The sequence below is a fragment of the Mya arenaria genome, chromosome 9 (genome assembly GCF_026914265.1).
Source record: "Mya arenaria isolate MELC-2E11 chromosome 9, ASM2691426v1".
NCBI lineage: Eukaryota > Metazoa > Mollusca > Bivalvia > Myida > Myidae > Mya > Mya arenaria.
Genome location: NC_069130.1, coordinates 72,332,221 through 72,404,309, shown reverse-complemented (window position 1 = coordinate 72,404,309; position 72,089 = coordinate 72,332,221). Strand labels below are relative to the sequence as shown.

Genomic DNA, 72,089 nt, shown 5'->3' with positions numbered 1-72,089 from the left:
CAAATTTCCTTTGCAGCTTGCAAGCAGTTTCAGTCTAAAGTTTAAGCTAGCCCATTAAGCAGTGACCCCTTGTGATGTGAGCTGATTTTTTCAATGCTTAGAACATGGTTGTCCACATTCCCCTACATGAAGCCCTAGTCCATCAGTGCTTTCAGCACTTTGATTTACTGTGTGTTCCAAGATCTTAGATGTTCCTTGTCCTGACAATGTCAGATTTTAAATTAATTGGCAGAAGTCACGTACCGTAGTATGTCTATGAGGAGGTGTGGGACACAAGACCTGTGATCCTTAGCCTTCAAGGTCACGATCACAATTCCTTCTGAACTTAATATGTTGTGCTTTAGCAGACTGACTGATGATAGCATGTGTCATTAAGTCTATATTTCTGTCATACAAGGTCAGATTTAAACTGACCCTCAGGGTTAATCTTTATCAAAATGACAAGTTTAGAGAGCAAAATCTCTGCACTGAACAGACATTTCTTAAGTAAATTTCTCATTTGCTGTGATTTTGAGGTCATAGCTCCATGACAGATCATAAGATATATATTACATTAAATATGCATTATTGACAGAACTGCTGTATTGGACATCTCACAAGTAATTCACTCTAAATTGCCTGTGTACAGAGGCCTCAATCTGGTATAGCTTATATAAGTGCATAGCTATTCTCTGTCATTTTCAGATTCTCCATGTTTTGTGTGGGCAGAGTGGTACCAGTCACCTTAGCTACCTCACAGACAAAAGACTGATGCAGACTGTCCCTGCAGTTTACAGCAAAGCTTTCAATTGTAGCCCTTTGAACTTCAGGTAAGTAATAAAACCTGGGTTTCAAGCCATATATGTACTCCCTATAAGTCCCAACTTGTTTTGAGTGGAATTCACAATTTCTGCATAAAAATGTAAGTTAAGATCCCAGGGGCCGTATTCAATGAGCATCTAAGTGAATAATTTCAGAATCAGGTTTCTAATATTGTTATTTTTAACATTGATGATTTTTAAATACCCACTACGTTTCATCAGATTTAGTCATATGCATATATTGATTAAACCATTTTCCTTGCTAATTTTCAATTCAAGTGTAACGATATGCTGTAGGCTATTTGCTTTCATTGTATAACGTTCTAATAGTAGCAATAACAACGTAACGTCGTTTTTTACACTTCCCTATTCTGCACAATGCTAATACCACTCCTCACTCCAATGGATATTACTCCTTCAAACATTTATACTTACTGCCGAAAATGGTACCAAAATAATCATGAATAAATTATCTATCAACTGTAGTACGGGTTTTATCTAATTATGTGAAACAAAATAAAACAAGCAAAAAGTTTCTCAAGCATTTTTTATACGCCCGAAGGGTCGTATTATGTTATGGCCTCCATCGTCTGTCCGTCTGTCTGTCCGTCCGTTAGCAATTCCGTGTCCGGGCCATAACTTGGTAACTAATAAAGCGATTTTCAAATAACTTTATACAAATCATCACTACATTAAAAGGATGTGTCGCGCACAATTTCCAGGTCCATACCTCAAAGACTAGAATCACCATGGGGGTGCGTTAGCAATTCCGTGTCCAGGCCACAACTTTGTCACTAATAAAGTCATTGTCAAATAACTTTATACAAAGCATCATTACATTAAAAGGATGTGTCGCGCGCAATTTCCAGGTCCATACCTCAGACTAGAATCACCATGGGGAAGCGTTACAACTTTGTCACTAATAAAGTCATTTTCAAATAACTTTATACAAAGCATCATTACATTAAAAGGATGTGTCGCGCGCAATTTCCAGGTCCATACCTCGAAGACTAGAATCACCATGGGGGGACGTTAGCAATTCTGTTTCCGGGCCATAACTTGGTAACTAATAAAGCGATTTTCAAATAACTTTATACAAATCATCAATACATTAAAAGGATGTGTCGCGCACAATTTCCAGGTCCATACCTCAAAGACTAGAATCACCATGGGGGTGCGTTAGCAAATCCGTGTCCGTGCCACAACTTGGTCACTAATAGTCATTTTCAAATAACTTTATACAAAGCATCATTACATTAATAGGAAATGTCGCACGCAATTTCCAGGTCCATACCTCAAACACTAGAATCACCATGGGGGTGCGTTAGCAATTCCGTGTCCGGGCCACAACTTTGTCACTAATAAAGTCATTTTCAAATAACTTTATGCAAAGCATCATTACATTAAAAGGATGTGTCGCGCGCAATTTCCAGGTCCATACCTCAAAGACTAGAATCACCATGGGGGGGCGTTACAACTTTGTCACTAATAAAGTCATTTTCAAATAACTTTATACAAAGCATCATTACATTAAAAGGATGTGTCGTGCGCAATTTCCAGGTCCATACCTCAAAGACTAGAATCACCATGGGGGGACGTTAGCAATTCTGTTTCCGGGCCATAACTTGGTAACTAATAAAGCGATTTTCAAATAACTTTATACAAATCATCACTACATTAAAAGGATGTGTCGTGCGCAATTTCCAGGTCCATAACTCAAACACTAGAATCACCATGGTGGGGCGTTAGCAATTCTGTGTCCGGGCCACATCTTTGTTACTATTAAAGTGATTTTCAAATAACTTTATACAAATCATCACTACATTAAAAGGATGTGTCACATGGAATTTCCAGGTCCATACCTCAAAGTCTAGAATCACCATGGGGGGGACGTTAGCAATTCCATGTCCAGGCCATAACTCAAAGACTAGAATCACCAATGGGGGGCGTTAGCAATTCTGTGTCCGGGCCACATCTTTGTTACTCGTCCGTTAGCAATTACGTGTCCAGGCCATAACTTGGTAACTAATAAAGCGATTTTCAAATAACTTTTTACAAATTATCTCTACATTAAAAGGATGTGTCGCGCGCAATTTCCAGGTCCATACCTCAAAGACTAGAATCACCATGGGGGGGCGTTAACAAATCCGTGTCCGTGCCACAACTTGGTCACTAATAAAGTCATTTTCAAATAACTTTATACAAAGCATCATTACATTAAAAGGATATGTCGCACGCAATTTCCATGTCCATACCTCAAAGACTAGAATCACAATGGGGGGGCGTTAGCAATTCTGTGTCCGGGCCACATCTTTGTTACTAATAAAGTGATTTTCAAATAACTATACAAATCATCACTACATTAAAAGGATGTGTCACATGGAATTTCCAGGTCCATACCTCAAAGTCTTGAATCACCATGGGGGGGACGTTAGCAATTCCATGTCCAGGCCATAACTCAAAGACTAGAATCACCATGGGGGGCGTTAGCAATTCTGTGTCCGGGCAACATCTTTGTAACTCGTCCGTTAGCAATTCCGTGTCCGGGCCATAACTTGGTAACTAATAAAGCGATTTTCAAATAACTTTATACAAATCATCACTACATTAAAAGGATGTGTTGCGCGCAATTTCCAGGTCCATACCTCAAAGACTAGAATCACCATGGGGGGCTTTAGCAATTCTGTGTCCGGGTCACATCTTTGTTACTCATCCGTTAGCAATTCCGTGTCCGGGCCATAACTTGGTAACTAATAAAGCGATTTTCAAATAACTTTATACAAATCATCACTACATTAAAAGGACCTCAAGCCGAATCTTCTTCGGGCGTATACTGCTCCATTTCGCGATGCTCTTGTTGTAATATGTCGTTTTTCTGTCGGTCTTGGGACGTTTTGACTGTCATTTTATACTTCCGATTTCGGATATTTTAAGAATTGTTTTGATTGTCAATGACTTTACAAGGATACATTGACATCTCCTGCATCGGTGAGTATAACTTTAATGAATTATTATGTATATTTTCTGCTTTTATTTTGACAAAAACTGAAACAGGGGATAAAACATGCTGAATTACAGGTCCAAATCGAAAGAGAACAACAATGCATCATCGAATTTCTGAAAATTCATTTATTTATCTACACAATGATACTATCCATTTGATTTAGTAATCTGTCGCATTTTTCCGCAAGGGCTATTTATAAACACATCGTTTCTGAGAGTGGCCAAAAACAAGAACAATTTGATGACTCATAAGGCATGCAACCTTAAAAGCCGAGAGTATCCGAACTAACCAGGAAGTAATTTTTGTTGTGTTGCCTGAAAAGACGACATATAGGGGTTACTTTTGTCGGCGGCGGCGGCGGTGTCGGCGTCGGCGGCGTCCGCGTCCCATTTTCGCTTGTCCGCGGTATATCTCCTAAACTATTAGTGGTATCAACTTGAAACTTCATATGTAGATAGATCTAATTGAGGGCAAGTGCAGTGCACAAGAACTGTTACTCTTGCTTTCTTAGTTTTAAAGTTATTGCCCTTTGTTATTTTTCATGCTTAAAGTTTTGTCCGGGGCATATCTTGTAGAATATAAGAGGTATCAACTTGAAACTTCATATGTAGATAGAGCTCATGGAGGGCAAGTGCAGTGCACAATAACAGTAACTCTTGCTTTCTTAGTTTTAAAATTATTGCCCTTTGTTAATGTTCATGCTTAAAGTTTTGTCAGGGGCATATCTTGAAGAATATAAGAGGTATCAACTTGAAACTTCATATGTAGATAGATCTCATTGAGGGCAAGTGCAGTGCACAATAACAGTAACTCTTGCTTTCTTAGTTTTAAAGTTATTGCCCTTTGTTAATTTTCATGCTTAAAGTTTTGTCCGGGGCATATCTTGAAGAATATAAGAGGTATCAACTTGAAACTTTATAGCCAGATATATCTCATTGAGGGCAAGTGCAGTGCACAATAACAGTAACTCTTGCTTTCTTAGTTTTAAAGTTATTGCCCTTTGTTAATTTTCATGCTTAAAGTTTTGTCAGGAGCATATCTTGAAGAATATAAGAGGTATCAACTTGAAACTTCATAGCTAGATAGATCTCATTGAGGGCAAATGCAGTGCACAAGAACCGTTACTCTTGCTGCCATATTTTTAGAGTTATTGCCCTTTGTTAATTTTCTTGCTTAGGTTTTGTCCGTGGCATATCTCTTAAACTATAAGAGGTTTTAACCTGAAACTAATATTATACCCCCCAAAACAAAGTTTGGGGGGGGGGGGTATACTGGAATCGGGTTGTCCGTCTGTCTGTTCGTCTGTCCGTCCGTTTTTTTTTGTCCGGGATTCATCTTTGTCGTTATTGAACAAATCTTTTTCAAACTTTCAAATATTAATGACCATGATGTAAACCTGTGCCTCCGTGGATTTGGTCAGAGTCGCATGATCCTGAGTGGAGTTGTGGCCCCTTAATGAGTTAAATTGGGCAAAATTAGCTTTGTCCAGGATTCTTCTTTGAAGCTATTGAGCAAATCTTTTTCAAACTTTCAAATATTAATGGCCATGATGTAAACCTTTGCCTCCATGAATTTGGTGGGAGTCACATGATCCTGAGTGGAGTTGTGGCCCCTTAATGAGTTAAATTGGGTAAAATTAGTTTTGTTCGTCCTACTCCTTCGTCATTTTTGAATGAATCTTTTTCAAACTTTTAGCCATGGTGAGAACATTTGCCCCTGTGAATGTGGTTGGAATCACATGATCATGTCTCCAATTATGGCCCCTGAATAAGTTAAAATAGGCAAAAATTATACAGCTTTGTCTAGTTGTTACTAAAATTAGAAAAACGGTTTCCGGACGATAACTCATGAAAGGCTAAACAGATTTGAACAATTTTTGATACACAGGTGTAACATCAGAAGATACAGGTCAAGTTTGATATTGGGGCTGGTGGGGCCAAGGTCAAGGTCACTGTTACTAAAAATAGAAAAACAGTTTCCGGACAATAACTCATGAAAGGCTAGACAGATTTGAACAATTTTTGGTACACAGGTGTAACATCAGAAGATACAGGTCAAGTTCGATATTGGGGCTGGTGGGGCCAAGGTCAAGGTCACTGTTACTAAAAATAGAAAAACAGTTTCCGGACAATAACTCATGAAAGGCTAGACAGATTTGAACAATTTTTGGTACACAGGTGTAACATCAGAAGATACAGTTTGGTACACAGGTGTAACATCAGAAGATATAGGTCAAGTTCGATATTGGGGCTGGTGGGGCCAAGGTCAAGGTCACTGTTACTAAAAATAGAAAAACGGTTTCCGGACGATAACTCATGAAAGGCCTGACAGATTTGAACAATTTTTGGTACACAGGTGTAACATCAGAAGATACAGCTCAAGTTCGATATTGGGGCTGGTGGGGCCAAAGTCAAGGTCACTGTTACTAAAAATAGAAAAACGGTTTCCGGACGATAAATCATGAAAGGCTTGACAGATTTGAACAATCTTTGGTACACAGGTGTAACATCAGAAGATACAGGTCAAGTTCGATATTGGGGCTGGTGGGGCCAAGGTCAAGGTCACGGTTACTAAAAATAGAAAAACAGTTTCCGGACGATAACTCATGAAAGGCTAGACAGATTTGAACAATTTTTGGTACACAGGTGTAACATCAGAAGATACAGGTCAAGTTCGATATTGGGGCTGGTGGGGCCAAGGTCAAGGTCACGGTTACTAAAAATAGAAAAACGGTTTCCGGACGATAACTCATGAAAGGCTAGTTTTTCTTGTCAGCAGTGTAACTTCTAAATTACTCAACAGATTTAAATAAAACAGTACATGCATGATAAAAGAAGATGCAGTTTGCAGTAACCTTGGAGTTATGGCCTCTTTTCAAAGGAATGGTTTGCCATTCCTGTGTCCAGGCGGCATTTGGGGGTATTCGTCACTACTGTGACAGCTCTAGTTCCGTAGGTATATCTGATTGAGGGTTCAAATGCCACCTACACTTGAAAGTTAAATGGCAACATCATTGTCTATAATGAATAAAATGCCAATCTAACAGCTATAATGTCGACAGTGAATAATTCGTCAGGCGACACATCCGACTCGTGGAGTTCTAGTTTACTTTTAAAATGCCAACCTCTGTAAATAGTAATTTATTTTGAGTAAACATTGAGGAAGGTTTATGCATATCATTGTTTTATTATATTTAGAATGCTATTTATTAGGAGTTGCCAATTCTTTTGCATGAACATTGGTCAAATATTTTATAATTTGAATAAATAGTGTTTTATTGGTTAATAAGAAAAATGAAGGCTGGCTTATATATAGGCATTTCACAATTGAAACTAAGAAAGTAGGCATTTTTATAATCTTCTAAACAGTTAATTGGATGCCTACCAATTTTAATTGTTTATAGATCATACATTATCACCAAGTAACTAATACTTAAATAATAATTGTAAAGTTTCAAATTTCAACATATCAATGTTTTAATGTGTAAATTTCAGGAAACATTTTTATGTTCTGTATAGTTACTTGGATTATAAAATCACTCTCTGTAAAAATTATTCAACTTTTCAAACATTATTAGTCTGTAGATTTATTGGAATTCCTGTTATGATAGGATTTCAATTGCTGTCATAAATTTTCAACTCAATGTTTTGATTATTCATTTGAAATTATTTTAAACTTCACATTCCATAAATGGCTGTTCTTCCTTTTTGACTAAATATTGTGAGTATTTTTACACATTAGTAAGTCCGCCAGTTCATGGGTGGTCAGTTTTGTCATTTATTAGTTTTTTTTCCCTTTTTAGCTCACCTGTCACATAGTGACAAGGTGAGCTATTGTGATCACAATTTGTCCGGCGTCCGTCGTCCGTCCGTAAACTTTTACTTTAAACGACACCTCCTCATAAACCGCTTAGCCAATTTCATCCAAACTTCACAGGAATGTTCCTTGGGTGGTCCCCTTTGAAAATTGTTCAAAGAATTGAATTCCATGCAGAACTCTGGTTGCCATGGCAATGGAAAGGAAAAACTTTAAAAATCTTCTTCTCCCAAACCACAAAGCTTAGGCCGTTGATATAAGGTAGGTAGGATCACCAAATAGTCCTCTACCAAGATTGTTCAAATTATGGCCCTTGGGTCAAAATTGGCCCCGCCCCGGGGGGTCATGGGTTTTCTCTATATGTTTATAGTGAAAACTTAAAAAATCTTCTCCTCTGAAACTACTTGGCCTAGAGCTTAGATATTTGTTATGATTCATCGTCTAGTGGACCTCTACAAATTTTGTTCAAATTATGGCCCTGGGGTCAAAATTGGCCCCGCCCCGGGGGGTCATGGGTTTTCTCTATATGTTTGTAGTGAAAACTTCAAAAATCTTCTCCTTTGAACTTACTTGGACTAGAGCTTAGATATTTGGCATGATTCATCGTCTAGTGGACCTCTACAAAGATTGTTCAAATTATGGCCTTGGGGTCAAAATTGGCCCCGCCCCGGGGGTCATGGGTATACTTGATATGTTTATAGTTAAAACTTCAAAAATCTTCTCCTCTTAACTTACTTGGACTAGAGCTTAGATATTTGGCATGATTCATCGTCTAGTGGACCTCTACAAAGATTGTTCAAATTATGGCCTTGGGGTCAAAACTGACCCCGCCCCGGGGGGTTAGGGTATTCTCTATATGTTTATAGTGAAAACTTCAAAAATCTTCTCCTTTGAACTTACTTGGACTAGAGCTTAGATATTTGGCATGATTCATCGTCTAGTGGACCTCTACAAAGATTGTTCAAATTATGGCCTTGGGGTCAAAATTGGCCCCGCCCCGGGGGGTCATGGGTATACTTGATATGTTTATTATAGTTAAAACTTCAAAAATCTTCTCCTCTTAACTTACTTGGACTAGAGCTTAGATATTTGGCATGATTCATCGTCTAGTGGACCTCTACAAAGATTGTTCAAATTATGGCCCTGGGGTCAAAATTGGCCCCGCCCCTGGGTGGTCATGGGTTTTCTCTATATGTTTATATTAAAAAAAATCAAAAATCTCCTCTGAACTTACGTTGCTTAGAGCTTAGATATTTGGCTTGATTCATCATCTAGTGGACCTCTACAAAGATTGTTCAAATTATGGCCTTGGGGTCAAAATTGGCCCCGCCCAGGGGGGTTAGGATATTCTCTATATGTTTATAGTTAAAACTTAAAAAATCTTCTCCTCTGAACTTACTTGGACTAGAGCTTAGATATTTGGCATGATTCATCGTCTAGTGGACCTCTACAAAGATTGTTAAAATTATGGCCTTGGGGTCAAAATTGGCCCCACCCCCTTCGGGGGTCATGGGTTTTCTCTATATGTTTATAGTGAAAACTTCAAAAATCATCTCCTCTGAACTTTCGTGGCTTAGAGCTTAGATATTTGGCATAATTCATCGTCTAGTGGACCTCTACAAAGTTTGTTCAAATTATGGCCCTGTGGTCAAAATTGGCCACACCCCGGGGCTGATGGGTTTTCTCTATATGCGTTATAGTGAAAACTTAAAAAATCTTCTCCGAACTCTCCGAATAACATATTTAGTACACATACCAATTTTCAATATGGGCCACATACAACAATTAATAACAAATATACATATATAGATACACACGTAAAATCAAGTAGTGACAAAAGCTTAGATATTTGGCATGATATATCATCTAGTTGACTTGTACCAATATTGTTCAATCTTTGGCCCTGGGGTCAAAAAATGGCCCCACCCGGGCGGTCATGGGTTTCCTTATATATGTATATGATGAAAACTTATAAAATCTTCTTCTCCGAAACCAAAAGGCGAAGGCCTTAGATATTTGGTATGAAGCATCGTTTATCGGACCACTATTAAGATTGTTCAAACTTTAGCCCTAGGGTCAAAATTGGCCACGCCCCGTGTTCATAGGCTGAAGTTTTCAATATTTTTATATAGTCTTATATAATAAAACTTTAAAAATCCTCTTCTCCAAAATATAAGACCTAGAGCTTTCATATTTGGTATATAGTGTTACCTAGAGGACCGAAACCAAAGGTATTCAAATTATTGTCCCGGGGTCAAATTGACCTTGCTCAGGGGTCATTTGTTTTTACATTGTCTTGTCACTTAAACATCTTTTCCTCTGAAAGTAAAGGTCAGAATGACTCCATACTTGATATGTAGCATCCTTACATGGTCCTCTCTCAACTTTGTTCAAATGGTTTTGTTTGGCCCCTTTTAGGGGTCACCAGAGCAAAAAATAGAAAACCTTTAAACAACTTGATCTTATTAACTGCTTGATGGATCTTCAAGTCTGAAGCATCCTAGCATGGGCCTCTGTCAGGTCTTTTCAAATAATTTTGTTTGGCCCCTTTTAAGGGCCACCAGAGCTAAAATTAGAAAAAAAACTTAACATTTTCTTCGCATGAACCCCTTGATAGATCTTCAGCAAATTTGGTTTGAAGTGTCCTTGCATGAACCTCTCTTTAATTTGTTCACATAATTTTGTTTGGCCCAGTTGCCATGGCAACCTAAAGGAAAATGTCAACAATTGGTTATAATCATCTTCTTCTCCTAAACCGCTTTGACAATTTTGATGAAACTTCATAGGAATGATCCTTGGTTGGTGCTTTTTCAAAATTGTTCAAAAAAAAAAAATTCCATGCAGAACTCCGGTTGCCATGGCAACCTGAAGGAAAATATAGGCTGTCGTGTCCGCGCTGTGACTTACTGTTATATGGACAGATTTTAAAATGACTTGCCATATGTTTTCGACATACCAAGACAACGTGTTGTGTGCAAGACCCATGTCCCTACCTCTAAGGTGAAAGATACACTAAGTGTTTATTCACAATGGAATGCTGAATATGAGGACATAAAGAGTGTTGGCTGTCATTTAGTATGATTGGTTTTTTTTCTATGCTCAGAGGCAATTTAATATAACTTGCAATATGTATTTGACACATAAAGGCAAGATCAACTTTCATACATGCCATATTTTCTGGAGACCATTCAGGGGGATTTGTTCAAAAGGCTGAAAATTCAGGGGGATTTTGGTTGTATTCAGGGGGATTTTTTTAGCAGGTCTAAGTTGGCGAAATTTTATTGTATTTTTAGACGCAAGTATGAAAAAATATATCCACATATCGTTTGCTGTGAAAACCTCTTTTTCATTATACAGTACAGAATTATTTTGTTTCATGATTTATCATATTCTTATGATACACTGTCATGTCATACTGTTATGCACTTGCAGAACAAAATATATCATTGGAAAAATATGTTTTCGAGACAATTAAATTAAATTTACCTTCCTCCAAAGTCTTTTAAAAAATTGTGCTTAATTCTATCAGCGTAATGACTTTCAGACAATAAGAGAATAGAATAAATATTATTAATTTCTTCCTTCCAAAATAGTAATATTTCTTTGCCTTTGATAATTACTACAAATTAATTGATCACTTGTTGTAAAAGTTTCCTTTTGGCATTTCACCCTTGTGGAGTTGTTTCTTTACATTCAGTTTCACTCACATACTGTGGTTTCACTTACTTTGTCATAATTGCCTGAGGTAAAATTTCTAAAAAAAATAATTTTTTTTTTTTTTTTTTCCGGGGGATTTTTATCTCCCGCCGGGAGACCGGGGGATGGATCGAAATTCCGGGGGATTTTTCCTCCCGCCGGGGGAAATGGCATGTATGAACTTTTTATGTACTTGTTCATAGATCAATGTCACATTGGGGGGCATTTGTCACAAAAATTGACAGCTCTTGTTCAATATTCTTTGAGAAACAAGCTATAGTAATAACAAAGGTTAAACTCTTTTACTCAGGTGAGCGATTTATGGCCATCTTGGCCCTCTTGTTTCATTATTTATATAATTATTGATGTTTATATTTAATACACAAAAATGCATTTGTTGCGAAAAAATAAGCAACAGATATGTTAATAAATGACCGTAAATAAGCATGGCACATTTTGGAACAATCATGCGGGAATGGATAGAGGGACATTTTGGAACAATCATGCGGTAAACGATAAAGGGACACTTTGGAACAATCATGCGGGAATAGATAAAGGGGCAATTTGGCACAATCATGCGGGAAAGGGTTAATAAGACTTTCATTATGTACTTTAAGCGAAAATTAAATGAAAGATAAACAAATGCTCTTTCATGCTTTTACAAATGTCTTTTTCATTTCACTTTAATGATTTTATATAAGAATGCAGAACTATAATGAATGAAAATAAATAGCATACATAAAAATAATGAACAAAATACTTCGTACTGTATAATATTGTTGTTTACGTCATAAATATTCAAAATTCTTGATTTTAGATGTCAACTGTGATAAACAATGCAAAAATAGTTAGAATATGCCCATAAATAAGAAATCAATGCTTGTTAAAAAATAAGCGTCCAAGGTTTGGTAAAAGATCTCTTATTGGTAAACAATAGAATTGTGTAGGTGAAAGTACTGCTATCAAAACTTCGCTAATTGACATCAGTGCTAATTGGAAAGAAGGGCCCTTTGTTGACAGTTTGCAACTCTCAACTAATTTATAAGGGTCAATTGTTTACACAGCGGGGATTAGAGGGAACCGTAAGTGTCATCTTGGCAACTAACCAGATCTGTTGCTTTGTCTGTAAATCGTGATTTTATAGATTTTCTTTCGAGTACTCGGACATTCGATCGAGTACTCGGGTACTTGTGCCATCCCTAGTAATATGTAAATTAGCAAAGCCCTGACTCTGTGAAGACAGAGAATTTGCTGTATATAAAGACCAGTCGACCCCTTCAGGGTTGAGCATGCTTTTCCCTAAAGGGACCTTGTTGGCATCGCACATTGCATTTTACATTTTCTCAAAATTCAAATTAGAAAAAAGGCAGTTTTTCCCTTAGTGAAAATGCTTATTGAATATGGCTCCAGACCCTTATCTTGTTGCCTTTATAATACTTCAGTTCAGAAGTTCTATTAGCTACTTACATGAATATGTACACTACTTACATTATGATGAATAAGAACTTTCTCAAATTGATTATGAATGCAGTTTACCAGATTCAGACCTTCCTGTTGCAGATTCTGCCGATTGCGTAGTTCCAGAGCACGAGGCCAATTTTCCAGCCGTGTGGATTTGACATCTCCAGCCAAACTAAAGCCAGGATTAATATTAGACTCCTTAACAGCACGGTGAGCTTCTGCTGAATTTATTAGGCAGGCTAGTTAAACACCGCCAGAAGTCCAGTGTTACAGCTTTCTTTTCATCAATTTTACAAAAAGTACCCAGAATTTCTCAAAGAAAATGCAACATTGAAAACTTTGGGGACCACTGATTCTAAATGTTGTTCCATGTATAGAAAGTCTTTTAAATGCTTTAAAATCAGACAATTAAAAAGGATTTTTATTGATTTTAAGAGGCCTTGCTTTTCATTTCTTATTGGGGGGGTCAGGGCAGATTAGATGCAGGCCTTTTTCTATAGTACCCACGAGTCCAACTATACGACCAATTCCCAAAGCCGTATATATAATATTTTTCCCAGTCTTGTAAAAAACATTAATCAAAAGAAACAATTTTTTTTTTTTTAGGAAAGCCATCTTTACCTCACTGTACTACTCATTCAATATTTCTATAAATTATGTGATGTTAAGTTTTTAGGATATTTAGATTAAATGATCGTTGATTTCCATCAAGTTCAGAGATAAGTATGAAATGTAATTTTGGCAGATTTCTCAATGCATATTTTTCCAAAATGTCATGGGTCTGTTCCAAAAAGGGCAGAAAGCAATGGGGTGTTAGTGATAAGAATTAGTTAAACTGTTGTATAAGGATTTTTTGCACATTTTTAGTCACCATTTTCTAGTAAATAATTGTATATCTGCATTATGTGATAAAAATAAATCAAATTATACAAGTTTTTATTTATACCCCTGACAAACGAAGTTTGAAGGCGGTATATTGGAGTCACCTTGTGGTCGTTCGGTCGGTCTGTTGCAATTTACCTTGTCTGGAGCATAACTTAAAATCTACTGGATGGAATTGGATTAAACTTCATACAATGGTAGAGCATAATGAGAGGAAGTGCAGTGTATAATTACCATAACTCTATTCTTGCTTATTACTGAGTTATTGCCCTGTTACTTTTTGTCCGGATTTACCTACAGTAATAGCTCTAGTTTTGATCTATGATATTCAAGTATGGAAATTCATGATTTCATTGACAATTCAATGTTTTGCTATCATTAAGCTCTGTCTCTAGTAACACTGTCTTTTAATTGTTGGCGCGGTACAATTTTTCTTAGCAAAAGGAAAAAAGTGTATTTCTCTCTAAGATTCACATTTAAGAGTTAAGAATTTATTACAGTCAAAACTCGTTATGTCAAGTTTACTTGGACCTTGGGAAAAAGTAATTTTAACAAACATTCTACACAATGTCATCTGATTAATTTTACAAAAGAATATCCCCAATCCCAACACATTTTGAGCCTGATTTATGTTTTATGTTAATGCATCTGCAATTGAACTCTTTGACACAACCGGAAAATCAAGATATCAGAATTGTCCACATTTTGAGTTTGGACTGAAGTTTTTAAAGTTTAAAGAAGTTTAGGATTGCATTAAAGGTACTAGACACCAGAGTGGCACCAAAACAAGTTTTTTCTGTAACGAATCTCGGGACAATTATTTAATAAAATGTTTTACTCTTTGATATCATAATTGTAAAAAAATACCAAAATTAAACAAAAATAATCCAGTCGTAGACCAGGATCGAATCGGTGTCGCAAAATAAATCAGTCCAATGTTGTATCCACTGTGTTAGGAAAGGTTTACATATGGAATATTTAGGCTATATACCAAACTTAGTACCGTATTTCCCTGACTATAAGGCGATCTGCTTTTAAGACGATCCGCTAACTTTGCCAATGAAATCCAGCACTTTAAATTCTCCAAGTCTGTGATAATGTTCAAGGTTAACAGTCAATTATCAACTGAATTTGTTCATTTGCTTAGGAGTATTGATTTTTATTTTCCGATCGCATGGTATGTTTGAACCAGCCTAAATGCAATTTTGGGAGTTAAGTGGGCGGGCGCCCGGCGTTAACAATTCTGCATTAAAGTTTTCATTTTATGTAATAAAATCCAGAGTTTTTATCCAATGGTAATCAAACTTGGTCAGACTATTTGTCGGCATGTTATTTTGAATATATATATGAAAATGGGTCATCCTGGGTCTAATTCTAGGTCACTAGGTCATATCTTAGGAAAATCATTCCACGTCATAAATTCATTAATTTTTGTCAAATCTTTATGAAACTTGGTTAGAATATTTGTCTGCTCAATATCTTGAAAGATTTTAATATGGGTCATCCCTGGTCAAAATCTAGGTCACAAGGTCAAATCTTAGGATGAAGAATTCCATAGCCATAAAAATTTATTAATTTTTGTCAAATCTTGTCAGCACCACAGTGAAACTACAGGCGACCACTCTGGCAGATGATGGACCATAATTATATATGTCTCAGATATGCCTCACAAAACAGATGTCATGGAAACCTTTTGGACTGACCACAAACCTGTCTGGATTACCTACTAAGTGTTTACCATTATCAGTTGTTTTCAAGTTTGCTGCAAGTAAATCACATAGTAATTTTATTTACTATTAAACTATATTGCAGTAAAAATAAATGACTTAACAGGACACATTCAGGGGTCGACACTAACCATTTTTCTAAGGGATCCCAAAGGGACATGAACATTTGAAATCAGGTGTCCCTTCCATTTTTTACATTTTTGTAAACAGCACGTTATGACAAGTTAGTAGCACAATGTCAGACATATGAAGCTCTGCAAGAGGAAGACTTGGGTCTCCGAGTCAGTAGATTGGGTTCAAAAGCAGTAGAAATTGTCTAACTAAGTCCCTTTTGTTTTCAGTCAAAATCAAAGATGGATACAATGTAAACAAAAAAATGGTTGGTTCTATTTTTAGATTTTTTGGAAAATACGCATAAAATATGTCATGGTTCAGGGTCTTGTCATATGTTTCAGTGCTTTTTGATTGAGAAGCAGTTAGAATATTACATCTGGCTTGTGAAAACTCAAGATTATATTAAGTAGAGCTGCTAATCAATCAGTCAGACTGCCCAACAGGTGTAGTGCATACCCTGGTACTGGAAGAGCAGACAAACGAAAAATTGCTTATGTTAAGTTTTCGCACCAAAATGTCGTAAAATTTTATACATAGATTGCATTAAACCCACTTTTGGAATTTTATTTCTATGATGTTTTGTTCAAAGCACCAAACAAATAATGTTGAATAGTAGGATTCTGGTATTTATGCAGTAAATGTTACTGTAACAACTCAAAGGTCGCATCATTACGGCATCAAAGTCAGTAGTATTGGCATCTTTTTTAGGCGGTTCTGACACAGAAGCAAAATAAATCAGCATAATTATTGTACCGATAATAAAAGTCTGTCACCTCTGATCTTGATAATGTAAACAAGAAAACGGAAGCGTTAACCCGCATGCGCACTGTGACATGACCTGTTTATTTATAGATTTATAACGTAACTATAGTAAAAAAAGGTCAGCCATACTTTTGCTTTAGTGTGTGCAACGTATTAATAATAATATCATTTTTACATGAACATTTAAGAAATTGATGGACTCAAATTTAGGTAATAAATAAATGAAACGCTATTTATTTATTGATATTTACAGGTTATAGAATGGCGATAACTGGGCGGGTGGGTGTTAACAATTCTGTGTTTGGTGTTTTGTCTTCACGCCAAATTTAGCTGGAAATTGGCATTATCTATGTTCCGTTGGGTGCTGGGGCATTTGGCGCTGGTTTTACCAGCAGATTGTCCCCGCAGGGCTGAGACTTTGCCCGGGCTTGGCTGGACCGAAAGTCAAAGTCCCTGCTATTCCCCGGGCCTTGGAGGGCCATGGTTACAAATGACTGGTGCATAATAAAGTCGAGTTCTTATCCAATGGTAATCAAACTTGTTGAGACTATAATTTTGTCGGCATGTTATCTTGAATATATATGAATATGGGTGATCTCGGGTCAAAAACTAGGTCATTAGGTCAAGTCTTGGAAGAAATATTTCAAGGTACAGTAGAAACACTAAACCGGAACTCTACAAAACGTAATCCTCGGGATACCAGACTTTTTTCAGAGTCCTGGTTTCCCCATCCATTTTCAATGTAAAAAAAATCCCAACAAAACCGGAATTCCGGATATGATAAAAAAATCAAGACAATTTGTTATTTGTCAACGTAATTTTACCTTACAAAACCAGACATATATTTGTTTCAACATGTCAAAATGATTTTGTGTATTAGGAATTCGCAAAACGTGTGTCACTTTGTTTTGACAGCCAGTGCGTCGTTAAATATTGCACCTGTGATGTTGTGTTAACTTGATTATCGATAAGATGATTGCGCTGTGGATTGATGCGGCACGATCATCAAACTTGTGAAAAGAAAATTGATTGGAACATTAATTTGTTTGTTGCAGAAAATAAAGGACTGGAAACGGTTATAAAGTGATCATTTTGGAGGGTTGGTTTATCTCAAGACTTCTATGATTGAATCAAATTAGATGGTGCTTTAATTAAACTATCAAACATACTTAACAAGCATTAAATTACAGATAATAGAATAATTTGTTTGTTTCTTTTTTACTCAAATCAAGAACTTTGATTGGTGATGAAGTGGTCATTTTCGCAAGTTGTTTTATTTTAAGAAAAAAAGATAAATGCAAAATGTTTAATTATGTTTATCACTTTTGCATGTGTTTTAGTCATGTCTCAACCTTTGTCTAGGGTCAAATTCTAGGTCAAAGGAAAAAGAATTCCATGGTCATGAAAATTCTTTATGAAACTTGGTCAGAATATTTATCTACATGTTGTCTTAAACACTTGTGAATATGGGTCACCTCAGATCAAAAACGAGCTCTCTAGGTGAAATCTTAGGAAACATTTTCCCGACTCATAAAAGAAATGAAATCTTAGATGAATAAATGTGTCATCTTTAGGGTCAAAAACTATGTCTGTGGGACAGATCTTATTGGAAAAGCTGATGTATTTATAAAATGTTCATTTTTCCGACAGCCTTTGAACATATGAGCGATTTCCACAATGCAACACATATTCGGTGTCTTAGTATACAGACTTCTTCATACTTGTAATACACATAAATATATTTCATAACAGACTGGAGAAAATTTAAAATCGGGTCGTTCAAAAAACATAGGTTCCCTCGAGGTTTAGGCTCAGTCCCCGGCGACCTCTATCGATTGCAGTTTTTCTGTAGTCTGTTTTGGGTCTTGACAGTGTTGGTTATTTGAGATATTTCAATAATTGTTGCATTTAAATGAGACAGATCCTCAGGTTATTCATGGCCATAACCACAGCCACAAAGGGACATTTTCTTATTTTTAGAAAGACAGCTTCAAAGTTTTTAATTTGAACGCTCAATATAGGAAATTGGGCATTTCTCATTTTTTTGAAAAAGCTACTTCTGGCAAGTTGGAATTTGGCTGACAAGCCATCCTCACACTTTGAATGAATGTTTTGCCTCAAACAAATACTCTTTGACATGCAGATTCATGTATTCAAAAGAAGAAAAAAAATGAATGTTTAAATGATTTTAGTCTATAGGATACACCTGTTAAGATATTTAATTTTATATTTATGCCCCCTTTTGAAAAAAGTGGGGTATATTGTTTTGCACATGTCGGTCGGTCGGTCGGTCGGTCGGTCGGTCTGTCTGTCTGTCGGTCGGTCGGTCGGAATACCAAATGGTTTCCGATCAATAACTTGAGAACGCTTTGACCGAGGGACCTCATACTTGGTATGTGTATTGGTCATCACCAGCAGATGAACCCTATTGATTTTGAGGTCAGTGGGTCAAAGGTCAAGGTCAGTGTGACCTTTACATGAAAAACGGTTTCCGATCAATAACTTGAGAACGCTTTGACCCAGGAACCTCATACTTGGTAGGTGTATTGGTCATGACCAGCAGATGAACCCTATTGATTTTGAGGTCAGTGGGTCAAAGGTCAAGGTCAGTGTGACCTTAACATGAAAAACGGTTTCCGATCAATAACTTGAGAACGCTTTGACCCAGGGACCTCATACTAGGTAGGCTTATTGGTCATGACCAGCAGATGAACCCTATTGATTTTGAGGTCAGTGGGTCAAAGGTCAAGGTCAGTGTGACCTTTACATGAAAAACGGTTTCCGATCAATAACTTGAGAACGCTTTGACCCAGGAACCTCATACTTGGTAGGTGTATTGGTCATGACCAGCAGATGAACCCTATTGATTTTGAGGTCAAAGGTCAAGGTCAGTGTGACCTTAACATGAAAAACGGTTTCCGATCAATAACTTGAGAACGCTTTGACCCAGGGACCTCATACTAGGTAGGCTTATTGGTCATGACCAGCAGATGAACCCTATTGATTTTGAGGTCAGTGGGTCAAAGGTCAAGGTCAGTGTGACTGTAAGCTGAAAAAAGGTTTTCTGATTGTCCATATTTTATTTTCTTATATAGTAGACAGTAGAAATTTATATGTCACTAAATGCATGAGTTGAAGTATCAGTTTTCAGTGAACATCTAGTTTAATTATGCCCCCCTTCGAAGCAGAGGGGTTATATAATTGCTTTGCACATGTCGGTCGGTCTGTTGGAAGACCAAAGCTTGTCCGAGTGATAACTCAACAATTCCCGGACCTATGGTCATCAAACTTGACATGAAGATTAGGTATGACCAGTAGATGACCTGCCTCATATGCATCCAATGACAAATCAGCTGTCATTTCAGTCCATGCATATTTCATTCAATTGTCCAAATATTTCTGGCAACTTGGCGCTCAGGGGGCATAATGTTTGACAAACATCTCTTGTTTTTTACAGTTTGGGATGATAAAAATATGTGAGCAGAGATGAAAGGGAAAACCTTAAACCAAGGGGACCAATGGCAGGCAAAAGGTGGGTGTTATCTAGTAATATGGAAAAACCCTTCCTTATAAAGGTTACTTTGATGAGATGTTATTGTAAAAATTTGTAAGAGATTACAGAGTGTGTAGCTGCAGTGTCAAAGGATTATACTGAATAAACTTCAACAATACACAGCTACAGGTGGATTTCGGTTAATGTTTTTAGGTCACCTGAGCACAAAGTGTAGCTTTAGGCCAAGTTTGAATCATGTGCAGTCAAAAACTAGTTCACCAGGTCAATTTTAAGGAAAAGCTTGTTAACAATCTAAAGGTCACATTTATAAATGTTTCTTCATGAAAGTTGGTCAGAATGTTTATATTATTAATATCTAAGTTAAGTCTAAATCTGGGTCACATGGGGATAAAAAGTAGGCCATTAGGTCAAATCATAAGAAGAGCTTGTTAACACTCTAGAGGTCACATTTATGACTGATTGTTCGTGAAACTTTGTCAGAACATTTATATTGATTAACTCTAGGCCAAGTTCAAATCTGGGTCATTTGCAGTCAAAAACTAGGTCACCAGGTCAAATTTAAGGAAAAGCTTGTTAACACTCTAGAGTTCATGAACACTGTATCTTCATGAAAGTTGGTCAGGATGTTTATATTAATAACCTAAGTCAGTTTTAAATCTGGGTCATGTGTGATCAAAAACTAGGTCATAAGTTCAAATCATAGGAAAAGCATGTTAACACTCTAGAGGCCACATTTATGACCATACGATTATGGAACTTGATCAGAATGTTATACTTTATGATTTTTAGGTAGAGTTTGAAACTGGGTAATCAGAGGTCAAAAACCAGGCCACTAGGTCAAATCATAGAAAAACTTGAATTGGATCAGGTGAAGGCCCTCTTGTCTAAATGAATTTAATAAAATATTTGTAAATATCAAAATTAAAGCTGGGTCTGCTACTGGCACAGCCCTCAACAAGCCATACAACTCAAATTTTTAATTGTAAGAATCGCTTTCTAAATTAAATTCAGTAATTCCGTAATAATATATTCAAAATCTGTCAACACAAGGCAATAAATCAAGGTCTCAAATGCATGTACAATTACGACAGCATTCTTGTTTATTTATCGAGATCAACAGAACACGTGTTTCAACAGCTGTCAAACTGGGTCATATCACATTTGATATTATTATCTGTGTATTCAGAAGAAAATTCATTTTTGGAAACAGAAGTGACAAATGACATGTGTTTATTCAAGCCAGACTCTAGTTAACTACATGGTAAATCAGCTATTTTGGCACATTTCTGAACCATGAAATGTGACGTCATTCGTGCCTGATCTATAGGATATATTTATATGATATTTATTCATACATGCCATATTTTCTTGGGTCGATTCCGGGACACTCGTCGTAATGTTAACGCACATTAGGGGGGTCCGGGGGCATGCCCCCCCCCCCCCCCCCCCCTGAATTTTTTTAAATGGGGACGTCTGTGGTGCATTCTAGAGCATATCTGGGGCTATTTTAGTCGTTTTTAACGTCGGGGAAAATGTACCTATTTTGACTGCCAAGACCTATTTTTTACTTGACATGGTTTGTTTTTTTCTGCATTTTCTTGAAAAAATAAAACCACCTGGGGCCGGTTGCTCAAAACCTCCGTTAGGCTTAACGGACCGTTAAACAGCTAACGGTCTGTTAAATTTCAACATGGCGTTAATTTTCTGTTGCTCAAAGAAATGTTAAGTTTTAACGATGGAGTTAACGGTGGAACTGACCGTTAAAGTTAATTGAGATAAGAACCTCGATTAAAGTTAACGGCAGCTTTACCATGGCAGGTGTATTTTTACCAAATGTAAGGAAACAGCGTCAGTATAGACATACTCCTCATGTTCAGCATCTTGATGATGGGGAAATGCACGAGAGGTATCGTTTCACAAATGATGGCGTAGCATTTTTGGAGGATATCTTGGAAGGATGACATAAAAAGAGACACTCACCAGAACAGAGCCCTCAGTGTGCGACAGATGGTTCTTATAACCCTTCGGTTCCTCGCCACAGGGGCGTTTTTCAATGTTGTAGGAGACAGCATGGGTTACCACAAATCAACAGTTTCTCGTGTGGTAACCCACGTGACAGATATTATTTGCAAAAGAATGAAACGATTCATTGTATGGCCTTCCGGCGAAGAGAAGAATAGAGTGAAGAGCGGATTTTTCACATCGGCAGGCTTCCCTCACATAGTGCCAGGTGCGTTGACGGGACACACATCCGTATCCAGGCCCCTTCTGTTGATGAGCCAGCTTATGTCAACCGAAAAGGCTATCATAGTATCAACATGCAGGCAGTTTGCGATCATGAAGGTAAAAAATGATTGAAATTTCACCATAAACATTCTAAAGATCCTTTTCTTGTAAACGCTTTATCAAATAATTTTTGTCAACTCGTCTTAGACCGAAACGGTCATAAGATCTGAAATTTACCCCAATTATCGATCAATAATGGGCATATTCGGTTTGGTCAGAATGTGACAATTATCATAGAAAGTTTTACAAATGGTCCCCTAAATGTTTTTCATTTAACTTAATACAGTTTACCACTCTAACCTAACCATACGCAGGGATGGCTCAATTTGATGATTGAGGGATTTTAGTTGGGACATACAGCTCTTAGTGCTCCCTCTCTCCCTCGACATCGACACAAATAAACTTTACATTTGTGATTGTACATTAAAGAATATTAAGGAACCGTCCCTGATGATATGGGCTGGAGGCTTTCATGTAATAAATGTTTGAATTGAATTGATGATTAAAAAAATGCGAATGTTGTTTATAATCATGTCATGAAATAGTAAGACTGAACGTGCTGTTAAGCTATTGGTATATAACTAAATCATTATTTTCCCAGGATTGTTCACAAGTGTCAACGCCAGTTGGCCGGGCTCGTGCCATGGTGCACACGTGTTCAGGACATCAGGGCTGTGCAACAGGCTACAACGAGACAATCAATGTCTGGAAGATGGGGTGCTTCTTGGAGATAGTGGGTAAGTAGCATATACAAAGCATGATGTCATCAGATGAAATTCGTAGCTGAACCGTGGTCTAGTTGTTAATTATAAACACTTCACTTTCAATCAAGGGGTCGCATGTTTTTATTCCCTGTCGCATCACTAAACGTACTAATCGTCTCGCGGGAGGGACTTTAAATGGGGGTCAGTGCTATACACTGATGCACGTTAAAGAACCAGGGTAGCTCAAATCAGGGTTACATTCTGTCTGTGCACAGCATGCTCCAAAAATTGAAATGACTAATATTCTTAAGGGAGCAATCGCTGAATGAGCAAGGCCCGAGGGCGAGTATAAACAATCTTACACACACCCGTATGATTACAAGATTGTAACATCGGGACGTTGTTGTTTTTTTGTCAATTTTATTATTGATATTGTTTTTTATTCCCCGCCACAGGTATCCTTTACGGCCATTCCTCATGACGCCGTTTATGAACGCTGACACTCCTGCCAAGGAAAGGTACCAGCTAGCCCATACTAGAACCCGGGTTTGCATAGAAAGGGCCTTTGGTAGGCTCAAGCGGCGCTTCCACGTGCTGCACAGTGAGGTACTTTCTTGCATATGTTTTTTGAATACTCGGACTAAGTTTATTCAGTCTATAGTTTAAGTGCATAAAGTGACTGCTTTCTTTTTTAACTTTACTGTTCACCTTTATCATATGTGATGATATTAAAAACTTTGCTATGATTACTATTTATTTATTTTTATTTCAGATCAGACTAAGTCCAGACAAGGCCTGTCGCATAGCTACAGCCTGTGCAATTTTACATAATGTAGCAGTCATGTTTAATATGCCAGAGGTAGATGATGTAGATGTCATACAAAACATTGATAATAATGTGCAGGATGATGTTGGTACTGGAACAGCGACACGGGACTTTATTGTTAACAGTTACTTTTAATCAATATCATCATCATCATCATCATCATCATCATCATCATCATCATCATGCTCACATCATCATGTTCAGATAATCATCATCATCATCATCATCATCATGCTGTAATAAAGAATAGCTTTAACAGTTTGTTTTGTTCGTTTTCATTTTTACATATCTATTTACAATACAATACAATTAAATTTAATTTAATTGAAAAATTGGCTTTTTATGAAAGAGTCAACGTCCTCGTTGTCCATACGCCTCTCATATTTCTCTAGTACCCGTTGCTGTGTCTCAACCTGGGGAGCTTTTGCTGAAAAAAAAATATTATTACTAATTAATTTAATAATAATAATAATAATGATAATAATAACATTAATTATAATTATGATAATAATAATAATAATGCTACTGATACTGATACTACTAATACTACTTTACCTACTGCTACTGCTGATGATGGTACTACTCCTGCTGCTGTTACTCCTTCTGATGCTACTACTTCTACTAATGCTACTGCTGCTGCTGCTGCTGCTGTTTTTGCTACTACTACGACTACTACTACTACTACTGCTACCACTAGTACTATAACTAGTACTACTTCACTTCCAGTTCTAATTCTATTACTTTCAATAATAATAATAAGCTGCAACAATCACGAAAACAATAAAAATAATAGGAAATTGATTTTATAAATGATGTTTATACCTTCTTCTCTGACAATGCCACCTGAGATTTGAAGAAACGAATTTGCCACTCGGCAACCTCCTCGCTTAGGGGTTTCTTCCGCTTTGGTCTGCAAACATAAAATCAGAGAATGTAATTATCAATACAAGGTTAAGTTAAAACTGTTAAATGGATATTCTTGGAAGGAGAATGATGCATTATGGGACAGGAAGTAGAAATTTAACAGCCTGTTAAGGATTTAACACTGGCGTTATGGACTTAACGCTGACGTAATTTAGTAATTTAACGGCAGCGTAAAGTCTCTTTAAGCAACAGGATTTTAACAGAGCGTTATCTTACGCTCCGTTAAGGATTTAACGGACTATTAAGGTAACGTAGCGTTATATTTAACGGAGGTTTTGAGCAACCGGCCCCAGATATATTCCCAGGCTTTAAATGAAGTGCTAACAAGGAGGATATGCAGTCTACTTTCGGTTTCATAAAACAGGAAATTAACAACTTACGGGCACCTGTTTTCCTGCGCTTTTGAGAACATGCGTTACAAAATGTTTATTTTTTCATCACATTTAAAACGTTTGCTATTTATGACACACAATATTTTTTAGACGATCAAGAAGATTTTCCAGTCGATGACCTTTTTTTCTGTTTGGAGATGCATATAATTTTGATAGAGACGGGTCAACAACCGGCTGTAGAAAGCGATCACGTGACTTGCCATGGTCACGTGATTTATTAAAGCACTCTATATAACCACCTGTACACCATATCATCAGTTTTATTTGGGCGTAAAAATACACGACAGTTTGAAAAAAAGTTCAAAACACTAAAATTCCTTATGAACGTGTAAATTGTTTAAAGTATAACGACATATCAACTTTGAAATTTGAATGGAATATGGGATGTTTTCCGTGTTTTAATTTTGTTTTTTTACCCATTTTGTCACTTTCTTTGAACTTACCTTCATGCTCGTTTGTCGGTAAAATGTGTGAAAAATATCAATTCATCAATTAAAAGCTATCATTCATAAGACCAAACAAATCCATACGAAAACAATGAATTTGTATACAAGAACCCTCCCCGACTCGTTAAGCACAACAATAGGCCAATAGATCAATTATCGGGTGATTGACGATGACCTCGACGACGCACATACCAATTAACGGATTAGTGTCAACATGTCCTGTGTTTTACGACCAGTGTCCCAGACAGGCAAAATAGCTGACTTTCATTGGTAAAATTAAGATAATCGATTCCGAGATTTTTGTTCATTTTTTTTATGACTTTCCGGGACAAACATGCACTCTCCGTGACTCCGTGACAGAGATACGAATTCCGGGACAATCCCGGACGTCCGGGACGTTATCACATGTATGATTTATTATTGGTAATTTTAAATAGCCAGTGACATATTTGGGGATTTTCCATAAAAAAAAACGAGGCAAGCACGTGTCAAACATGCGCTGTCATCTTTGAAGGCGTGTTTTACCCCTGTCTATTTCAGTCGCGATTTTCTGAAAAGTTTGAATAGTAACATCATCTTTTTTCATGAGTAATATAATTATCGATGTTTATACTAAACAAAATGCATTTGTTGCGAAAAAATAAGTAACCGATATGTTAATAAATGACCGTATATAAGCATGGCGCATTTTGGCGCAATCATGCGGGAATCGATAGAGGAGCATTTTGGAGCAATCATGCGGTAATTGATAAAGGCGCAATTTGGAGCAATCATGCGGGAATAGATAAAGGGGCAATTTGGCGCAATCATGCGGGAATCGATTGAGGGGCATTTTGGAGCAATCGCGCGGTAATTGATAAAGGCGCAATTTTGAGCAATCATGGGGGAATAGATAAAGGGGCAATTTGGAGCAATCATGCGGGAATTAAGATAAAGGGCCAATTTGGTGCAATCACGCGGGAATCGATTGAGGAGCATTTTTGGAGCAATCATGTGATAACTGATAAAGGAGCAATTTGGAGCAATCATGCGGGAATAGATAAAGGGGCAATTTGGCGCAATCACGTGGAAAAGGGTTAAAATATAAGTGTTTTAGTTATTTTATGGAACAATGATGCACTTTTAAAAACTTCATTGAAAACTGTTCATAAAATCTTTACACTAAAAAACAAGCGAATAATAAACTAACAAAAAAGAATAGCAGAGAACTTTCTCAACAAACCGGATCTAGAAAATTGACAGTTATAATTTTGCATGAGGGGCGCCCCACGGGTAGCGGCGTAAAAAACACCCTTTTCAAAAAAAGTGGAAATTTAGAAAATATATTAAAATTCTATAAAACTCGGTAAATAAGCATAAAAGAAACAGAAAATTTGTTTATTGCAGTGAAAGATTGTATTTTATTCCTCTCATGATCATAATAGAATAATAACTGAAATAAACAAATATCCTCTCTATCTTGCACAAAATTTAACCATATATTGATAAAAAATCAAAAGAAAGCAATTCAACCGCACAATATTAAAACTTGCAACATTTAATAAATTAAATATGACTAAAGTTATATACGTACATTGATTATGCCCCCTTTCATAGAAGAGGAGTATATTGCTTTGCACTGGTTGGTCAGTGGGTTGGTCAGTTGGTAGACCAAACCTTGTCCAAGTGATAACTTAAGAAATGCTGGACTTATGGTCATCAAACTTAACATGAAGGTTGGACCTGATTAGTAGATGACTCCTATTTATTTTAGGGGTCACCAGGTCAAAGGTCAAGGTCATGGTGACCTTTAATGGTATAATGTCAAAGCTTGTCTCAGTGATAACTAAACAATGCCTAGACCTATGGTCCTCTAACTTAATATGGAGGCTTGGACTGACCAGTAAATGACCCCTTATGATTTATGGGTAATGCCCAATGGCCCTAAAATTTGCCTTGGAGGTTGGGCCTGACTAGTAAATTACACCTATTGATATAAGGGGGCATTAGGTCAAAGGTCAAGGTTGTAGTAACCTTGAATGATAAAAAGTAGTCCGAGTGATATCTTCTTATCCCCTGGCGTATCAAAGGTTTCAGGAGGGGGATATAGTTTTTGGCGTTGCCCGTCATTCCGTCTGCTTGCAAAAGTGGGTAAACAATGGTCATTAAGTTTTGTGAATGGATAGAAATTATGATCTCAGATTTTTACTAGTACTTTATGCTTATTTTAGACAAACCTAAACTTAAATATGACTATAAATACCTACAGGTGGCCCTTAACATGAGTGTCAACCTGAAGATACCAGTCCATGTAACCAAGCTGACCAAGGCTTCAGTGACATGGAGTAAGAATGAGAAACCAGTCCTCTCCCACTGCAACCTGACTGTTAATGTAAGTGACCAGACAATAATCTTTACCCTGAGGAAGGTCACACGGTAAGACAATGCGGTGTACACAATACTTGCACAGAATGAAGCATGACCGGTCTCAGCTGAATATGACGTGAAAGTCATTGGTAGGATGTCTTGTCAAGTGTGAACATTTTAAAAATCAAACTTCACACAAAAACAAAGCACAAAGAGAGGAAGTGCAGTGTGCAAGAATCATAACTCTTTTTTAGTTTATTACAGAGTTATTGCCCTTTATTACTTTTTCTTATCCAGAGCAAAACTTAAAAACTAATAGATTGAATCTAATAGAAAATGCAATGGTTACAGGTAAACACAATGAGAGAAAATGCAGTGAACAAGAACCAGAACTCTATTTCATCTAATCATACCAGGTCAATATTGTTGTTTATTGTGGGAGATCATGTAACATTTAAAACATAAGCTATGTAATAATGTTACATGACATCCCACAGTGCCCTTTGTTAATCTTTCTTGTCGGGAGTATAACTTAAAAACTACTTGATGGAATTTAATTTTAACTTCATACAATGGTAAAGCAAGATGATATGAAGTGCAGTGTGCAAGAACCATAACTCTTTTTCAGCTAATCTCAAAGTTATTGCCTTTTCTTACTTTTTCCTTGTCCGGAGAAAAACTTGAAAACTTGGATGGACTTTCATTTAACTTCATACAGTGGTAAAGCACAATGAGAGGAATTCCACTGTACAAGAAGAGCCATCACTCAATTTCAGCTAATGACAGAGTTATTGCCCTTTGTTACTTTTTTGTCAACAGCATAGCTTCTAACTGCAGCGTAACTTCTGAATTACTGAATGGATTTTATTTATACAACACAATTTGGTCAAACTTGAGTGCAAATGCAGTGCACAATAACTGTGTTATAGCCTCTTTTCCAAAAAATTGTTTGCCATTCCTGTGCCCAGGCGGCATTGGTGGTTATTCTCCACTCCTGTGATAGCTCTAATATGTTTTATCTAAAATTATTGTCACTTAGAGAAGAAACAATACCTTATTTATATTATTAGCATTCATTTTCTATTTGTGTAATATAAGAATTAAGTGCCAAAATGTGAATGAGCCCTTTTAACATTGATTTTTTTAACAAACATTTTATGTGAAGGAAAACTTTGCCTCCATTTATTTCGGTTCAAAGTTATGGCAAGAGACAATTGCATCTTTACATGTTCAGCAGTGATCCAATTTATAAAACATGTCACTAAAAAGGGACCCTCAGCTTCCGAGACTATGTCTACCATTCCAGAGTCAATGCAGATATTAATCTGCAGAATAGCAAGTCCTAAAGTAGTCAGATTAAATGATCAATATCGTAACTTTGACATTTAGTATTTCTGTAGAACAATGCTGGCATATAAGATGATTATATGAGCCACTTTCACGTCCATTTACTTGATAAAAACCAGTAGTTGTGTCCTTTTTGAAAGGCAAAGAAAACATATTTCTGTTGGGAATAATTTACCCATAACCTCTTGTTGGAAAGGTGGGCACTTGGACCACTAACACTATAAATAATTGCTGTGGAGTAATATTACACTTTCAATACTTGTTTGTGTTTGTAGGTATGCCTGGTGTAGAGATAACAAATGTGGATGGTACTCTATCAACTCTGCCACTATGGACAATTACCTCTCGCTCATTCTCAAGAGGGCAAGAAAGTGTATGCATCCTGGTAAGCTGATTTTAAAATGAAGAAGATAATTGTTGATTTCATGTTAGGACCAGCATGTCACATAGAAATACAATGTCAGAAGGTCAACTTTCAAGGTCACAGTTATGGATCACTGGTCAACTTGGCCATGTGCTTGGTGATTTTAAAGTAACTTGGCACAAATGTTCGCCAGATTTAGGCATGTCAAAAAAATGAGTTGCGTATTCATAAAATCGCTTCGATACTATATTCAATAATCTTAACTTAGGGACTGTTGACAATGTCCAAACATATGCCTTTCATTCACTATGAGGCATATAGTAATCAGACCATCCCGTCCATCCATCCCAATAGTTTCTGATCAATTTATTGTGAATGCTTAGGCCCAGGGACCTTAAACTAGGCAGGCAGGTTGTTCCTGACCAGAAGATGAACCCTATTGATTTTGATGACAGTGGGTCATAGGTTAAGGTTGTTCCTGACCAGTAGATGAACCCTATTGATTTCGATGAGAGTGGGTCAAGGTGAAGGTTGTTCCTGACCAGTAGATAATTTCCATTTAATTTTGATGACAGTGGGTCAAAGGTTAAGGTTGTCCCTGACCAGTAGATGAACCCTATTGATCTTGATGAGAGTTGGTCAAGGTGAAGGTTGTTCCTGGCCAGTAGATAAATTCCATTGATTTTGATGATAGTAGGTCAAAGGTTAAGGTTGTTCCTGACCAGTAGATGAACCCTATTGATTTTCATGAGAGTGGGTCAAGGTGAAGGTTGTTCCTGACCAGTAGATAATTTCCATTTAATTTTGATGACAGTGGGTCAAAGGTTAAGGTTGTCCCTTACCAGTATATGAACCCTATTGATCTTGATGAGAGTTGGTCAAGGTGAAGGTTGTTCCTGGCCAGTAGATAATTTCCATTTAATTTTGATGACAGTGGGTCAAAGGTTAAGGTTGTCCCTGACCAGTAGATGAACCCTATTGATCTTGATGAGAGTTGGTCAAGGTGAAGGTTGTTCCTGGCCAGTAGATAAATTCCATTGATTTTGATGACAGTGGGTCAAAAGTTAAGGTTGTCCCTGACCAGTAGATGAACCCTATTGATCTTGATGAGAGTTGGTCAAGGTGAAGGTTGTTCCTGGCCAGTAGATAAATTCCATTGATTTTGATGACAGTGGGTCAAAGGTTAAGGTTGTTCCTGACCAGTAGATGAAACCTATTGATTTTCATGATAGTGGGTCAAGGTGAAGGTTGTTCCTGGCCAGTAGATAATTTCAATTTAATTTTGATGACAGTGGGTCAAAGGTTAAGGTTGTTCCTGACCAGAAGATGAAACCTATTGATTTTCATGAAAGTGGTTCAAGGTGAAGGCTGTTCATGGCCAGTAGATAATTTACATTTAATTTTGATGACAGTGGGTCAAAGGTTAAGGTTGTTCCTGACCAGTAGATGAAACCTATTGATTTTCATGAGAGTTGGTCAAGGTGAAGGTTGTTCCTGGCCAGTAGATAAATTCCATTGATTTTGATGACAGTGGGTCAAAAGTTAAGGTTGTCCCTGACCAGTAGATGAACCCTATTGATCTTGATGAGAGTGGGTCAAGGTGAAGGTTGTTCCTGGCCAGTAGATAAATTCCATTGATTTTGATGATAGTAGGTCAAAGGTTAAGGTTGTTCCTGACTAGTAGATGAACCCTATTGATTTTGATGACAGTGGGTCATAGATTAAGGTTATACTGACCAGTAGATGAACCCTATTGATTTTGATGACAGTGGGTCATAGATTAAGGTTATACTGACCAGTAGATGAATCCTATTGATTTTGACATAGATTAAGGTTATACTGACCAGTAGATGAATCCTATTGATTTTGATGACAGGTGGTCAAAGGTGAAGGTCATGGTGAACAGGAGCTGAATTTTTTTACCGTTGTGTCAAAATTCCTGCTTGTTATTAAGTAAAAAAGTTTCAATGAGATGCCTTAGACACATTGCCCTCTGAAAGAAGTTTATGTTGTTGCCGGTAAAGACTTGCATGCGATAAGACCCCAGCTTCTCCATAAATCTCAAGCGTAACAAACTTAAATAGCTTGAACCTGTTATAAATAAAATATTTCAATAAATTGGGGTAATTTAGAAACATGACATACAAAATAAAAAATGTCATGTACATACAGTGTACTAATGCTCAAAAGCAATATGTTTGGTCATTAAGAACTTGTGTTTCTATAGTATAGGACAATCAGATTTCAGTGTAAATCACTTGTAAATGGGATATGTCAGATAAGCACAAATTTCAAACTTTTTTTCTGTATTTCAGAATGCATCCATGCCACCTGGTTTCTGACATTACGGCTGTTGACTGATTTTCAGCAATGCAGGTATTCCGATGTTATTGTTTAACTGGAGGCAATAAGTTTGGAAATAAACTGGACAATATTGTGCTCAGATTGGATGAGCATGACATCATTTAACCACTGATATCAAGGTTAAAAATATCAGCTATTCTTAATCATTTATAAGCTCATTGATATACTGTTTGTTTCTTTCCTAATTGAATTTCTTTCATGCCGTTTTTGTTGCGGCTTTGAGATAATATCATTTTCTAATGAAACTGCTGACTTGTATTGGTCTTTGGTCTATATTGTGCATCTATTTGCACATTTTGTTTGCTCTTTTTAGCAAACATTACATTAATTGCAAACAAGTATCAAAACTTGCTACACATGTGATGCAGAATGATGTTTCATTTACAGGGGCGTAGCCAGGCATACTCCCATACTCCCGGGAGTACTTCGATTTTGAAAAATGAAAATTCTAAATGGCCTAAATCAGGTGTAAAACTTGAACCAGTAAGGGGGTACAGGCGAATTTGAAACCAATCCAGCTCGGCATTATAAAAGTTAAATGTAAAATGTCATCGGTAGAACTGTACATAGAATCGTTTACTACGATGTTCCAAGCACACTTTAAATATGAAATCTTAAACACGGTAAACAACTTAGCTTTACTTATACGTATTATAACTATGATCAATTATAGTTATAGTTACCTCCCGTCTTTATTACGTCAAGTCAAGTTTTAAACAGCGCGAATTTTAAACAAACAAAAATGGCGTCTCCGACAACCTTTTACCCACCTTGTCCCGATATTTTTCGAGGAAATGGAACTTGTGCAACATCAGTCCTGTATGATAGTGAGTTCAAATTCAACCTGCTGACCAAACACTGGGATGAGGCTCCAAGTTTCAAGTTTCCAACAAGGTATTCTATACTATTATTTATAAAAATACACACGCTACTGTAGACTTTCAAGAAAAGTAGCACTTCCCTTCTCAAAAAAGTGCGGAAAACGCGCGTTTAACGCGCGTTAAACGTGCAGAAAACGCGCGTTAAACGCAGCGGTATTGGCACTGCGTTTTAAGCGTATTTTTCTTACCGAGTGCGTAAAAAGTGAATAAAATTGAACAGAAAAGCGCACTTAAGCGTATTTTTTCTGCGCTTTTTACAAAAAACGCACTAAAACGCACTTGAGCGTATTTTAAGTGCGTTTTTTAACAAAAAAAATACACTTAAAACAAACTTACACAAAAAAAAACACACTAAGTGTGTTTAAACCGCGTTTTTTTGGATAAAATGCGCACTTAAAACGCAGTTGAGTGCGTCTTTTCTGAAAGTGCGTTTTTTACCTCCAAAAAGCGCAGTTAAAACGCACTTAAGTGCGTTTTTTTTAGAAAGAATGCGCACTTCTTGAAAGTGCGTTTTTAGTTCGCTTTTTGGAGGTAAAAACGCGCTTCTAGAAAAGACGCACTCAACTGCGTTTTAAGTGCGCATTTTTGGGTTAAAAACGCAGTTAAACGCACTTCAGTAAAGAAGTGCGTTTTGATCCCTAAAAAACGCGCTTAAAACGCACATCCATTTTTACTGATTAAAAGTGAATCTTTTGCACCCAAATTTTATGAAAAAAAAATGCGTTAAAAGTGCATTTTTTTCTGCATTAAAAGAGCATTTTTCTGTGTTAAAAAAGAGCACAAATTCACTCAGGTACATTTTACCTGCATTAAAAGTGTCCATTTTTGCAAAAATAAAAAATGGACACTTTTAATATATTATATATATATATATAAATATATTGAACCATCAAAAATAGAACACATTTGAATAAATAAATACTGATTTTGTTTCATTTAAATTTCCTAAACATGAGTTTGTGTTACATATATAAAAAAAAATCTTATAATTAATTTAACATGACACCTTGTAACTGGACATAATGTATTTACAGTCAGACAAACAAGTACATATTTGTAAAATTTAGCAATAATAAAATAACCTTTTACTCAGTGGCAAAAATAATTGATAGAAAATCATGAAACTGTAAGCTACAAATTGGAAAATGACAGTCTCAGGAATCTTTTGTTATATTTTTGTCAAATCTAGAGATTCCTGACAGCTCTGGAATAAAACAGGGTATCATATTTTAAATAAGTAATGACTTTATTAGTACTTAAATTGTTGACCCAATTTGGCCAGTTTCCAATAACTGGTAAGCCATGTGGAAGATGACAGTTTTATGACCCCTCCAAAAACCAACACTGTAATCATTTGTATAACTTTAAAGGTGCTAGTGTGCATATTTATGGAAACATGGCAATTTCTGCTTAATATGTTAATATTATATTAACATATATAAGGATAAAAACAAGTGCATCTTCATAGAGTTTTAATACTGCATCTACTATCTGGGACCAATAATCCTACTTCCAGCTACTATCTACACCAGCATTGTTATTTATTAAAATATGTGCACTAGATTGAAAGTTGACAAACAAAAGTCCCACAAGTAGTCAAGTGTCATAACAGTGAAATTAACAACTGAAATAAAGAATACATACCATGACCTGAGTGCTTTCACATGTCAGTTTATCACAAATCATCCAATAGTGGTATTGTCATGTTTCTAATCATAGTTCATATTTACCTGATCTAATGATCATTATTTTATTTCACTAATCCCTTTAATATTAATTTGTTTTAATTGGTGTAAATCCATTTATTAATTAAAACATCATCAATATTCTTTTAATGAAATCCCAACAAAATGGCTACCAGTAGCTTTGATTTGAAATTGGCTCCCTAAATGCTGAGATTTAATTGGTCCTTGGTACAATCAGATAAGATCAGGCTTATCATGCATGTTGTAAAATTGGAAAAGAAATGACAAAGAATTTGGTACTGGCATTACAAGAAACTTAAGGAATAATAATTCTATAAATGTTATAATTACATGCAATTGATTCTTGCCTATAAGTAAAATGTGTTCTTTTGATTACACAATAAATAAGAAATTATAATATATTTTTGATTTTTAAAATAATCTTTCTTTTTATTTCATTATTTTATTTTTTTTATTTTAAAGGTATATTGATCAATAATAAAATGCTTATTTACTGGTTGATTTATTCATTCATTCATATTCTTGTATTTATGTGTGTATTTCATAAATGTTATTTTGAGAAGGGCATGATTCACATTAATATTAAAAAAAGTAAAAGATTCACTTCTTAACAAAAAGACACACTTAAAACGCACTTACTGGTAGTCAGAAAAATATCAACGCACTTTTCCCTTAAAAGATCCACTTAAAACGCACTCTGCTGAAAACAAAAACCTAAAAGATTCACTTTTAACGCACTTCTGTTAGAAAAGACGCACTTATTCAGACAAAAAACGCACTTCTGTTAACAAAAGACGCAGAAAAAATACACTTATTTAGAAAAGATACACTTATTACGCAGTTATTCATAAAAATACGCATAATAAATACACTTTTTCAGAAAAACGCAGGAAAAATACACTTTTTAGTGCGTTTTAAGCGCGTTTTGGTAAAAAGTGTATTTTTTTTTGAGAAGGGTTAACTGAAATACTAATTAATATTGTAAAAGGGAATTCAAATAAATAAATAATGTAATAGCATGTGTTTTTGTTAATTTGGTGACTTTTTCAGAGCAAGAATTTATAAAAATATAATACAATTTGATAGTCAAATTCGGTTAAATCCCTTGAGATAATTAAAAGTTATGAACGTCATATCACAAGTCCCTGTAGCGTAACGGTTAGCGTCGAGGACTCGTAAATCATCAACTCGAGTTCGAATCTGGAGAGAGTACATATATTTTTAAAAATTATTTTTACATATTTATTGTTATCTAATGTTGTTATTATTTTATTCTTGTTGTTGTTGTTGTTGTTGTTGTTGTTGTTGTAGAAAACGATTTGTATTGCCCATTTTGAAGCAAACCTGATTAGGAACATTATCTTTAATTTAAGGTATGCTCAAGGACGGTTTCGCACCCTTCAACCAAAGTATTTCGTGTCATACCCATGGCTACGCTATTCTGTGGTCACTGATGGTGTCTACTGCGCCCAATGCCATATGTTCGCTGGCCCTGATGCTCGCGTGAAAACACTAGTCACAACAGTATTGAAAGATTGGAGCAATATATCCAAGGTAGTTTTGAGCCACATGAAATCAGAGGCCCACCTGTCTAACTGTGATTCAGCAGATCATTTCTTAGCAATAATGAAGGGCGAAAAAAAAGACATACTATGTAGCATGTCATCCCAATACAATGTGGTTGTTGAAGAGAACAGAAAGATCCTTGTTAGTATAACAGATGTGATAGTGTTCTGTGGAAAACAGAACATTGCCTTGAGGGGGCTTGAAGGTGATAAGGGAAATTTTCAGGCCCTATTGAGCTTTCAGGCAAAGCAGGATCCCATATTAAAAGAGCATCTAGAACATGAGATCCAAGATCTATGTACCTTAGCCCCGATATACAAAATGAGCTTATTTCCATTTGTGGAAAACAAATCACAGACAGTATCGTGTCAAAGTGCAACAGTGCACCCTGCTTCGGGTTTATGGCTGACGAGGCAACTGATGCCAGCACTATGGAACAGATGGCCATGTGCCTTAGATACTTCGACGGAGCTGATTTACGCGAAGATTTTTTTGGGTGCGCATAGTGCGAATCAACTACAGGCGAGACATTGGCCAATGCCTTCTTAGCAAATCTTGAACTTGCGGGTGTTGACGTAAACAAAATGCGTGGCCAGGGATATGATGGCGCTGCCAATATGTCCGGTATCCAAAGAGGCGTACAGGCAAGGATCCAACAGCGTATTCCTGGGGCTGTGTACACACACTGCAAAGCCCACTGCCTCAACCTGGCTATTATCCACGCATCAAAAGAAATGTATGCAAGGAACATGATGGCTACCGTACAACAAATAGCGTTTGCTTTTAACTACTCCGCTTAACGCCTCCTTCGCTTTCAGGAAAACCTTGACAACGATGAAGTTGCCCGTGTCAAGATGGATAGGCGCACTAAACTGCAATCTCTGTGCGAGACCCGCTGGGCAGCTAGGGCGGATGCTTTGCACACTTTCCTATGCTCATTTAGGTAATCTTGAGTAAACATACTTAAATTATATAATGCCTTAATGCTCTAAATCAATATTCTTCAAAGTGTTTATTGTATTTTTTCCTAATTATGTGATATTTCTTAGTCTGTCACCTTATCACTTTTTTATTGAAAATAATGTACGTCTGAATAGAAAGGCTTTCGATGTTCATATTGTTCACTCACAAGCCATTCTCGAAACATTGATTTAATTGTGTCATGAATTTTCATATGTAAGTCAATATGTACCAGTGTACTTGATCTTACTTTGGGTCGGACTATAGTTATACTTTTCATCGGCGTAAATGGCCATGTATATTTTTTTCCTAGACCCGTCACTCATAAACAGTGCACTAATTTCATAGCTTGTATATATGTTTACAGAAACAATTCAATTCTTGTGTGTGTACATATGAATTGAACTTTGTAGTCATATGTTATTAAATGTTTTCCCATCTTCTGATTTACAAAAAGAAAGATGGACGTTGCCGTGCGCTTTACTAATGCGTTGTTTAATGTTACGTCACTATCGAATATCATTTCAGTCTGAACGCAACGATCCAACAGTATGGGACAACCTGTACGAAAAGGCTATGTCACCAGCACGAGACATTGGGGTGGAGCCGTCCATTCCTCGAGGCCCGGGGCGACAAGCAAACAGGCCTAACGCACCAGCGGCAACACCCACAGAATACTGAAAGGTCAACATGTTATACATGTATAGTTAAATAAAACATCAATTATATTATTATAACAAAGTGTGTGTACGATAACCACCAAGAGGCTTTCATGGCTTGGGCTTTTTAACATTTATCAAGAGCGAGATATCAACGCTAAGCACGTAGTGGATGTTTTTGCACGTAGGAAAGACTGTCGGCTGGCGTTAGTTCTCAAAGTTTAAACGTGTGTTGTTGTGTAAAAATGTTTCAGAATGGGAAAAAATCCATAAGATAAACTATGTATACATTTGTGTATTATTTGCTTGTGATGTTAAAAAGGAACCATGTTTAAATCAAACTATATGTGATATTTGTCCTCAATGCAACTTGTTCATCTGTATATCCTATATATTCGGAGGGAGGCATCTCCACCAAGTATAAATATGTTTTGAATATTTATTGCTCGATCTTGCAGTTTTTCTTTTTTGCTTCAGTTATTATTAACTTAAAACTTGCATTTCAAGTTACCAGATATGCGTCAAATGCCACCAAATCGCACGAGTAAACAAAAAAAATTCAGGGGGAGGACCCCCGGACCCCCACTAAAAATGGGAGTACTTCAAATTGGGTTCCAGCTATGCCCCTGATTTAGTGTGCATATGATTTTTAGCTAATGAACTAGAAAAACATCTACTTTAACAATCACAGCAACACAATTTAAACAAATATTGCTACTTTTCATTAATTCATACTGTCAATCATTCATGAATATATATATTCATTTATTTGAAGTTACTTTACATTTCTGACGGCAAAAGAAATAAAAAGTGAGCAGGAAACTTTCATTGAGATTAGAACCTTTTCCCTTTATAAATTAAAGAAAACACGTGAATCAACTGAAAATGCCTTAAAGGGACTGAACACCAGATTGGCACCAAAAAGTTTTTTTCTTCATCGAATCTCAGGACAATTATTTAATAAAATGTTGTCAAAACATTCAATCTGTGAGACTGCACTTTAAAAACACTAATTTATTGTTTATTTTGGTAGCCAGCCTGGTTCCGACAGCTGAAGCCACAGAGGTCAATGCTGATCAAAACGTGGTCTTGTGATGGAATTCCATACCGGCTCTCGGCAAGGATTTCCGAGAAAGGAATATCGTCTGCAATCTGAGTACAGGAGATGCAGCTCTGAATCCAATATTTCAGAAGAATGAAGATGTAAGTCAACTCTGTAGTACTTGTTTGTGTGTAAATGATTCCAAAGAGTGAGATTAATATAGCAAATCAGGTGTAAAAAAGCAGTAAAGTGTAGACAATGATAAAGTGCTATACTCTTACTTTTAAGTCAAATCAAGCCTTTAAAACAGATACTTAAAGCAAAAAAAACACTAAAACTGGGCATAATAATGCTATTGCTGCATTTTCGACATCATGTAGCAACCTTATACATGAAAACACAAGCAGTTTTCATGAATCTTTCAGTTTTGGTGTTTTTTTGCCATTTCCTTTGCTGCTCCATTTGTCCCCAGCGCAAATAATTTGGCATATAGTGGTGTTTAGACTGTCTATAAACACATGATCACTAAAAAAACATTGTGAAACTGAACAGTTCTGTTAACTTTGTATATCAGTGGACCAGAAAAAGCATAAATTTGACTAGTTGAAGCATTATTAAAATAAGTTTGGCTCTGTGTCATTTTTAGCTCGACTATTCGAAGAATAGGTGGGCTATACTACTCGCCCTGGCGTCGGCGTCCGGTTAAATTTTTAGGGCAAGTTGGGATTTTCTCTTAAAACTCCAATACCATTCATTCAATTGACTTAATACTTCACACAGATGTTCAGAGCCATCACATAATGAGGTTAGATAACTCCATATTATCTTTTATACAAATTATGGCCCCTGATTGACTATGGAACTTGGGTTAAAGTTTTAGGGCAGGTTGGGATATTGTTTAATGACTTCTATACCCTTCATTCAATTGACCTAATACTTCACACAATTGTTCAGGACCATCACCCAATGAGGTTACATAACTCCATATTCTTAATATAAATTATGTCCCCTGATTGACTTAGGTTTAAGTTTTAGGGAAGTAAAAGTTAAGGGCAAGTTGGGATTTTATTAAAAAAACCTTCTATACCGTTCATTAAACGCACTAAATAAAATTCAAAATTATTTAAGACCATCTTACAACAAGAAATATAACTCTGCTTTAAGCCTAAATACAAATTATGGCCCTTGAATTATTATTATTTTTTAATTCTTTTTTTAATTTCCTTTGAAGGCAACCACATTTTCATAATGGAAAATCAAGTTATTTGAATGGCTTGTGTCATTGTTCGGGCTGGCTGGTGGGAAGGGCAGCATCAAAGTCACCTTTTGTATCGAATAATTTTAGTTGGGTTTGACATTAAGAGACCTAACTTGGTAATATTACATCGTTATTGTATTCACTTCTAAGTCAAAGCGGTGTAGTCGAGCGCGCTGTCTTACGACGGCTCTTGTTTATATAAAATGTTAAGCCGTTAAAGTGGAAAAATCTTATTTTGTTTTAAAAAAATCTTAAAAGAGTAGGCAGGCCATTTTTGTGGTGCTGTTTCATAAAAACCATTGAAAGCTGAAAAGCGGCGGAATAGTCGAGCACGCTGTCTAAGTTACAGCTCTTGTTTGTATATATACTGGTGTTCTATATTGTTTGTTACTATGCATACATGTTGACATTGATAATTATAAATATATGTGTTGTTGACGATGTACATTGTACAAGTCGAAAAAAACTGTCTGTCTGTCTGTCATGAAAATTGCCTTGTATTTACAGCCCCAGGACAATTCAGTGCTGTACCAGTCCAAGAACATCACACTGGAGCCAGTATCTCTCGAACTTCAGCAAATGGATCTGTATTTCAACACCATTAGGACCAGAGTAATCAGTTATCTTGCATGTGTTTAATAATTATTATCAGTTCACAAATTTGATGAAGTCTTAGATTATCCATGGTGATGGACAAGTGGTTAGTGTATCAGATTCAGAATGAAATGGTCCTGGTTTCAAACCCCAGTTGGAGGGTAGACAATGATTAGAAATTGTTATCACCCAGGAGTTGTAAATGGTTTTTAATCATATAAACCAATAAGATTTTAGAACTATGGTCATTGCTATGAAAAGTAAAATCAATTATTTCTTTATATATGAAAAAAGCCTTTTGGCTTTACAACTTTGTGCCTTTAGATAGGAACACAGTTGTTGTTTGTCTGCTTGACTTGTCCCTGCAGCTTCTGTTGGATCAGTTAATGAAATATATAATATGTGTTTGTCTGCTTGACTTATCCCTGCAGCTTCTGTTTGATCAGTTAATGAAATATATAATATGTGTTTGTCTGCTTGGCTTGTCCCTGCAGCTTCTGTTTGATCAGTTAATGAAATATATAATATGTGCTTGTCTGCTTGGCTTATCTCTGCAGCTTCGGTTTGATCAGTTAATGAAATATATAATATGTGCTTGTCTGCTTGGCTTGTCCCTGCAGCTTCTGTTTGATCAGTTAATGAAATATATAATATGTGCTTGTCTGCTTGGCTTATCTCTGCAGCTTCTGTTTGATCAGTTAATGAAATATATAATATGTGTTTGTCTGCTTGGCTTATCTCTGCAGCTTCTGTTTGATCAGTTAATGGAATATATAATATGTGTTTGTCTGCTTGGCTTGTCCCTGCAGCTTCTGTTTGATCAGTTAATGAAATATATAATATGTGTTTGTCTGCTTGGCTTGTCCCTGCAGCTTCTGTTTGATCAGTTAATGAAATATATAATATGTGTTTGTCTGCTTGGCTTGTCCCTGCAGCTTCTGTTTGATCAGTTAATGAAATATATAATATGTGTTTGTCTGCTTGGCTTGTCCCTGCAGCTTTTGTTTGATCAGTTAATGAAATATATAATACGTGTTTGTCTGCTTGGCTTGTCCCTGCAGCTTCTGTTTGATCAGTTAATGAAATATATAATATGTGTTTGTCTGCTTGACTTGTCCCTGCAGCTTCTGTTTGATCAGTTAATGAAATATATAATATGTGTTTGTTTGCTTGATTTGTCCCTGCAGCTTCTGTTTGATCAGTTAATGAAATATATAATATGTGTTTGTCTGCTTGACTTGTCCCTGCAGCTTCTGTTTGATCAGTTAATGAAATATATAATATGTGTTTGTTTGCTTGATTTGTCCCTGCAGCTTCTGTTTGATCAGTTAATGAAATATATAATATGTGTTTGTCTGCTTGGCTTGTCCCTGTAGCTTCTGTTTGATCAGTTAATGAAATATATAATATGTGTTTGTCTGCTTGACTTGTCCCTGCAGCTTCTGTTTGATCAGTTAATGAAATATATAATATGTGTTTGTTTGCTTGATTTGTCCCTGCAGCTTCTGTTTGATCAGTTAATGAAATATATAATATGTGTTTGTTTGCTTGACTTGTCCCTGTAGCTTCTGTTTGATAAGTTAATGAAATATATAATATGTGTTTGTCTGCTTTGCTTGTCCCTGTAGCTTCTGTTTGATCAGTTAATGAAATATATAATATGTGTTTGTCTGCTTGGCTTGTCCCTGCAGCTTCTGTTTGATCAGTTAATGAAATATATAATATGTGTTTGTCTGCTTGGCTCATTTTTTAGCTCCACTGGCCGAAGGCCATGGAGCTTATGTCGTCACAGATTGTCCGTCGTGAGTGCGTGCGTGCGTGCGTGTGTGCGTAAACTTTTACTTTAAACGACATCTCCTCTGAAACTGATGAGCGGATTTTGACAAAACTTCACAGGAATGTTCCTTTGGTGGTCCTTTACCAAAATTGCTCAAATGGTTCCGGTCCATTGCACAATATGGCCGCCAGAGCTAAAAATAGCAAAATCTTTAAACGACATCTCCTCTGAAACAGTTCGGCAGATTTTGATGAAACTTGACAGTAATGTTCCTTGGGTGGTCCTTTATTAAAATTGCTCAAATGGTTCTGGTCCATTGCACAATATGGCCGCCACAGCTAAAAATAGCAAAATCTTTAAACGACATCTCCTCTGAAACGGATAGGCAGATTTTGATGAAACTTGACAGAATTGTTCCTTGGGTGGTCCTTAACCAAAATTGCTCAAATGGTTCCGGTCCGCTGCACAACATGGCTGCCAGGGCAAAAAAATAGAAAAACCTTTAAAGAACATCTTCTCAGAAACCGATGATCAGATTTTGATGAAACTTAACAGAAATATTCCTTGGATGGTCCTTTATCAAATTTGCTTCAATGGTTTCGGTCCACTGCACAAGATGGCCCCCAGAGGTAAAAATAGAAAAACCTTTAAATGACTTCTCCTCAGAAACCGATGATCGTATTGCAATGAAACTTGACAGAAATGTTACTTGGGTAGTCCTTAACCAAAATAGCCCAAACAGTTCTGGTCTGCTGCACAACATGGGCACCAGAGCTAAGAATAGAAAAAAACGTTAAACTACATCTTCTCAGAAACCGATTATCAGATTTTGATGAAACTTTACATAAATGTTCATCGGGATGCCCTTTAACCAAAATTGCCCAAATGGTTCCGGTCCGCTGCACAACATGGCTGCGAGAGTTAAAAATAGAAAAACCTTTAAGGACTTCTCGTCGGCAGTCTTCACGAAAAACATTTTAACCTACTAGCCAGTTGGACTAGCATAATGGCATATTTTACTAGTCCGAATGACAATCTAGTAGTCCGACTATTTTGCCACATTATAAAACTGTATGCTTGAGGTAAATACCTATTTCAATTGAGCAGCTTGCAGTTTGAGTAAACATTTCTTTATTATGATGCTCATGCAGTGATAGGGAGTGACATCCTTCTGTTGGGAATAGTGCTCCTTGTTTTTCAGAACCTATGGGTACTATGTAAAAACAAAAGGCATCTTGCTTGAATAGACTGTAATAATATCAACATGGTTAGAAAAGAAATGCCATACTTTAATAGCTTTGATAACATTTTACTACTGAATTACCTCCCTTTAATAGAAAAAAAAATAATGTCTTAATTTTTCACGTATAGCATCTTTAAATAATTTTTAAACAATAATAATTTATGAGTAAACATATAAGCATAAAGTTCTCACAAAAAGATCAATTTAAAAACCTTACATTTATACATAGGAAAGTATATATAGACTGAACATTAATTTTCGTTTAAGTGACATTCTGAAAGTTTATGAAACAGCTATTTTTAGTAACTTAAATGGCCGAAAAGTGTAAGTGAAACACCAAGTCGATTCTATCTCGTCAGTTCTTGTTCAGGTTAGATATTTGCTTCATAATCTATTCAGATTAAATGTTTATTAATTGTTTAACTTTTAAGCATTATTTTGGGTCGATATTTATAGTTTAAAGGAAAAACTTATATCTTAAACAGCGACAACGTGTCGCGAGTGGCAAAAGACCCGACATCACATCAGAAGTGAAAAAAAGATGGTCTTATGCAGGACTAAGTGGATGCGTGTTGAATGCTGCTTGTATAAATATATTTTGATAATCAGTAACTAGTGATTAAAATCGATATCACTTAAGTTAAAAACTAAAAAGACAGTAAATGCTTATATTACTTCAGGTTGAGGGTTCTTTTCTGTTGTTGTTGGTTCTTGTCGGTTTTTAGTGACAGCGATTATTCGGAACGTCTCGTCGATTTCCAGATAATTTCCCGCGGAAAAACAAGCATGGCTGCGAAAAGAAAACGTGAAAATGACATCGGTAACGGGTTATTTAAAAGACGTGTCGCCATTAAAAGTCGCAAAAAACAATAATAAACGTCTCCATTTCCATTTGGAAAACAATGGTTTGTAATTTTTAGCTCGCCTGTCATATGACAAGACAAGATTACATGTTAGTCAATCGTCAGTCCACAAATTGCCTGCGTCACAATTTTGACATAATCTTTATGAGACTTAATAACAAGGGTCATCTCAACAAAATCTTTGACAAAATGGCCCAAATGGTTCCGTTCCGCTGCACAACATGGCAGCCAGAGCTAAAAATAGGAAAAACCTTTACACCACTTCTCCTCAGAAACCGATGATCAGATTTTGATGAAACTTGACAGAAATGTTCCTTGGGTGGTCATTAACCAAAATTTGTTAAATGGTTCCAGTCCACTGCACACCATGGCTGCCAGAGCTAAAAAATAAAAAAAACTTTATACGACTTGTCGTCGAAACCGATGACCTTTTTTCGATAAAACTTGACAGAAATGTTTGTTTGGTGCTCCTTTACTCAAATTGCCCAAATCATTTCGGTCCACTGCACAACATGGCAGCCAGAGCTATTAAAGTAAAAAATATTTTTAAATAACTTCTCCTCAAAAATTGATGATTGTATTTCTATGAAACTTGACGAAAATGTTCGTTAGGTGGTCTTTGCTTGAACCTTTTGGCCAGTGGAGCACAGGCACTGATATGCCTCTTGTTTAAATTTTCAACTACTGGGCTTGTCCCTGTATTTATCATTGTGTTATTGTCCCTGCATCACTTAATGAAATATTACTGTTTACATTTGCTTTTGGTATTATCAGCCATTTACATGTTTTGCATTCTTTCATTTTTCCGAATAATTAGGAAAAAGTGAAAAAACTTGTGAAGTGGTTTTTAGTAGGTGGATGAGGGCTTTTATGCAAAAAAGCAACAGACAAACATTCTGTACTCTGTCATTTCAACATAATATTGTCGTCCTAAAAAAAACCTCAGCATTTTCTGCCATATTTTCAAATATTTACAAACACATTTTGTATTGAAGCTTGATTGTTAAAAATATTTCTTTTAAAATCTATGTGAAGTCTGAAATTATTAAAGAGATTGAGCTTATCGGATTTTTTTCCTTGCAGCTGTTATCAGCTACCTCAATGGAATCTTGCAGCAGATAAACAAGGGGATCAAAGTGACAAACACCGAGACATACATCAGCCTTTCAGAAAGGATTATTGCCAAACTTGAAGCCTGAAACTTCACTGGAAAGAACAACACTCTTGCTAATGCATTGAAGAAGCTGAGATGTGTATGTGGCTTGTTTATTGCATACTAATAAGTATTTTATGAAATCACTTGGAACCTGAGAGAAATTCAAAATTATTTTGGGAAATAATGAATTTTAATAAATTACAATCCCCATGTTAAGCCGTTAAGTTCATGTTTTAGTTTCAAAATTAATGTATATATAAAACATATACTGTTGGAAGTAGAAATGCAAAACAGAAGATTTCAAATAATTAAAGTAAGAATAAATGTTTGAAATCAAATTTATTATTTAGGCCACAACAAATTGATCATTTGTTCTACGGATTTTGCCCAAAAAAAGTAGGAGCGAGCGAGCGAAAAAAAAAAAAACAAACTTTTTTTTTAATTTAAGGCAAATCAGAGGCGAGCGCAAGGCGAAAAATTAAAAAAAATAAAAAGTATATTTGTTACCAAATCTATCATACAATTATGTCAAGAAATGCTTTTTAATTGCAAACATATGTTCAGTTATTAATGAAAAGGTTTTGATTGTATCACAGTGACATGAAAATCTCTCTCAGTATTTAACAAATGGCAATAAGGTCCAGTGCTTTACTATTAACTTCAATTTAAACGTGGATTATTGTAAAGACAACATTCCTCATAGTAACATACAATTATTCGAAGACCAAAAAGAAAACTATTGTATTAATTCCGTAACTTACTATTACAAAAAAAAACATTTTAGACTTGTAAGAGTTATTCATGATTTTAGCATTTCTAAATATTGGGTCAGGTCTAAATTTGAACCTCTTGAAGCACATGATTAAATTGGTGTCAACTACTAGTGACTTTGACATTTCAGAAGATTGAAAATGTAAATAACACAGAGAACATATCTAAAAAAGACACTGTGGATTAAATTGCGGGACAACATAAATGAAGCAGTATCAAACAAATCTGCAAATGTGGCACCAGTCATTATATTAGAGCAGGTGGTGGAATAAAGATATTTCCCTTTAAAGAACCCGCCTTTACCCCGAACCTATGGTTTATAGGTCCGTGCCTTGAAAAAGAATATCATGTCGGCCTCCATAGCTTCAATGCCCATAAGAGGGTGAGAGTGGTCTAGTGGTATAGGTGTCCGCCTCTCACCTAAGAGGTTGTGGGTTCGATCCCCACCAGGGGTACTTTCTCATAGCTTCTCAAAAAAGGACACAGTACTGGTTTCTGCCCAGGAAACGGACTCGAGAGTGATTCTATAAGCTATCAGCTTTCGTCACAATCGAGCTAAAAAAAATAGTATAAACCAATGCCCATAAGAAACAGGCCACTTTAATTACAGGCCATTTTATACAAATGGATCAAAGAAAACAAGTGGATAAAAACGAAGAATTGAGAAAATTAAAACAGTCATTTTACTTATAAAAGGTTTTATTTTCTGATTTTACTGATGTTTTTTTATACTGTCCATGTGTATGTAATGCACTAGTCAATTGTAACCACGCCCCAAGGTCCGGGGAATAGCGGGGACTTTGATTTTCAGTCCAGCCAACCCCGGGTATATCCACTGCATTCACCCGGCACTGTGGGGCCACCTGGAAGGTAAAAACTTATTTAATATTCCCCCATTTCCCCGACTATCCCTGGTATACCCCAGGACCTGGGGGGGGGAGGGGGCGTGGATTAAATGGTTCATAAATTCAATGTACAGGCTGTTTCTAAAACATTTACAAGTCCTACTATTTTTATCTGTTTTATCTGTTTATAACGATTATGATTATATGAAAACTGAGAAATGCATTTTAGAAAATTTAAAAAATAACTCACCAAAACATGTTCAATTGTGTTAATTCGTGTGTCCGTGTATTTTAATATAAGATTTGCACTCAAAATCCGATTTAGTTATTATTTAACACAAAATTTTGAGTACAAAACAATGAATTACTTAAAACACACATAGATAATTATTGACTTCGACGCTGTGAAACTGTTGTTGTTTACTGAAGACTGTAATCCATTGACTTTGACACTGATTTTCATTTAAAACGTGTATTTTACATTACGAAAACTGAAAGTAACCCGAAAATTAATACCGGAAATAAATAACGACGGTGCGTCCTGCAAAATATTCCCGACAAAAAAGACTGTCAACAAATATCGGCTGTTTTGCGGTTACCCGGACCTGATTTTGTCCTGACACGAGGAAATTTTGCTCGCGAAGAATGTAAAGCATGGAAATACCTTCAAAAAAGGCGAAGTTGACGTTGAAGGATTAAATTCTTAGTAAAATAACTTCAGAAAATAGAGGAAATTCAGAAGTAAACAAAAAAAATAATATGGGCGGCCAAATAGTAAGTGCGGGCGCAAAAAAAAAGTTTTTTTATTTTTTTTTGTTTTTCGAATTTTAGGTGCGGCAAATCCGACGAACAAATGATCAATTTGTTGTGGCCTTAAACAAATAATTTTAAAGATATAAAACGATAAAAAAACATAAAACGATAAAAAAACTAACTTTGTTTGAAGAAAAAAAGTAAAAAAAGTTGACTAAACCTTTGCTTCTTATGCAAACTGTCCTTAAGAGTTCCCCCTGATAAGATTTCTGTATTACAGTACTAGAAGGTGTAAAGGCTCTACAACTGACACCTCAGAAGCAGGCGACTTTCCGACTTTCCGTGACACAGTCTCTGGTGATACTGAAGAGGTCAACCAATGGCTCTTAGTTCTACTGGTAACATGGAATAAATGAGGTGTTTGGTTTAAAAGTAAAGAATTGAAGGAAGGCCTTACCACTTACGCCTATGAATCTGGCATTGTGTGTTGCAGTGTCAAGTGATAATTTATATTGATGAGGTCAATGGACACAACTCCTAAATCTTTGGATAAAGTTAAATGTATATTTCCTGTAGTTCCAAAATTAACACCTTATTATAATGAAGGTAGTTCACCAAAGCAGGCATGTCATTGAAATTACTGCTGATGCCTTAGATAAATATGACCTTCTTGGACAAGGTTTATGTTGTTATGTTTGTGGTTGATTAAATAAAATATGAATATGAGAACCTACTATACTACCAAAGTCTCAATAAGAACAGAACACAAATGCACTCTTCAGTATTTGTTTAACAGGTAAACAGTGAGAATTCAGCAGCTACGACCACCAAGGCAAAGAGCATTCTTGCAGAACTAATCCTCAACACAAAACCAAAGATTGAAATGAGCGTCGACGAGATCTTACTCGGGGAAGATTTGACTAAGGAATCCCTTAAAGAGTCCACACAACAGCTCAATGATTCACATAACAACCTAGATATGGCTGCAGGGGAGCTGCAGGTAAATACAGAATAATCAAATAAAAATAAACTACTTTATTTCTTGTCCGAGTCATTCCTGGGTTTTGTACTGCTGCTATCGCAAGAAATGATTATTTTAAACTGTAGGCTGAGGGTGAGCTATTAGGATCGATGAATGTCTGTCATTCATTGTCCGTCCACACTTAGTTTGTAAACACTCTAGTGATCATATTTTTGCCTAAAAAGTCATGAAACTTAGTCAGGATGTTTGTCCCAGTAGTGAATACTTTGACGAGTTTGAATATGGGTCATCTGGTATGATAAACTCGGTCACAATACCCCAAAATCAAAAAATCTTGTTAACACTCTAGAGGCTACTTCAGTCCAAATATCCTGGAAATTTGTCTTCTAGCTCAAGTTTGAATATGGGTCATCTGGGGTCAAAAATTAGGTCGGACACTGCCGAAATATGGAAAAACCTAGTTAGCACTCACGTTTTCAGCCCAAATATCCTGGAAATTTGTCATAAAGGTTGTTTGGATGACTTTTTAACTCAAGTTTGAATATGGGTCATCTGGGGTAAAAAAAACTAGGTCACCGATCTCAGTTCTCACTACTCGGTATAAATCTCTTGCCTTGTTTTTTTTAACTTTTAGTAACTTAATTTTTGTAGTAATCAATATAATTCTTTGAGAAAATTAAAAAAACAAAAAAACATTTAGCATTATTTATACATTTTCAGATAACAACCAAAGTATAGGAATAGCTTGGTTGATTTGAATCTTATTTCAATAAGATGGCCGGTCTTAGTATAATAGCCAAATAACCTTAGAAACATTTAGTAACTATATCTTGGATTTTTTTTTAAATAGAATGGTATATAACTAGGTACATAGATAGATGGCAATGAGAGAATGTGAAGTGGACAAATAATCATTTTACGAATATAATTAAGTTATCTCCCCTCAAGTATTTTTTTTCATAATTTGTGATTGTTTTGGCCGTGTCTTGGAAAATTCTAAAGAGATTGAATTGAAACTCTATAGTGACACTAATATTTAAAGTCAGTACATACACATGTATAACAAACATTTTTTAGTGATTAACCTTTAATTACTTTCTAAATAATGCATTAATGGAAATTATTAATTATTGATAACAAGATTGTAACTGTGTATTCAATAGCTGAGAATGCACAAATATTAAATGACTGGTGGGTCCTAAAAGATTTACAGTGATAAACTATCCTCTCATAATTATTAGGTTGAAATACCTTTCTTCTGCAATTTTCTTTTAAATTAAATATGGTATGCATAATAGAACCATTGATTTCGATTTTTAGCGCGACTATTCGAAGAATAAGTAGAGCTATCCTAATCACCAGTGTCGGCGTCGGCGTATCCACTTATGTTAAAGTTTGTGTACCACCTCAAATATTTTCAAAGTCCATTGACATATGGGTTTGAAACTTTGCATCATACCCCCAACCTGCAACCAGGAAAAGGTAACTCAATCAAGCATTTTGACAAAATTATGCCCATTTTTTTACTTTGAAAATAATATTTTCAAAGTCCATTGACATATGTCTTTGAAACTTTGCACACTTGTTCACCACCATGGCCCCAACTTGTACACAGGAGGAGGTAACTCTATCAAGCATTTTAACAAAATAATGCCCCCTTTTTTACTTAGAATTTATATTAAAGTTTGCTACCACCTCAAATATTTTCAAATTCCAATGACATCTGTCTTTGAAACTTTGCATGCTTGTTAACCAACATGCCCCCACCCTGTACACAGGGGGAGGTAACTCTGTCAAGCATTCTGACCAAATTATGCTCCTTTTTCGACTTAGAATTTATATTAAAGTTTGCTACCACCTCAAATATTTTCAAAGTCCATTGACATATGTCTTTGAAACTTTGCACACTTGTTCACCACCATGGCCCCAACTTGTACACAGGAGGAGGTAACTCTATCAAGCATTTTAACAAAATAATGCCCCTTTTTGGACTTAGAATTTATATTAAAGTTTGCTACCACCTCAAATATTTTCAAATTCCAATGACATCTGTCTTTGAAACTTTGCATGCTTGTTAACCAACATGCCCCCACCCTGTACACAGGGGGAGGTAACTCTATCAAGCATTCTGCTCCTTTTTCGACTTATGTAAATATCTCGGCACATCATGTATTGCATTGAAATCTAATCAAACAGTGATCCATGCATATTTTGCCAAAACTTTTCAATCCATACACCGAAAAGCAGCTGAATAGTTGAGCATTAGAGTTTTTATTCATTCTTTACGGTAAATTTTGACTGCCTCATTTTATGCTTTGTGCGGTATATAACAGTTGTTGAATACCTTTTAGCTGGATTTTTCACCGGCGAAAACCGGGCAAGCGGGCGGGTGTTAACAATTCTACTTTTTATTCTATGTTATAATATCAAGTTTTTTTTTCCCAATTGTTATCATACTTGTTCAGACTATTTGTCAGCATGTCATCTTCAATACATATGAATATTGGTCATCTCGGGTAAAAAACTAAGTGACTAGATCAAATTTTTAGAAGAAATATTTCATGGTAATAAATTCAACAATTGTTATCAAATCTTGATGAAACATGGTCAGAATGCTTGTCTGCATTATATCTTTCATATTTTTAATATGAGACAACCAGGGTCAAAATCTAGGTCAAATCTTAGGAAAAATATAACCACTTGTTCAGAATATTTGTCTGCAAAATATCTTGATTATTTTTTATATCTTTCATCCTGGATCAAATTCTAAGTCACTAGGTTAAATCTGGGGAAAATATTTCCATGTCATAAATTTAACAATTTTTCTCGAGTCTTTATGGAACTTGGTCAGAATATTTGAAAGTTCTTTTATATGGTCATCCCCGCTCAAAATCTAGGTCACAAGGTGACGGTCATAAAAATTCATTTTTTTTTTTCAAAAATGAAACTTGGTCAGAGTATATGTCTTCATGTTGTCTTAAACATTTGTGAATATGGGTCACCTCAGATCAAAAACTAGATCACTAAGTCAAATATTTTACCAATGTCATAAAAAGATGAAAAAGTGTGTCATCTAGGGTAAAAAACTAGGTCTCTGGGACAGATCTTATTGGAAAAGCTGATATATTTATAAAACATTAATTTATGCTGTGTGTGACACGTATACTTACTGTGTGTGCAGACAACCCGAAAACTTTTTCTTCTTCACAGGACATTGCGACAGGTAAACACCTTAAGTTTACCTGTCGCAACAAATTTTTACCTGTCGCAATGTTACAAACAGTATTCGGTTACATCAGCTGAAACCTTGATTTTAAGCATCTTTTTTTTTAAATAAGTTTTGCAAATCCCCATTATAACAGGTTTAGATCTATTTGGATAGATTTGTCTTACAGTTCTATAATAAATTACAAAAAAAGCTAAATATCATGTAAAAAAAAATCAATATTCGGATCTTATGTCATAATTTTTTTCTTCCCTTGCCTCCCAAAAAAACCTCATATATGGTTTGTCTACCCATGGAACAGCTAGATCTTACTCTTTTAATTCATCTTTAAATTAAAGATACAGTACGGTTATAAAATGTAACGAATTGTACTACAAGTCAGGCACAACATTTATGCAAAAATGAAAGTAGATTTCTTGTTATTGGCAAAGTTAAACAGAGCGGAAAGAAAGTCAGCTCAGTATATTAATCATCATATCTAAATTAAAACGATTGCCGGGAACCACTTCGCCGAAAATAAATACATACGGAATTTTGTAATTTCCGAACATTTCCGTAAAATAAAAGTATTAAATTACGAGCTGAAATCGGAACCTTACGCGTTTTATCGGCTTTTACGGAAACATGTCGAAACGGGGTTTACAAATAGTGATACACGGATTAACACGCTGAATAATCATGATATAATAGTTAAAAATAACTCTGAACATTTATTTAGAAACTGAAAGTAAATTTTCCGAAAATTAAATGGTGCTGACTGTAATTTTTCACCGGACATTGTGACCGACCAAAACAAAAGTTTCGTCGGTCAAAATGGAAATATACCGGACATGTCCGACTGTCCGACGGACATTCGCATTGTCTGTGTGTGATGCATATACTTTCAAAGTGTTACACATATTATTTCAGGGTGTGACACGTGTATTGACAACATGCTTGATGACCTTCTGGAGGTTCTGGAAGTTGATGTGGAGAGTATGAGGGACACAGGCTGTATTGTCCATTGGTGTGTAGGCCATGAAAAGACTGGAGAAATAAATGTTTTCTTTTTAAATCTTGCAGGTATTGTAAAATCATTGATGTCTGTAGCGTTCTAAGTAGAGATACAAACAAATATTTGAATATTCGATCAAACATTTGGTATTCAAATGTCTATATCAGTATTCGAATATTCGATGTTTTGTTATTGAATAAAAGGAATAATAAATATTTTGCCTTACACACTATTGCTGTGTGCAAAGTTTTTTTGTCTTGTATTAATTAAAGCAATTTGCCCATTACACCAGAGGTGATAACAATACACTATACAGGCTTCATATGTCACTTAGGGACATATCGTCGGGTACTAAAGTCCCCATCATTTTACAACAACTGGCTATTATACAAGTGACATCAAATATTTCTATCATTTTCGTAAAATTTTAATGCCTTTGCCAATTATCTATTTAAGGAACCGACCTTCACACAAATGTGTTGCCTTGGCTGCAAATTAAGCTGTGCAACACTGCTGTAATCGGTGTGATGCTATAAATGACATGTGCTACAATAATGTGGTAAAATACATGTGCTTTTTAGCTCACCTGTCACATATTGACAAGGTGAGCTTTTGTGATCACAATTTGTCCGTCGTCCGTCCGTCGTCTGTCCGTAAACTTTTACTTTAAAAGACATCTCCTCATAAACCGCTTAGCCAATTTCATCCAAACTTCACAGGAATGTTCCTTGGGTGGTCCCCTTTGAAAATTGTTCAAAGAATTGAATTCCATGCAGAACTCTGGTTGCCATGGCAATGGAAAGGAAAAACTTTAAAAATCTTCTTCTCCCAAACCACAAGGCTTAGGCCTGTATATATATGGTAGGTAGGATCACCAAATGGTCCTCTACCAAGATTGTTCAAATTATGGCCCTTGGGTCAAAATTGGCCCCGCCCCGGGGGGTCATGGGTTTTCTCTATATGTTTATAGTGAAAACTTAAAAAATCTTCTCCTCTGAACTTACTTGGCCTAGAGCTTAGATATTTGTCATGGTTCATCGTCTAGTGGACCTCTACTAAGATTGTTCAAATTATGGCCCTGGGGTCAAAATTGGCCCCTCCCCGGGGGGTCATGGATATGCTCTATATGTTTATAGTTAAAACTTCAAAAATCTTCTCCTCTGAACTTACTTGGACTAGAGCTTAGATATTTGGCATGATTCCTCGTCTAGTGGACCTTTACAAAGATTGTTCAAATTATGGCCTTGGGGTCAAAATTGGCTCTGCCCCGGGGGGTCATGGGTTTTCTCTATATGTTTGTAGTGAAAACTTCAAAAATCTTCTCCTTTGAACTTACTTGGACTAGAGCTTAGATATTTGGCATGATTCATCGTCTAGTGGACCTCTACAAAGATTGTTCAAATTATGGCCTTGGGGTCAAAATTGGCCCCGCCCCGGGGGGTCATGGGTATATTTGATATGTTTATAGTTAAAACTTCAAAAATCTTCTCCTCTTAACTTACTTGGACTAGAGCTTAGATATTTGGCATGATTCATCGTCTAGTGGACCTCTACAAAGATTGTTCAAATTATGGCCTTGGGGTCAAAATTGGCCCCGCCCCGGGGGGTTAGGGTATTCTCTATATGTTTATAGTGAAAACTTCAAAAATCTTCTCCTTTGAACTTACTTGGACTAGAGCTTAGATATTTGGCATGATTCATCGTCAAGTGGACCTCTACAAAGATTGTTCAAATTATGGCCTTGGGGTCAAAATTGGCCCCGCCATGGGGGGTCATGGATATACTTGATATGTTTATAGTTAAAACTTCAAAAATCTTCTCCTCTTAACTTACTTGGACTAGAGCTTAGATATTTGGCATGATTTATCGTCTAGTGGACCTCTACAAAGATTGTTCAAATTATGGCCCTGTGGTCAAAATTGGCCCCGCCCCTGGGTGGTCATGGGTTTTCTCTATATGTTTATATTAAAAAAAATAAAAAATCTCCTCTGAACTTACATGCTTAGAGCTTAGATATTTGGCATGATTCATTGTCTAGTGGACCTCTACAAAGATTGTTCAAATTATGGCCTTGGGGTCAAAATTGGCCCCACCCCCTTCGGGGGTCATGGGTTTTCTCTATATGTTTATAGTGAAAACTTCAAAAATCATCTCCTCTGAACTTACGTGGCTTAGAGCTTAGATATTTGGCATGATTCATCGTCTAGTGGACCTCTACAAAGTTTGTTCAAATTATGGCCCTGGGGTCAAAATTGGCCACACCCCGGGGCTGATGGGTTTTCTCTATATTGTGAAAACTTAAAAAATATTCTCCGAACTCACAAAGACAAGTAACGTCTTAATTTAAACTGGATAACATATTTAGTACACATACCAATTTTCAATATGGCCACATACAACAATTAATAACAAATATACATATATAGATACACACGTAAAATCAAGTAGTGACAAGAGCTTAGATATTTGGCATGATATATCATCTAGTTGACTTGTACCAATATTGTTCAGTCTTTGGCCCTGGGGTCAAAAAATGGCCCCACCCGGGCGGTCATGGGTTTCCTTATATATGTATATGATGAAAACTTCTTCTCCGAAACCAAAAGGCGAAGGCCTTAGATATTTGGTATGAAGCATTGTTTATCGGACCACTATTAAGATTGTTCAAACTTTAGCCCTGGGGTCAAAATTGGCCACGCCCCGTGTTCATAGGCTTAGGTTTTCAATATTTTTATATAGTCTTATATAATAAAACTTTAAAAATCCTCTTCTCCAAAATATAAGACCTAGAGCTTTCATATTTGGTACATAGTGTTACCTAGTGGACCTACACCAAAGGTATTCAAATTATTGTCCCGGGGTCAAATTGGCCTTGCTCAGGGGTCATTTGTTTTTACATTGTCTTGTCACTTAAACATCTTTTCCTCTGAAAGTAAAGGTCAGAATGACTCCATACTGTCTTGATATGTAGCATCCTTACATGGTCCTTTCTCAACTTTGTTCAAATGGTTTTGTTTGGCCCCTTTTAACGGTCACCAGAGCAAAAAAAAGAAAAACCTTTAAACAACTTGATCTTATTAACTGCATGATGGATCTTCAAGTCTGAAGCATCCTAGCATGGGCCTCTGTCAGGTCTTTTCAAATAATTTTGTTTGGCCCCTTTTAAGGGCCACCAGAGCTAAAATTAGTAAAAAAAACCTAACATTTTCTTCGCATGAACCCCTTGATAGATCTTCAGCAAATTTGGTTTGAAGTGTCCTTGCATGGACCTCTCTTAAATTTGTTCTCATAATTTTGTTTGGCCCGGTTGCCATGGCAACCTAAAGGAAAATGTCAACAATTGGTTATAATCATCTTCTTCTCCTAAACCGCTTTGACAATTTTGATGAAACTTCATAGGAATTATCCTTGGTTGGTGCTTTTTCAAAATTGTTCAAAGAAATTAATTCCATGTAGAACTCTGGTTGACATGGCAACCTAAAGGAAAAGTGTCAACAATTGGTTACAATCATCTTCTTCTCCTAAACCACTTGGACAATTTTGATGAAACTTCATAGGAATGATCCTTGATTGGTGCTTTTTCAAAATTGTTCAAAAAAAATAATTCCATGCAGAACTCTGGTTGCCATGGCAACCTGAAGGAAGATATAGGCTGTCGTGTCCGCGCTGTGACTTACTCTTATATGGACAGATTTTAAAATGACTTGCCATATGTTTTCGACATACCAAGACAATGTGTCGTGTGCAAGACCCATGTCCCTACCTCTAAGGTGAAAGATACACTAAGTGTTTATTCACAATGGAATGCTGAATATGAGGACATAAATTTAATATAACTTGCAATATGTATTTGACACATAAAGGCAAGATCACCTTTTTATGTACTTGTTCATAGATCAATGTCACATTGGGGGGCATTTGTCACATACTTTGACAGCTCTTGTTCAATATACTTTGAGAAACAAGCTATATTAATAACAAAGGTTAAACTCTTTTACTCAGGTGAGCGATTTAGGGCCATCATGGCCCTCTTGTTACTGTTTTCCATGTTTTCGATATAATGTTCGTGCTTTGAAATGAGACTGTATATTATAGCATTTAAAGGTATATTTCCTCTATTGATGTACTATGAGTCAAAATCCGCATATGATGCTAGTTTCCGAGTTGGTTTTTTCATAGTTATATTTCGTAGAGGTCAATCCCAGAACGAGGCTACTCGTCCTATGGAAAGACCCTCCATTGGCGCATTAAGCAATAGATAAGAGATCAATCTAAATTAACATTGTTTGCAAATGAAGGCAGTGGAATTGAAATTATTTGATTTTGGTTTTTGTTAGTTCAAAATGTATTGTGTTTTTATTCTGAAAATGGGAATGTTTTCAGAGGCTCATTTGAGGTAATCAGGGTCCTCAGAGCATACTGGCTTTGACAAAGTAGGTCAAAATGCCCCGACTATTACAACAGCAAATAATAATAACAGTTTACTACAACTTCTAAAAGATGTATTTTGATAATCAAATATTAATTTTGCCATTTGTTTGCATCCCTAGTTCTAAGCTTTTCATATTATGCTTTCTGTTCAAGCCCTTTTAAAAATCCATAATCAGTAAGAACACATAATCTTTTAACAGAGCTAAGCACCTTTGCAATTGCTGCACAGAGAACTAGCAAAGTTTCTTGACAGATTTACATGTAACAGTATTGTCGACAGTACTCCTGAATTGAACACCTCGCACTTCTGTTGGAAGTTTCATCTGATACCCTCATAACTGCCTGTTTACTGAGTCGTATTTCAAGCATAGTCATTCTCTGTCAATTTCAGGTACTCGATGTCATGTTTGGGCTGAAATGCTGAGTGGTACCACCATTCACTGAAGCCACCTTTTCCCTCACAGACGAGAGACTTGTCCAGACAGTGACTGCAGTTTCCAGACTAGCACTCACCTGTAGCCTTACAAACTTCAGGTAAGCAGTAAATCTTTTATGTCTTTATGTCCTTGGCTAGTGCTCAAGCAGTTTCTTGTTGAGATGCTTGGTGTGCGATTTCATAAACATATTTGGGCTCCAATTGGCACCTCTGGCTTTATTAATTTGCCTAGATTCTGATGCTGCTGTGGGTCAGCTTTCTTACAGACATTACCAGTACAGTGTTTTGCAGATTTGCTATACAGCAATGCCGGCAGGGCCACCTGGACATTCAATTTCAAAGTTTGTGTTGCACAGGTAGGCACCAGTCCAGCACAGTTTGTTTTGGCCTGCATTTAGACCCATCACATTATTAACTTGTGACTACCCGGTAGTATGATTTCCAATAGCCACACTATAGACCTGAGAAATATTTTGTCCAGGTTTGTATGAAGAAACCATGCAGTTGAAATTATAGTGGCCATTTACTGACAGACTTTGGATTTTCAGTGCCACATTTAAGTTTGTGCTCAATGATAAGTTGGCGCTAAAGCTGCCATGTCATCCTCATTGAGTTTAAGATGTAAAAAAGGGGGAGGGGGGCGACGGATAAGAAAGTTAACAGTGTTTTATAACACTATAAGGTATTTATGTTTGTTTTTAATCACCATTTTGAAGCTAGTGATTGTATATTTACAATATGTGCTAAATGAATGCAAATATTTGTATTTTATTATTATTGAAATATGGAAATCTATGATTTTTTATTGAAAATTCAAAGTAAATGTATCATAAAGCTCTAAAAACACATGTTGAATGGTGTGAGGGGACTAAAACAGGGGATATTATGGAACAACTATAACACAAAGGCTATATCATGTTTTTTAACTCATGTAAATCCATTAATTTTCTCTGGAGAAATATTAAATTTAGTCTGATCTCCATTTCTCAGACAATGTTGCTGTCCAAGAGCCTATAATCTATCAATGCTATGAGAATCACTCTCTTTAAATTACTGTTGTGGTACTGCTTTTCATAGCAGAAGGAAAGAAGAGTTTTATTTTTTTAGTTACATGTACACTCTTAGAAATAAGGAAAAGTAATAATCTAAAAAAGGCCAAGGTAAATTGCATAAAGGTGTCGGCACATCATAAACCAAATGATTTCCGGGTCACTCACATTATCCCTTTAAGTTGTTCTTAAAAACATATATGTTTCTCCCAAGTAAGGTAGCATTAAATAATGTATATATTGCATTATTGATAGTGTTTTTAAGTTTACACATGATTTATATCATATTTAGAAACATAAATGTAGTTTTAAATGATATTTTGCAGGACTTGTTTCTTGGGTGGATGGATTCAGAGATGACCCCAGAGATGCGGCCATGACTGTGTCACATGGACGTTATAGATAGGGATTGTAAGCGTATGATGATTATCCTCATATTGGTTCCTGGTGTTAAATCAACAGATAAAGTGTTCTTAAATTGTCACTTTACATGGTCAATACTCATTAAATTGCATAACAATAATTATGATAAAAGATCTATCAAAATAATGAAAACAGTTTTTGTTATAACACAGACAAATTTGTTGGTGTTGAAAGAAACAATTTCTAAACTCACCAGGCAGGTAAAATGCCAACTGCTGTAGTACAATCAAAACTTGAACAGTAAATTATTATGAAATGTAGTTGTTTCCTCCTGGTTTAAACAATGATAGCTGTTTGTCTACTAATAAACTGTAAACTGTGTTAATTGCTAAGAATTGAATATCAAGTATTAGCTTAAAGTAACAAGGGAGTCAACAACAGACATTTTTGATTAACCATTGAATTCAAATATATCCATTAATATTTTTCAGCGTTATCAGCTTGGGCGGGTGGGACCCCTTACTGCCATGCATTCCTTATAATGTGGATGACCGCTTCAGTCAGCCCTCAGGTCCTTCATATGTGGATGACAGCTTCAGCCAACCCTGCAGTCCTTCTAATGTGGAAGACCATTTCAGTCAACAACGCAGTCCTTCATATGTGGATGACAGCTTCAGCCAACCCTGCAGTCCTTCTAATGTGGAAGACCATTTCATTCAACAACGCAGTCCTTCTAATGTGGATGACTGCTTCAGTCAGCCACGCAGTCCTTCTTATGCGAATGTCCGCTTCAGTCAACCGCGCAGTCCTTCTAATGTGGATGTCCACTTCAGTCAGCCGTGCAGTCCTTCTTATGTGGATGTCCACTTCAGTCAGCCGCGCAGTCCTTCTAATGTGGATGACCACTTCAGTCAACTGCGCTGTCCTTCTAATGTGGATGACCGCTTCAGTCAGCCGTGCAGTCCTTCTAATGTGGATGACAGCTTCAGCCAACCCTGCAGTCCTAGTGTGGAAGACTGCTTCAGTCAACAAGGCAGTCTTTCTAATGTAGATGACCGCTTCAGTCAGCCACGCAGTCCTTCTTATGTTGATGACCGCTTCAGTCAGCCGCGCAGTCCTTCTTATGCGAATGTCCGCTTCAGTCAGCCGCGCAGTCCTTCTAATGTGGATGTCCACTTCAGTCAGCCGCGCAGTCCTTCTTATGCGAATGTCCGCTTCAGTCAGCCGCGCAGTCCTTCTAATGTGGATGTCCACTTCAGTCAGCCGCGCAGTACTTCAAATGTGGATGGCCGCTTCAGTCAGCTGTGCTGTCCTTCTTATGTGTATGACCATTCAGTCAGCTGCGCAGTCCTTCTAATGTGGATGACCACTTCCACCACAATCGACTTCTATAAGGCATTGACCTGGATTTTTGCAACTTATAATGATTTTTATCTTACAGTTTATACTGAGATATATATAATAACATAAGTAATTACATTCATGAAAAAGGGAACAAATCGTTGAAACTGCAATTTTTGTACAATGTACTCTTAAAGAAAATGTTGAATGTTACAGGAAAACTAATGATGCTATATTCTAATGAAAAGTCAGAAAATGATTTCATTTATTTGCTTAACTATTCAGTGAAACTGTTCGTAATCGCACTTTTTAAAGGGACTTGTTCATGGTTTTTAAAATGCACTTTTTAGAAAATGAATGTTTTTATTACAAAATAGTGTGGCAAACGAGTGATAAAACTTGGATACTGATGGCTGGAACCATTCAACGAATTTCAATATATATACTACTCAAAATTTGATAAGGATCACTTGATTAGTTATTTGTAAAAACTTAACCAAAAAAGCATGGTTATTTAATTTCAAAGCTTTAGTTTTATCCCTTCATAGGCCTCTTGAATTTCGATGATTTTGATTGTATTGCTACCAGCGTGTTCATGGGCGGCACGGAAAACTGCATACACAAGAAATAAGGCGTTTTGGCATACATGTAACAACTTAAACATGTGGTCATTTCTTGTTTTTCGCTTCGTGTATTCGATTTTTACTCGGACTATCTACCACATTGTGTTCAAAATGCCAAACAGAAGACGTTTAACTCCTGATGAAATGCAATTGTTGGCATTGGAATGCTTGAGGCAGAGGACTGTGGCAGAACACCTGAATGTGTCACAAAGTGTAGTTTGCAGGATGTTGAATCGTTATCAAAGGAATGGAAACACTCAACATCGACATGGTGGTGGTAGTGCTAAGGCTGCATCTAACGTTTAGGATTGTTACATTGCGGTTTTAGCCAGACGTAACCGCTTTCGTAACGCCACTTCGTTACGTAATGACTTTCAAAACGCCACAAACATAAGAGTTTCAACGCAAACCATCAGAAATCATTTGCATAGTGCTGGCTTGATGGCACGACGTTCGGCAATTCGCATCCCATTGACCCGATACCACATCCTGGAGCGTTTGGACTGGGCACGTCAACACGTTGGATGGACGTTAAACGAATGGACCACAGTGCTTTTTTACAGACGAGTCAAAGTTTTGTATTGCCTTTACAGATTGACGTTCCAGAGTGTGGACGGGACGTAATGAACGTTTTGCTCCAGTTTGTGTCGCCGATAATGACCGTTTGGGCAAGGGCTCAGTCATGGTATGGGCCGGAATCAGCATGCAAGGGAAAACAGTCTTACACGTAATTGAAAACGGTACGTTGATGGCTGTTTGTTATTGTAACAAGATCCTGGACGTTTATGTTCAACCGTATGCAGGTGCAATCGGTCCTGATTTCATTCTCATGGATGATGATGCGCGCCCACACAGAGCAAACATCACAAACCAATTTCTGGAAAATGCTACCATCGAGAGAATGAACTGGCCAGCTTGTTCCTCCGACATGAACCCGATCGAGCATGCCTGGGACATGCTTCAGAAAGCTGTTTCTGCTCGTCTGGTCCAGCCAACAAAGGTTCCTCAGCTCAGAACAGCGCTTCAGGAGGAATGGGCCAGACCCCCTCAGCAACAGCTCCGGAGGCTTATCAGCAACATGTGGAGGCGGTGTCAAGCTGTTATTGACGCTCAGGGACATCACACACGCTACTAACATTGGTTTAAGAAAAATTCAAAGATATTCTATTGACTTTCCAAATTTGTTGACAAACTGATATACCCTGCTTTTGACTCCTATTATGTTTAGGAGTCTGTTACACTTGAACGGAATTGGTTTGGTACTGATATCTTATGACATTTGAAACCTGAAACAATGCCATTTGATAACATTTAGTGTTGATATACCGTTTTCTTGAAATACGTATGTACTTTATATTAAAAAAACATGATCCCTATCAAATTTTGAGTAGTATATATTGCTTATATTGTCTATGAAGACCAAATTTTCCAAAAAAAATTAGCATTTTCAAATTGCTACAGGGTTGTTCCCTGAAGTTTGTGATGTTACCAATGTCTTTGATATAGGTTTCCCATCATTTTTAGCTCTACTGGCCAAAGGCCAGAAGACCTTATGCGATGGTAATGTGTACGTAGTATGTGCGTCTGTAAACATTCCTCGTTAACACGATACAGCCTTCAGTTTTGATTGTATCTTGATGAAACCTGTACAGTATCTACATATCCATAAGAGCACGGTTCCTTTCGAAAACCAGCCAGATCCGCCCATGCATGCCTAGGTTATGGGCCTTGATAGCATAAAAAATTCAGTGTGGCAGTAAACAATTGCTTTAACACGATACAGCCTTTAGTTTTGATTGTATCTCGATGAAACTTGTACAGTATCTACATATCAATAAGAGCTCGGTTCCTTTCAAAAACCAGCCAGATCCGCCCATGCATGATTAGATTATGGGCCTTGATAGTAAAAAAAAATCAGTTTGTCAGTAAACAATTTTTCGTTAACACGATACAGTCTTCAGTTTTGATTGTATCTTGATGAAACTTGTACAGTATTTGGATATCTATTAGAGCTGGGTTCCTTTCGAAACCCAGCTAGATCTGCCCATGCATGCCTAGATTATGGGCCTTGAAATGATTAGATTATGGGCCTTGATAGTATAAAAAATGCTATTGTGTAATAAATGCTTGCGAACATGATACAGTCTTCAGCTTTGAGTATTCGGACACCCATAAGGGGTTGGTTCTTTTCGAAAACAGTGATGTAGACCACACAATCCCAGCCAGTAGAGCATAGGCCCTTTTGGGCCTCTTGTTTTTAGAAGTTGAATATCATTCCTTGTCACCTAGTCTTTATACCTAGGTTTTCTATTTTTTTCTTGACTATACCAGCGTGGCTTCTTTTCAAACTAAACTAAAACCAGAATTTTTAAATATGCTGAAATTGTATTTGTTTCTGCAGTTATGGTATCAAAGAGTTTCAGAAGGATTAAATATTTTAAGAGGCATTTTCTTGGTACAATGTATGTCTTATCTTCGGTCCAAAAACATGAGCGAGTCCCTTTAAAGCTTATGAAACTTAAATATCTGTCATCAGATAGAGCTGTAGTTGAAAAGTACATGCTTTTTAGCTCACCTGGGCATGAAGTGCTCAAGGTGAGCTATTGTAATCGCCCTGTGTCAGTTGTCCGCCGTAGTCAACCATTTGACTGTTTACACTCTAGAGGTCACAATTTGGGCACAATCTTAATGAAACTTGGTCAGAATGTTACCCTCAATAAAATTTTGGAGTTCGATATTGAATCATCTGGGGCTAAAAACTACGTCACCAGGTCAAATTAAAGGAAAAGCTTGTTAACACTATAGAGGTCACATTTATGACTGTATCTTCAGGAAAGTTGGTCAGAATGTTTATATTGATTAGCTCTAGGCCAAGTTCGAATCTGGGTCATGTGCGGTCAAAAACTAGGTCACCAGGTCAAATAATAGGAAAAACATGTTAACACTCTAGAGGCCACATGTATGACCATATGTTCATGGAACTTTATCAGAATGTAATTTTAGATGACCTTTATTTGATCAGGTGAGCGATACAGGGCCTTCGGGGACCTCTTGTATAATTTAGCAGAATTTACTCAATACTTGCATGAGGTACATTTATGCATAATAGGATTTGTGTAAATGTTTTTCAACATATTTAAATTGAAAATGCGTCTTTTTTGACGGATTATTGTTTTGATTGACTGCATATCAGGGGCGAAGCCTACACATTTCCCCAGAAAGTCGAAAAAATAAAAATGTAGGGGTAAATGGAACACCAGAAACAAGATTTGCCAGGAATAGACAGTGATTGATTTGTCGGAATTTAAACGTGTGGAATGATCTGCAGTCTGTATACCCCAAGGAAGAGTTCGAACGACTGGGGCCCGCGCATTGTAATGTTTGGACCGGCCGCGTATTGTAAAGTTTGGACCGGCCGCGTCTTGTAAAGTTTGGACCCGGGCCGCGTCTTGTGAAGTTTGGACCCGGACCGCGTCTTGTAAAGTTTGGACCGGCCGCGTCTTGTTAAGTTTGGACCCGGGCCGCGTATTGTAAAGTTTGGACCGGCCGCGTATTGTAAAGTTTCTTCTGTAAACATTTCTAGCAATGCTTGGTGGGCTCTTTCTTTCAAATGTATTAAAGGATCGGTAAACAAAAATCGAAACATGTTGTCCAGAATTATTGAAATAATTATGCTTTGCGCAAAGCAAAATATACCATTACGCGGACACACCAAAAGTAACAGCAATTCCATGGCTATACTGAGGACCTTTGCACAAAATGACCATATCCTAGCAAATCATCTAGACAACGCACACTATAACAGTAAATACACTTCACCAGAAATCCAAATTGAATTAATTGGCATTTGTGCAAGTCAGGTGGAGAAACAACTTTTGGAAGACTCGTTCGTGCCCCTTTTATGCCATCATGGTTGACAAAAGAACAATTGTCTTCTTGCGTTTGTTTCGTCGATGGGAGTTGCGAAGTCCGAGAAAGATACATGTATATCGGTATAATTAAGATCAGTGCTATGACTGTGCGTCAAACGGGTCACGGACACTACGGACCAGATTTAGGGACATTACGGACCATCTTCAGAAACTTACGGACCATCATTTATAATGTTTTTAAACATTTGCTTTCTGAAATTAACTTAAAATCGTCATATTTGTTTGTTTTCCGTTTTCCGTCAAACATGTCTGGTAAATTCTGGGGACTTCAAGCTCTTATCCGTGAACGTTCACCACATGCAAATCATGTGCATTGCAAATCGCATTGTTAGAACCTGACTTTGGTCCATAGTTTGAGCATTCCTTGTGTCAGAACCATAATGTCGACTGTTCAGGACATACACTTCCTGTTTGATTATTCTGATGAACGGTTGTTGCATACCAGAACAAGCTGTCACACGACGTTGCTACCCAAGAGAAAATGAACCAGCGCACTAAGCTTTATACTCTGTGTGAAACACGTTGGTCCAGTCGGACAGACGCTCTTCAAACTTTCAAGAATGCGTTCCCTGTAGTGGTTTACGCATTAGAGACATTACAGGCAGATGGCGACGAAAATGCAGGGCAATATCAGGTTGTCAAATTGCAATTCAAATTTATAATTGCGCTCCTTGTGGCGGAACACGTTCTGAGGAGCACCGTCCAACTGACAAATCTACAAAAGCAGGACAACGACTTGTTGCATGCTGTGAGTGAAACACGCGTAGCTATTAAGCTGTGCAACAATGAAAGGGCTGATCAGTATGTTTTGGATGTTCCGTACGACAATGCCGTAGATGTTAGCGCCGATTTCGACATTCAACCACCAATGCCGAGAAGACCTGGTCGCAAACCTTGATGTCCAAACGGTGTCCGATTACTACAAAATTACTTTGTATAATGTATTCCTGGACCATTTAGTTCAGGAAACGGAAACTCGCATTTTTGGTAATAAATATCGGTACTGTGCGCAACAATTATAGCCTTATTGACTTTTATTCAATTTCCGTTTTATATCACCATTAACTGTGATATTAGTCACTACTCCACAATTGCGCTGTGTTTGTAAATATGTAAGCTTTGCATTTCTTGTACTCTGTTACTTAATTAACTAATCAAAATTTCATCGAATTTTAAAACATTGACAGCTTTATGTCGGTGTGTTTTGGATTTTGTTGATTTTAAAAGAAAGTGTTGAAAATATTCCAGAGTTCTTTGGTTGTCTAGCAACACCATCTTTCGTTGCATTTTTCCCATATCTGTATTATTGCAAAATTATTTGTGAACTCTAAATTAAGATATTCTTAAATTGATAGTGGTCAATGTGTTGTAAACTCAACTCAGCACAAAGTGCTCAGCCAGTGTGAGCTATTGTGATATCTTGATTGTCCTTCGCCGTCCGTCTGTCATCAACAGGTTCCTTTAAACAACTTTTCCTAAACCGCTGGCAACAAAGCTTCACAGGTATGGTCCTTGAGTATTTCTCTTCAATTTTTTTTTCAATTAAAGTTGTCCTATGCAGAACTGTGGTTGCTATGACAACCAAAAAGAAAAACTTTGAAAATCTTCTTCGAAACTTCTGTCCTGAATTCAAAATATTTTCACAGAAATGCTTCTCACGTGATCCCTTATCAAATTCTTCATCCCATTTTGATTCATATACAACTGGTTGCCTGGGGCTTAAATTGTTACCACTAGGTGTCTGTATGGAAAACTTTGAAATCATCTCTTAAAAAAACATTGACCCAATTTTAAAACAAGATTCACAGGAACCTTTCCAAGGCGACCATACTATATCAAATTCCTTCACCACAATATGATTCATAAAACACATGGCCGCCGTGGGGGTGGGGCCAATTAATGATTGACCTGATTTCAAATATATGGACTACCGCTTAGACATAGTCTACCAGCATAACACACAGACTACCGGCCTTGCGCATGGACTACCGCCCTAACACATAGACTACCGCCCTCACACATAGACTACCGCTCTTACACATGTATGGACTACCAGCCTAACACACAGACTACCGGCCTAACACATGGACTACCGCCATACCACATGGACTACCGCCCTCACACAAGGACTATCGACCTATAGATGGACAACCAGCCTAACACGTAGACTACCGGCCTAACACATGGAACACCGGTCTAACACATGGACTACCGGCCTAACACATGAACTACCGCCCTTGCACATGGACTGACGGCCTAACACACGGACTACCGGCCTAACACATGGACTACCGGCCTAACACATGGACTACCGATCTAACACATGGATTAACGCCCTAACACATGGACTAACGGTCTTACACATGGACTACCGACCTAACACACGGACTACCGACCTAACACACGGACTACCGCCCTTACACATGGACTACCGACCTTACACACGGACTACCGGCCTAACACCCAGACTACCGGCCTAACACATAGACTACCGGCCTAACACCCAGACTACCGGCCTAACACATAGACTACTGGCCTAACACATGGACTACCGCCCTAACACATGGACTAACGGCCTTACACATGGACTACCGGCCTAACACAGGGACAACCGGCCTAACACATGAACTACCGCCCTTACACATGGACTAACGGCCTAACACACGGACTACCGGCCTTACACATAGACTACCGGCCTAACACATGGACTACCGCCCTAACACATGGATTAACACCCTAACACATGGACTAACGGTCTTACACATGGACTACCGACCTAACACACGGACTACCGACCTAACACACGGACTACCGGCCTAACACATGGACTACCGACCTAACACACTGACTACCGGCCTAACACATAGACTACCGACCTAACACATGGACTACTGCCCTAACACATGGACTAACGGCCTTACACATGGACTAACGGCCTTACACACACATGGACTATCGACCTAACACATGGCCTACCGGCCTTACACATGGACTATCGACCTAACACATGGCCTACCGGCCTTACACATGGACTACCGACCTAACACATGGACTACCGGCCTAACACATGGACTACCGACCTAACACATGGACTAACGCCCTTACACATGGACTACCGACCTAACACATGGACTATCGACCTAACACATGGGCTACCGACCTAACACATGGACTTCCGGGCTAACACATGGACTACCGCTCTAACACATGGACTACCGGCCTAACACATGGACTACCGCCCTAACTCATGGACTACCGCCCTAACACACGGACTTTGCAGTATGCTACGATTACGGCGTACCAAAATATGTAGGCCTATTTGTTATTGTGTTTGTACACAAAGCTGTGTTTGTAAATACAATGTTCAAAAAGGCATTAATACACGACATTGCCGTTGTATAATAACGATGAATACAAAAGCACACAAAGTTGTACAACCAATACAGTTATGAAACAATCCGCAGTCACTGTCCATGGTACAGTATGTGTCCAGGAGCCGTATTAAATAAGCATCCTAGTGAACATTTTTAACTTAGTTAGATTTTCGTTATTTTTGACAACAATTATTTTCAATTCTATTCATATATTGTTGTGACCATTTTCTTGCTTATTTTCATAATTTTGGTGTATATAATTTGTTATTGTTTTATAATTCAAATTAGAAAAAAGGCAAGTTTTATAAGTTGAAAATTGTTACTTAGATGCATATTGAATACACCCCCTAGTCAGCAAACTATGTCGTCTTTACAGTGAAAGTAATATTGGACACTGCTATCATAGAGTGTGTGTAGACCCAGATGTAAATGGTGGAGCCACAAATTTGGAGAAGAATATGACCGCGTCACCTTAGGCATTGAGACTTGTGGCAATGGTGTCGTCGACTGGTTTGACATACTCATACAAGGTCGTGGTCATTGTGTTGGCCCAAACAAAGGCACCGTCCAAATACCGCTGAGGAATGGAGGGCGGGTGTGGCCATGCCCCAATAATGTTCGGGGTTGCCATGGGTGCTGGTACTAAAATTGGCTAATGTACTGAGCAAGGTGCCCTATACTGAACCGAGATCATCAACAACAAGAAAAAAATTGATGCATAGCATCAAAGTCGGCGCGATAAAATTAGAAGAAAAACGTGCATGCAGAAAACCAAAAATGGTTATTATTTCAATGATAATGTTTTTTTTATGTTTTGTGTACATATGCGCGAAGGACATTAATAATATTGTTACAATAGTTAAAGCCCGGAATTATAGATATTCTGTTGTTTTTTTCCGAGCTAATCCTCTGGTTAAAACTAAATTATACCAAAAATATACATACGTTTTTTTCGGAAGAAATAGAGTCAATGGTGTAATTCCAATAGCATGAAATTTACCTTTTATTTGTACCGGCATGTTATGAGAATTCATACGAGTATATAGAACGGAGTAAAATACTAAACATCAAGAGGGAATTATCTGGAGTTCGTTCCTTCGAATGACATTTTCAAAACAAACAATTAAGCTCAATGTTTATTTTTCAAAACTCGGCATTTTTGTTGTCGCCAAGGGAGATAACTGCGTAGAAGGTTTACAAACATAAAGGATATTGTAATAGTACCGTGTAACCTTCATTTATTGAGTTGGTCATTCGGAGCTCCTGATGTATATGGATGGTTTACACACTCAAAAAGTGGTACGTTTAAATCCGCTGCAAGTAGATCGCGTAGTAATTTTATTTAGCAGTTAAACTTTGTGACTTAACTCTTGGGATTCTTCATTATGTTTGCTATAATACAATTCAATGACAATAAATTTAAACTTAGATCAATAAATACAACTCTAAAACACTACATTTAACTAATGATATAATTCAAAATTTTACGAACTACTTCAACAGATGTACCGGCATACATCCGAGGTTGTTTTCGATAAAATGGCCGAGGAGTTCCGAATGTGAGTTGGTATCAATCGGAACACCTCGGCCTGTATCTATCTCGGAGATGGCCGAGTTGTTATTATGATTGAGTTGGTATTTATGATTGAGTTGGTATTTAAAATCAAAATTTTCAAAATAATAAGCAGGGCTATTATAATTTAAGGTTTCATTATCAATTAAAGTGAACAGTTTTATAAAACATACTAAACTTCATATTTTATCATGCAACATTGAACATTGAACATTGAAAGGATTGTTCTGTATTTCATGAACTAGTCCCTAAGTTAGAATATTTCTAAAGTAATATCAAATATAGTCGGCGCCCTTCTGGGCGCCGACTAATAAACGTATAGCTATTGCGACAGTGAATAACACAAGTTTAGCATATTTAGTATTTTCCGAGGCCTTGCAACGGCTGAACCGCCTCATACCCTGGCCTTCCATTCACGCAGACAGCCTGCTTAAGCACTTCTCCTGTGCTCCATGCTACATTTCTCACGTTGAAATATGAGAAGAGATTATTGGATGGTGAACTAGTTCAAACTACTTTTGTTACTTTGAATCAACACCCAAACCCAGTTATAAATGCATTAGGATGCATTAATTTAAAAACATTTCAGCAAATGGAGGTAACGGTTACTAACACTGCGTGCAGTTTCCAATGCAGTTATCTCGCATTGAATGTTGTTAACCGAGGTCAAATCGCACAGACATGCTTGAACGTACCTATCAGTCATAATAGTTCTACATGATAGAAAATAAAAGCTTAACCTACCCGATGTAGGTTAAATAATATTCACTTCACATTTGCAGCGTCTAAATCTAACCTGATTTGGGTAAAACTCTTGCTAAAAAATGTCACGAAATCTACGTTATTTCAATCAAAACAGCCAAGTCAAGTTTCAAGATTTTTCCATGGTTGTATGGTTATTTGGACATTTTATTTGACATATATTCGTACATTTAAAATTTAAACCTATATTTAATCTGAAATACGAACGTATAATTTAGACAATATTTAGTGTAAGTTGCAAGGCGATGCAAGTTGGGCAAGTGGGCTTATTTATATACTGTTCACGATCCATCCAATAACTCTTGGAAATCAAGTCTCTGTTTGTCAGTGCACATTTGATACGTCATGAACCACAAACACAGACGCAGCAATCCGACGTTCACATTATCGGGATTAGACAACAGATACCATTGCAAGAAAAAGGATCTTTTTCAAAAACTTAAAAAAAATGAGACTTCGTCCGGTGATCCCGTTGTTGGAGGGTTGAAGCGTCAGCTTGTTTTATAAGTAGCCTCGGACAAGTAAAAACTTACAGCATTGCTTGATTTTTTGTCATGCAAACTGCAAAACATTATAAAAAACTGATAGGAACGATGAAACGGTAGAAAATTGTAAACTTGTAAACACAAATATCAAGCTGATTATTCTGTACATTCTTTCAAAAAGGCACTTAGGATCAAATAAAATGGTATGAGATTATAAGGTCGGTTGAATAATAGTTGCTATCCTTTTCTTTATTTTCGACTTATACACATATGTTATTATATGCTATCGTGTGGTTAATAGGAATTTATCAATCGAATAACAATGATGTGTCAATTGTCGCTGAATTATGTAAAGGATAATTGTTTATTTTAGTGTATTTTGGTAATATATTTCGCCGAATGAGCACAAGAGGATAATTGTTTGTTTCTGCGTAAGGTCGTTATATATTTCACTGAGTGAGCACCAACATATATATGTTCACAAAGTGAAATATATTGCTATCTTACACTGAAACCGTTTTTCTTTTAATTACGTGTTTATAAAAACGCACCAATTTGTATTCGCCCAATACGTCGGTTGGAAATGTCGTTGAAGTCGTGTCCCAGCCCTGTCCACGCTGACATTTGATTTGGAACTGAGAGCAGGCTAATATTTCAAAACTGATAAGT

General features: G+C 36.8%; 1 long non-coding RNA gene and 1 pseudogene across 1 annotated transcript; both read left to right on the top strand.

Annotated features, from left to right (window-relative positions):
* The first annotated feature begins 21,587 nt into the window (after window positions 1-21,587).
* On the top strand, window positions 21,588-31,753 carry LOC128246358 (putative nuclease HARBI1; annotated as a pseudogene).
* Window positions 31,754-37,504: 5,751 nt separating this feature from the next.
* Window positions 37,505-59,333, top strand: LOC128246458 (uncharacterized). Its single transcript, XR_008263256.1, has 9 exons — window positions 37,505-37,572; window positions 38,581-38,750; window positions 40,355-40,459; window positions 45,408-45,577; window positions 48,130-48,247; window positions 48,646-48,849; window positions 52,967-53,119; window positions 57,874-58,016; window positions 59,294-59,333. It is a non-coding gene; the product is annotated as an uncharacterized LOC128246458 (long non-coding RNA).
* Window positions 59,334-72,089: the final 12,756 nt, after the last annotated feature.